The sequence below is a fragment of the Porites lutea genome, chromosome 1 (genome assembly GCF_958299795.1).
Source record: "Porites lutea chromosome 1, jaPorLute2.1, whole genome shotgun sequence".
NCBI lineage: Eukaryota > Metazoa > Cnidaria > Anthozoa > Scleractinia > Poritidae > Porites > Porites lutea.
Window position 1 is genome coordinate 12814899 of NC_133201.1, and position 70961 is coordinate 12885859.

At 39.4% G+C, this 70961-nt stretch overlaps 5 protein-coding genes and 1 pseudogene across 9 annotated transcripts in view; 5 read left to right on the forward strand and 1 right to left on the reverse strand.

Annotated features, from left to right (window-relative positions):
- The first annotated feature begins 6994 nt into the window (after positions 1-6994).
- On the forward strand, positions 6995-14991 carry LOC140935296 (adipolin-like). Of its 4 annotated transcripts, XM_073384858.1 has the most exons (9): positions 6995-7161; positions 7283-7422; positions 10326-10448; positions 10796-10916; positions 11465-11502; positions 12117-12236; positions 13009-13199; positions 13495-13573; positions 14157-14990. In XM_073384858.1, exons 2-9 carry the CDS (start codon positions 7312-7314, stop codon positions 14253-14255), a joined length of 882 nt encoding a protein of 293 aa, XP_073240959.1. In that variant the 5' UTR covers positions 6995-7161; positions 7283-7311; the 3' UTR covers positions 14256-14990. The 4 variants fall into 4 exon arrangements, with proteins under 4 accessions (XP_073240959.1, XP_073240950.1, XP_073240967.1 ...); XM_073384849.1 differs by lacking the exon at positions 6995-7161 and having other exon boundaries at positions 7177-7422; XM_073384866.1 differs by lacking the exon at positions 6995-7161 and having other exon boundaries at positions 7177-7422; positions 10332-10448.
- Positions 14992-20968: 5977 nt separating this feature from the next.
- LOC140950587 (uncharacterized) lies at positions 20969-26025 on the forward strand. The gene is made up of 3 exons (XM_073399860.1): positions 20969-21674; positions 22486-22710; positions 24365-26025. The coding sequence occupies exons 1-3, from the start codon at positions 20969-20971 to the stop codon at positions 24604-24606; spliced, it is 1173 nt and encodes a 390-aa protein (XP_073255961.1). The 3' UTR covers positions 24607-26025.
- Positions 26026-30613: 4588 nt separating this feature from the next.
- LOC140935321 (calcium homeostasis modulator protein 5-like) lies at positions 30614-35018 on the forward strand (annotated as a pseudogene).
- A 3308-nt stretch (positions 35019-38326) lies between these two features.
- LOC140935332 (centrosomal protein of 19 kDa-like) lies at positions 38327-45302 on the forward strand. The gene is made up of 4 exons (XM_073384887.1): positions 38327-38515; positions 41505-41556; positions 42588-42663; positions 44064-45302. Exons 1-4 carry the CDS (start codon positions 38440-38442, stop codon positions 44352-44354), a joined length of 495 nt encoding a protein of 164 aa, XP_073240988.1. The 5' UTR covers positions 38327-38439; the 3' UTR covers positions 44355-45302.
- Positions 45303-52374: 7072 nt separating this feature from the next.
- Positions 52375-55682, forward strand: LOC140945486 (uncharacterized). The gene has a single exon (XM_073394508.1). The coding sequence runs from the start codon at positions 53458-53460 to the stop codon at positions 55648-55650; it is 2193 nt and encodes a 730-aa protein (XP_073250609.1). The 5' UTR covers positions 52375-53457; the 3' UTR covers positions 55651-55682.
- A 6912-nt stretch (positions 55683-62594) lies between these two features.
- The window catches only part of LOC140945497 (uncharacterized), a 30016-nt gene continuing 21649 nt past the window's right edge, over positions 62595-70961 (reverse strand). The window contains exons 18-25 of one of the 2 annotated variants that reach the window (XM_073394524.1): positions 70370-70668; positions 70028-70108; positions 69314-69381; positions 68949-69091; positions 66288-66462; positions 65844-65993; positions 65061-65282; positions 62595-64408 (exon numbers count right to left, since the gene is read on the reverse strand). In XM_073394524.1, coding sequence (XP_073250625.1) covers positions 63390-64408; positions 65061-65282; positions 65844-65993; positions 66288-66462; positions 68949-69091; positions 69314-69381; positions 70028-70108; positions 70370-70668 — 2157 coding nt within the window. In that variant the 3' untranslated portion in view covers positions 62595-63389. Of the gene's footprint in view, positions 64409-65054; positions 65283-65843; positions 65994-66287; positions 66463-68948; positions 69092-69313; positions 69382-70027; positions 70109-70369; positions 70669-70961 lie in introns of both variants that reach the window. The other variant, XM_073394517.1, reaches the window with a different exon arrangement.

Below are 70961 nucleotides of genomic sequence, written 5' to 3' on the forward strand. Positions count from 1 at the left end.
ATGTCATGCGGACTAGGACTGATTGACTTCACAATTTAGCTTTCTTGCTCTTTACCGGGTACACCATCTGTTTAAATTTTAAATAGAGTCACAAGCCGGGGTTCATTGCCTGCAACTGAGCAAAACGCAATTAAATAAGCTTAAAATACCAACACGAACTTAATTGTCGGGTAATAGACAAAGCCTATGCATGTTCGCCGACTGGTGGATTTTTCTACCGTTCTTTGTGAAGCAAGTCAGCAACAAGAAATCATTCGATTCAAAATTTTGTGAGGCGGGAACAGTTAGGTGAGGAAAGTCTCTTTTTACTTTTGGAAAGAGAGGCAAATACTTTCAAAATGATATAATGGCCAGATCTTTGTAAGGTGAACTCAGTAAAGCAAGGCGTAAAACTTTCGCTTGCATCATCTACTAATATTACAAAGGGTAACTTATTTACCGCTTCACTCTCAATAAACTTAACTGCGAAGTCTGGCGGTAAACTTTTTCTATCTCCCCCTTGGTGACTTTAAAACTGCGCCCGTACGAATTCATTAAACTCATTACCATTTCCGTCAATCAGATATCGCAGCACTGTCCTGAATGAAGAGTTGACCGATCGCCAGGTATGATAGAGTACACTTTTAAATTTAAAAAGGAAGCGAAAAAGTGTCACAACGGAACTTCTTTTACACAGCATAAAAATCTCCCCACGGGTGGTCAAGTGAGATTCGGTATTCACGAGACAGCAAAAATTCTCTTTGCACTCAGTTCAGAAGAGGGTAAAACGCACCACCTTCCGAAATATGTTCCCATAAAGATCAAATTGCTATTATACGTATACTGGTGTATTTCTAAATCCTATTGTAGTTAAATTTTCTTGAAAAATAAATTGTGGAAAACGAAAAAGAACGTAGGGCCTTTCCCAAGGCTTCTACGCAATGAACAGGAACGGCAAGTACAAATTCATGCGGCGGCATTCCACGCCAGGCAATAATTGGTTTGACGGGCTCTGGTTAGTAAAAACCTACAACTTGTTTTATCCTACCGAGAAAAAAACGCTAGGAGGTTCATACAAAGCATTTTAACTTCTTAACTAGGGTAATGAGCCATTGTATGTTGACCCGGCGCTTGCTGTGACTTTCAGAAAAGATAGCGATTTCCTAGAGCCCGTAAACCTTGAAGAAACTTGAGGACCTGATATTACTTTAACTTTGTCATTACTGGTAACCGAAAGAAAGGGTCAACAAACATGTAACAAACGAGATGTCTTCCAAATGAAAGGTTTCAAAGAACCTCTGAAAGGAAATGAAGATAAATGAAAGAAAATAGTCAATAGATTCTAATCTCAAGTTCGCAATGCGTGCACAGCTGATGACTATGGGGAAAGAGGGATTTTACTGGGCGATAATCTGGATAATGTAATAAAAGGATAAAAAATTAGGGGTTAATAAACACACATTTCTTTCAGTTGCATTAGGTTTTTATTTTGGGGAAGTACCGTTTTTATATAGTTATACTGTTGTATACAAGTTGAAACTTTTTAGCTTTTTTAATGTTAGACTGGAGTCACTGGATGTAAAAGTCGATCCTCTGTATAACGGCGTCCTTGATAACGAATGATTTCTTCACCTCAGTAATGGTAAAATAAATGGAAAATAACAAAACCTTGTTATAGTGAAAATATTATGTCATTCCCTTGGCCTTCGTTTCATCGAGGTTTTACTGAATTGAGATAACGAAAGCAATGACCTGAAGTTTCACATTGAATGAGATGTAGAAAGAGTCGAAAGAGGCGACATAAACTAGCATAAACAGAATGGAGAGGTGATAAAAAAATAACAAATACCCTACAAATCATGATCAAAGTATTACTATTCGCGACTTTTGTTAATACCTAGCGTACTTTAGTCATTAAGATATCGAAAGCAGCATTTCCTGAAAGAATCGTGTTTGCTTTAGTCTCATAAGTGGTTAGTTACAGGGCAGATGAACTCCCAATTTCTCACATTTTTCCGGAGATTTCGTCTGAGGTAATTTCTACAAGTTTTCCAATTTTAGCCTCTTCAGTGGAATGTATTTCTGGTGATTTGGATTGTCCTCTTAAACAGGATAACGGCAAATCGAAAAGACTTAAGGGTTACAGTTCGAGCTCAGCCTTCGTGGTAACACCGACTCCACCTAACACTGAATTATCACGACCAGCTCTCCAAATATGACTGAACAAAGCCGGAATGAAAGCTCTCGGCAGTACAAGACTCTTAGAGCTTTAACTCACTGACACAACCTAAAATCTGAGGTAACAGTATACAGAGTATACAGATCTTTTGCCTTCGCGAGCTGTTGGAGTGGTAAAGTATCGCTGAATTAGGGGTTGTGTATAAAGAAAAATCTGTATATCTAGCCGGATGTTTGAAACGAACCAAGCGAAATTTGCAGGCCTTTCGAGTGGATCCGATCAGTAAACCCGAACTCACAGTAGCAAAGGTAAGATGAAATTGCCGCCGCTTTGTCTTAAACCGCCGGTTATTAATCGAGCCGAGAATTAAAGAAAAGGAAAAAAATACAAAGGATGAGGAGTGAAAAATGGAGGACAAGAGAACAAAAACCATGGTTGCAAACGTAGTTTTTATAATGGCTGCTTTGGATAGTTTCTAAAAAAAAAAAATTCGATTCAAGAGGTCTTTAACTAATAATGCGTTCAAAAATACGGCTATAGATATATAAAAAACCAAAAGCCGTCATACTGAGTTGGAATATGGTCCACTTAACAGGGTCAAATTAAGCCTGGGCTACGCCTTGACCTCTGAGCAGTGGGAGGCTAACACCTCTATTATATGGCTTTCCACCCTCCCCTCCCCCTCCCCAGATATAGAAAACATCAAAATAGTGAGTCTGAAGATTCGACGAACGGGATGGAGGAGAAACCGGCCACTGGAATTAATCTAAGGATTAAATTCACGTTTCGTCGGCAACAATGAACGGGAGTGAGACCGAAACCAAATTTTACTTGTTTTGTAGAGTTTGTATAATTATGTAAGAGGTTATGTCATGTAAAATGCTGGGGTAAAATGCCAACAATACCTTACTTAATACTTGCATACTCGCAGCATTCTCGGCAGCGCTTTAAGACCTTTATATAAGCCTCGCGGACTACAAGTGTCTCGGATAAGGACAGATGGTAACAAAGATTCCTAGTTCCATTCTTGCTTAGCGCACCAATAGGACCAATAGACAAATTGTAAAGCACTGTAAAACCGGCAACTTCATAATTCCGCAAAATGAATGCCTTTCTTTGAAAAATCAGATAGCAAATCTGAGCTAGCATCTCCTGTTTTATCCTCCCAGATAAGCTAGATAAACGATTTGCCAGACAAACAGGAAAACTGCTGTCGCCATTTGCTAACGAGTTGTTGATAAGATAAACGCTGGAACACGAAATTTTCGGTTCACATGTGTTTTTGCTGCTTAATCGAAATCAAAAGAGTTGGTGACATACTCTAGCTTGGCTGTAAATTAGCAGAAGTATGTTATTGTTGATGGAGTGTTTCTCCTTGTTTGCTAGAGACTTTTCAAAGGTTACGTTTTTCAGTTCATGAAGATATAATAAAGCTTGTGCATGACATAGTTTATACTACTGGTTTCTTCAGAGTTGCTTGTATCAATTATCGTTCATTTAATTTATAATCCTGTGATCAGAAACTGCGCCATTTGGTTTGTTTTCAAGTGTTTTTTTGATGGAAACTGTGAAGTGTAGATACCAACCACTCGTCCAAAGAGTAGCAAACAAACAAATACTATTCCCAGCTCAGCTAAAAACTGTCGATCGCCCCGAGAAGATATCTTTTTAGGTTTGTTTTTGTATGTCTCATCGGCTGCTGAAGTATGTGGAAGGATGAAAAGGAACACGCTGGCCACTGAGGATATGAGAACAGACCGAGTTGGGATTTAATGAAGCTTATTACATTCTACCTTTGCGGGAATTTTTGGACGAAATACCATGGTGTTACCATTTTAAAAAAGCCTCAGTCTAGCGGTAGTTTTGCGTTGTACCGTACTTTTTTAAGACTTTTGTAAAGTTACGCCAATTTCTACTTTGTCCACGTGTTTAAAATGAAATAAGAAATAACCCGTTTACAGACGTTTATTGATAATGGAGAGCAGGCGAAAGATAAACCGAGCGAATCTCCCGTCTTTTTTGTTTGTTTGTTAGTTTCTTTGTTTGCTCGCTCTATTTTTCGCCTGCACTTATCTATCTGAACGCCTGAAAAAGGCGGAATGATAGTATTATTTGTGAAAGTATTTAAGAGCTTGATGACACTTTCCGTTATTCGAGATTTAACCTTAATTCTAGTCGTTTGCAATCGATTATGTTACAACTGTGAACAAATTAATATTTTAGAGATCGCAATTTTTTAAACATAATTTTATGCACTGAAAAATCGATCAAGGGCATAAAAAAAGAGGTCGTTCAACCAGTTTCAGCTTTCAGTGTCAAAATCATTTAATTTCATTATTTTATATTTCTGTTTTATATTATTTCAGATTTCAAGGTCCGTATCACTTCAAGCTACCCTTGCAGGCACAGTAGTATCGGTCCTCGAGCTAGGACCAATCTTTTGATAGGAGCCACCTTATTCGATATCTAGACTTAATTTGACGATACACCTGAGATTCACACAAATGGACGATAATGCTGCCGAGCTTGTTTACTTTCAACAGCCCTCCAAAACACTTTGTATTAGTTGCACAAAGAAGATCGAGGTGAGGCGAGATCTCGGTCTCACGAATCATTTCAGTCAGCTAGACTCAGACTGGAAACTGACAGAGAACTAGATAGCGGGTGTTATGTTCTACTACTTCTCTCTTTGAAGAGGCTAGCTTATATCCATGTTCAGGTTTTTTTTTTATTCCCGCGAGACTTAACTACTCAGTCACTTTCATACGTTTCGCACTACCGTTCTCGCTCAGGCTAACAGCGACATACCTGATCGCCATTAAAAATTTCCTGGTTTACCCCACGAGGAAGGACCACGTGCTTACGCCGAAACCCGGCATATCAGGCCGTAAAAATGAACTCCTCACCAGTTTCCTCACTAGGTCTCATAATTGTGTTTTTTATTCTCTTACAGGTTCAGGGGAGGTTATGCGCGTTGCTCCTCAAACGTTAGAATTCTGAGGAAAAATCAGTCTCTTTTTCTTTAGTTTTTTACAAACTGTACTATTCGGTCCGAGTCAGGTCGATTAATGTGGAATGTTTTCTGACGGAAATTAAGAAACGTCCTAAGCGCCCAATGTCACTTTGGAGATAAACATGTCGGACCGCAAAAATAAGAGAAATTCTTTTAAGTAAGGACTAAAGCTCACTTCGTCCTAAATAGCTATAAGGATAAAACTTCGTTTGGTCTGTCAATATTAGGCTTAAGTCAGCTGTTAAGTACTGTCGAAGGTCAAATATTGAATTGATAAACCAAGTGGCGACACGGTGAACCGTTTTGTATAACGCTATTGTACACTGGCATTTTCAAGAGCTCCATTGAACAAATTTGGTTAAAGCGTGTGAAGTGTGCAATGGGTACTCGAAGATGCATAAGTTTGTAGGCTTGGAAGATGAGATACTAGTCGAGGAATAACAACCACACCTATTAAGAGTCATGGCACTGTAACATCAGCTGGTCATCGACACATCTTTGATGCCCATTTTGTACGTTTTGTTGAAACCTACTATGGGTAGCTTCGCAAAAGGACTCCCATCAAAATGTACATGTCCTTCGATCAGGCTATTAAACGTATCCGGCTTTGCCTTGCACAGTGCAACATCCTAAGTTAAAAATCTACCGTCGCTAGCTTTTTTGGTGAATTTTAAAGATTTGCACAAAAAAATCCTTAACCCAATTAGTTTATTCCTACACTTAATTGTGCTCTTTTTGTGGTCTTTGTGGTGGACTAGACGGCGATAGACCAATAACATGATGAGACTTGAAGAGTGACTGGTCTACTACAATGTATTAAAAGCACTCGGCGTAACAAGCAAGGACTGGCAAGCCTTTTCTCAGGTGTGATGTGAGCTTTCTCAAAAGAAATTGCTACAAAAATAGACTACGAGTAGTCCCCTATTTTTCCTCAGGGATAGCAGGGCCCTGAGGAATAATGGGGGACTACTCGTAGTCTACTACAAAAATAACTTCGTCCTTTTTATTATGCTTTACAAGATGACTCTTACTTTGATACCGTGAGGAAATTCTAAAAGGTATGACCAGTCAAATGAAGGTAAATGAAAGCGATTAAGAAATGCTTTGCAATTGCACAGGATATTTTAGTTTTTGAAGTATGTGTGGATGACTGAATTCTGAAGTGTGACCCTTCAGATGAAAGCTACTACGCAGTAAGCTTCCCTGTGGTGCTGTTTATAGTGCTGCGTAGCTGTAGACGATAAGTGAAGTTCTGAAGCTTGAAGAACGGGGAAGATTGCATAAAAAGCCTGCGATACTAGACGAAAAGGCTACCTGATTATGATAAGTCATCTAAAACGATGTAATTTTGTCTCGGCCTTGGAGATATTTGGCACAAATGCCTTTACAGAGGTTAATCCTCTATGCCATGATTTATGTGCTGTTGAGAGTATAACAAGGTCAATTAACCATATAACAGCGATTATTCCTCTTCTGAGCCGGAAACTTTTTGTAGAGTCCTTAAAATCCCATAACATTCACGGGAAAAATTCCAGAATATTTGCAAACAATAGAACATTGACGAGAAATTTTTTTTCTGCCACGGGAATTTCCTCCAGGGTAAGACTGGATTTGATTGCAAAGGGGCCGCAAATTAAGCGTTCTTACTTTGTCTCTCAACAACCCTTCAAGATAATCAGTACAATTATCGAAACGCTCCTTTGTAAATGACATTCAGCCAAATTACAACGTTCCCATTGGCTATCCCATGACTCGATTCCAGGTTTTAATAAGCGCGATATCATCAGGTCGGCCGGTGTATAAATCTTTGTATTCCCCTATCAGAAGGTCATTTGTATCCATTTGTGAAGTAATTTATCTCGTAGGTGTTAACGTTACAGAAGACCAGTGATCCTGTTTGCCCTACCCTATTGTAGTTATAAACGGATCGCTGTCAGTGCAAGGCCAGACAAAAAAAATTACTGAATATTTCAAGAATCTTTAACCCAAGGTAAGTCTTCCCAATTTTTCAATTTTCGAGCTCCGCTTGAGGTGCACGAGTTTGATTAGAACGTGCGTGTTGCGCAAACATCCAAGCGAAGCTAAACCTTGTGTTCCACACCTGTTGGTAGGTAACGGAGGTTTGCGACGAAAGAAAGAAATGCGATTCGCCGCCATCCTGTACGTGTTTTTTGTGGTGTTGGATTTAACCAAGATGGCCTCGTCGGGCAAGAGGCTATCACTCGCTCGCCGACGAAATGCTTTTTCTGTGGTAAGAAACGTTTTCAGTCATATTTACGTTTTTCAAATCACCCAACAAAAACAAAACATTAAGGCACAAAACCTTGCTCTAGTAATTTGTTGATGAAGATGTAATACACACAAACTACATTATCTTCACCCTGGCTATTTGCCCCAAGCGTCGTATCTAACCTCTGCGTCTGTGTGATATAAACCAGTCACAGACTTCCTTTTTAGTCCAAGTAAGGATATTATCAACAAAGTCAACAAACAAGTTATTGAGTGTTTACTCATTCAACAAAAATTAACAATGAAATGCGGAAACCACTTGTACTTTAAAAAGTAGATTTAAATTATAGTTAACATCGCGGGTTTTATGCGTAACTATGCCACGATCTCTTGTGTGTGCAAAAAGGTGTCAGAGAAAAAAATTGTTTCCGGGAACATGATTTCCTGTATGGTTTTCCTTTTTAGATTTACACGAAATTCACAGACTCGAGAGTGCTAAGACTGTTGTGAAAAACATCCATGCACAGTTTGGCATGATGACAAACACAAAAATGTTGGCAAATCATACATTTCTGACTCCTCCCAACCAATTACTAAGCTAACCACCATCTTTAAGGTAACTGTTATCGCTAATTTGTTGGGCGGTACTTAAAAGAACCGATGGGGCCCCACGACGATGTAACAAGTACACGTTGGCCACGCTTCCAGTATTTAGTCATCTTATTTTGCGGCTTCCTTAGGAAAAATAATTGAGTTTTCGACGAAAGTGGCACGTGTGTCGTTTTTTAGGATAAAAAATTTAGAAGGTGTCGCACAGATGTGCACCAGCACATTAGTTGCTCTTTCAACGCCCCTGGTTTCAGCCTTTTCCAGATCTTTTGGCCCATCTTTACTCGATAAGTCGATAGCTGTATTATCACGACCTTCACCCGAAAGGGAAATTTAATACTATATTTCCCATTTTTAAAGACCTCCCATAACTTTGGAAAGAAAATAAATTACGCTGCGGGTCGAGTTTTCGGTCAATTTTTATTCGCGCTCCCTTCACAACATGGCTGTGCAACAGTGTCTGGGGATTTTTCACTCTGTTGTATTAATTGCAGTCTTGACAGTGTTTCTCTTTCAAATTACCAAAGTTTCCCCCACCGAGAGTCCACAGGAAATCGATAGAAAACAGAGAAGCCAAAGCTCCTTCAAAGATTCTACCGACCAACCTTCATCTAGCCTCGAGAATTCCAAAGTAAGCCTTTTTTTTGTTTTCTATTTCATGAAGGAAGTTTGGTCAAGATCTATTATTTTGCCGAAGTATTAACTGATGGTGAACGTGCAGAACGCGTGGTGTCAGTCATGCTCTACACGAGTCTTGTTCCACCTTGTTCCCACGCCCAGGTGAACTTAGCGTATCCAATCCGTTGCGTCTACTAAACGTAAACTTTGTCGAAAGGAAAGCTATTGCGTCGCGGAAATTTTGTCAACGGGGTTTGAGATGTTTTCACGTAGAGCCAGTCTTCTATTTTTGGCTTGCAACAACTTTGCTTCCTATTCTGAAAAAGCCGCGCGAAGATAAGAAAACTAATTGATATGTTTTTCTTTTCCCAAAAAATTCTGTATCATGGGCAGTTAAGTTTTAAAGTTATGTTTAGGTATTTTTGTATAGATTTCACTGTAATTGTCAGTCTGTTCAGTTCACGTTACCAGATACAGTATGATGTTGAACACAAGCACTTCGGAAGTTAGATGATCCTTTAATGCCGCTGCATTCGTAATGCATAGGATATTTTGAAATTAACGTGAAGCGGTTCTTTTAATCAACAGCGGCAGAAAAAAAGGACGGTATTTGCCTCCGATAACCTTTGATGGACAATGTAAATATCTACGTTCGTCTTGCAAAAGTCGTTTAAAAAATAAATTGTACATGTATTTATAGAGAAACTGAAAAGCCGATCTTTTTCAGAAAGTATTCTAAATAAAATAGTTACTGGCAATAATTATGGTTGGTACGGTATGCAAACTCAATAAATAACCACTCATTTCGTGAGGCTTTCTGCTGATCTATTTGCAAGCTAATGCTTATGCTACAGTATTTTCTAGCCTCTAGACTTGAAGGTATTTGATCAGACGCTTCGCATGCAAGAAGGAATTTCTTGCCCACTGGTATATGTCGGTTTTTCACACTAGACAAGTGCAGTTAAAACCAGTCATGGCCCTCCTTTTCTTTTCATTAAAGTCTAAATATATCTAAACTGGGCTAACTGAAATAACAAAGGCCAGCCTTAGTGTCTTACAACGTGGACTAAAAATGACAATTTAGGGTAAAAAAGCAACTTTAATTATATACTGATAAAAAAAAACTTACAATAATAAGGACATTCAAATAAATGTTCTTCTACACTGTCAGGAGGTATAAAAGGTTGTTTTCCGACCTTCACTTGTGTCTGCTCATCGATGGATGGCGCGTGTTTAATTGCTACAAACTGTTAACTGTGACTCTGTGAAAATTATCAACACAGTGTCGGGGGGACACTATCAAGCCTGTACGAACTCGATTCCTTTCTTTTCTGGCAAAGACTTAAGAGCATTTTGATACCATCTATATTTCTTACAACTGTTTTACGAACATTTCTGCTGGTGTTATGGAAGATACTTTAGAAAAGGTGTTAGCTTTAAGGGAGCGTCTGCTGAGATCTGTTGCTTAAAATAGCTCTCAACATTCCACCGAACACACATAAGGAGGTAATTACACACGATCAACTCCCAACATGATACAAAACCTGCCATTGTCAAAAAAGAGACATTTTAGTACGAGTGCTTGCCTTAGCGCTGGGGGTAGGGTGGGTTTACTCGAATAAAAGATGCTAGGAATGTGACGCTGGATTCCTGATTGTTCATTTTATAAGTGATGAACTGTTTTTATTATCCTCCAAACTGCAGGGAGCTGATAATGGCTCGAATGCTTTAAACCCTGCGGAAAGTTGGAACATCTTCAGAAAGCAAGGCGGCAAAGGAAAGAAGGGAAAGCATAATAAACACAACAGAGAATCATCCAAGGTAAAATAAAAAACCCTCTCCAAACAGAAAATTATTTCTTATTTTCTCATGAATTTATTTTTATTTTCTGGTGGAAGAAGATACGCTATTTAATAGTTCAAGCCAATGGTTCCGGGTTAATCAACAGTTTTCTCGATAGGAGAACGTTAACAGAAGTTACTGATATGGTGTCGTTGACACAGGAATGTGAAGCCTTTTTCAGATTGACAAAATAACCGACTTGGGGTCTTTCTTATAAGATTTATCTTTTTTCAGCTGGATTTAGGAAAATATTTAATTTAATATTTAGTTTTCCAAAATGACAAGATCTTACCTCTTTATCCATTTACGTTTAAAATAACTTGCAGAATCAGTGTGAACCTAGTCCCGGTCCCCCTGGCCCTCCCGGTCCACCTGGACCTGCTGGTCCACCTGGAGCCCAGATCACCGAGGCCACCATGATGGCGGAATTCAGGAGCATGGTGCAGGGTGAGCGCTGGTTTTATCACGCTGTTTATTTCTTGTTAAGATGGCTTATTTTATGGGTTCAGTGTTACTGTTTAAGGAAACTACTCACTTCTGATTAACAACACATCCAGCTGCATAATGCCTTCACACAGTCTTGAAATCTATGCGTAAACGTTTTTATCTTCCCTGCCTTTTGACACGAGGAAGAATAACTTGCAAAAAAAATTCTGTATAAACTAAAATCGTGGGCAGGGGGGGCGGGGTATGCTAAAATAAAAAATGTTCCTGGTGCTGGATGACAGTTTCTCACCTTTGTCCAAAACAACTAAAGTAATTTCCCCTCTGAAAATATAAAGGTTATACCCACAACTACATCCCCGAGAGCTCGCGACTTTCTCAACGCAAATTTACTAACCACGATAAAAGAAAGTGGACGCTGTAAGATGGGGGGTGGGGTGGGGGTGCAAAGATAGAGAAAGAGAGAGAGGCAGAACAGTCAGAGAATATTCAGGCATTGAAACATGAAGAATGACGACTTTTTGTAATCCGGCTCTTTTGTTTTCATACAGAAAGTGCAAATCGTCGATCAAGACGTATTGCAGACCAGGTATGAAGAACCATTTTTCTTTTCCTGCACCCTGAGTCACAGACGCTTTTCAGTGACTTCTTGCTCCCATGACCTTGCACAGCGTACAAATTATCTGTTAAGCGGGCTATGATCACTCAACGAGACAATATTAATTACTTCATAGAGTGGAACTCTACAACCCTGGTCAAAACGTCTTGGGACACTTGAGGAAATTAGGCACAAAGACGCACGTTGCGAGATTAACTCATATTCTACCTCTTAAAAAAGCTTGGGGATGTTGTTATAAGGGGCTGTTTCTGCTGTCCCCCTCTCCCCCAACTACGGCAGTGTTGATTGTATTGAATTAAAACTTGAATGCATAACGTCAACACTACTCCGGCGGGGAAGGGGGGAAGGAAGATGCATCAATTTGACGAACTATTGCATTAGTGTCTCAAGAGATTTGACCAGGGTTGTAGGTAGCGAACGTTTTCTATGTTCCACAGGTATTACTCCTTTAACTTGTAATAACTTGTAGTTGTAATTTGAGCCCTCCCCCCCGTGCGTTCAATTGTAACTCAACATTGCTTATAAATTAAAAACGAGTATATGGCTTTCAAGATTTTTAAAGTAGAAAGTGTATTTTCCAACAGAACATCAGTCTTATGGCAGCAGGAATACCTGATCTCCTCTCAGCGCATCATGTTGAACTTCGACATGACGTCACGATTGCGAAGAAATCCCACCAGGAACTGAAAAACTACAAACTGCCTGTACGTGGAAATTGTTTGTTCGCTGATTTCCGGATCAAATTCTGCTCGTGTAAAAGAAAGCAGGCTTTAATATAGCAAGCTTTGCAGCTCCTACTCTTTGCGTTCTTGTTTGACTGAGTTACTTTAAGTCCCGAGATCTAAGCTAAAGTCTTATGATGATCGAAGATTTTCTATTGTAGGACCTAAATTATGGAACAGCATACTCACATCTTTAAGGAATAACGATTCCTTGAATTCTTTCAAAAAACACTTAAAGACATATTTATTTCACCAAGCTTTTTCTTAATTTATAAATAGATTTTTATTCATTTTTCATACTAATATATGTAGTTGTTAGATTTTTTTAGAGTTTTAATATATTTTTTGTGATATTGTGAAGCGCCTAGGACAGTTGATGATATAGACGCTATAAAAATAAAGTTTATTAGTATTATTATTATTGTTATTGTTATTATTGTTTTACTACTTTCAGTTGACCTAACAGTCCGTTTCAGTTGAACGAGGACACCGTGTTATTGCGAAAAACAAATGTTGCCAACAGAAATTTCTGATAGTGTTAGGAGAATAATTAAAAAACTAGATATCTTTGAGCGTGGATAAGACGCCGGAAATTTTATGGAGAAACAACTGTTGACTAGCTGGTGGTCAGAGAGGTCCCTGTTTTAGCCGACTCTGCACCCCCACCACTCAATTAAGCTTCCTTAGCTTTTAGTTAATCTAACGTGCTCATTGACCACCCCGTCTTTTTGTTGGATTCTTTGTTTTTACGCAGGGCGACCATTCTGGGACGTTTGTACGCGGAAATGATTTTAATGTGCGCTCCGGACGATATATCGTCCGGTACAGCGGTGTGTACCAACTCACAGCCAACCTACTATTATCACGTGACAGGGAAGCAAATCTGCGGCCACGTGATCACGTGAAAGTCAGCATCTGCATCAGTTCACTGTGTGAATTGAACACGTGAGTGAGCATTCTGATTCATCATTTTTGAAATTCACTATGATGTGCACAAATGGGAATCGGGGGTTTTGATACGATTATCTAAAACTGGATATTGTCGTATCAAACGTCCTTTGGACTTAAAATTGATTTAGTTGAACATTCCTCAGTCTGTGTTCACAAAATTACTGCCCCAGCCCCGTAGAAGTTTAATTTCACTCGTGCCATGGGAGTACCTATAGTACTTGAATATTCAGTGAAAAAATTGGCACCTTCTTTTAAACAGGAATTAAGGTATTTCCATCAATTGTTTCAGAGCTCTGACAACAATAACAGGAATGGAAAGCAACAGTCTCCGGTTCACAGTAACAGTCAGTGGCATGTTGATGCTAAAGGTAAAAAAAGACATATGGCCCTTGAATGGCTACACTTAGGATGTATATCTTGTAGTTAATTTTTTATTTCAGTTAAAACAAGTTTTGTAGTCATCTGCGCTTTTCTTGATATAAAGTAAGGGGCCAAAGTAAGGTATAATTGCTTCCTAGGCAGTACCTAGAATTCAGTATTTTTTCTTGTGAATTGAACTTTCCGTCAGTAGTTCAGCACGATGTTTTTCGTGGATTTTCAGCGTGAATTTGGGCCTTTGTAGTCTCCTACGAAGCTGTTTGGGGGGCAGCAAGGGAAACTAGGCCCTTTGTGTTAATTTCAAAATCAACATAACTTGCAACAGAAACCGAGCCCGAGGTTTCGGTTTTAAAAACTAGCAACGTCAATCACATGACTGTCCGTATTCATTAGTTTGTCCATGCGCTAAAGAGAAAACATTCGTGTTTCTCTGCGGCCCTTTTTTTAGTCTTTCTTTCCAGTAACATGAAAATCGATGAACAGAAGATCATGTCGTCTTGGAAAGTAAAAATTGGTTCTGAAAAATATAATTTTACCCTTAATATGTATTGAGACTATTTTATTTTCTACTAGGCTGGACAATATGTATCGCTGTACATCGAGAATAATACCAACAAGCCTATAAACATCCTGGAGAAGACCTCATTTTCTGGACTTATGATTGGTCGCTAATAGGAGATTATACTACAGAGAACATCATACACTGCGAACTGAACTATAAACTATTCTTATTCTTAAGAAAAGTGCTCTAAGAAAAAAACAAACAACCTACTCTTCTTTATTTTCACTAATACTGAGATTATGTCTAGACTATAAACAATAGAAGGATGCAAATCAATTTATTTCCTTCGGGTTTTTATCAGGTATTGGTCTTGCAAGTCATTCATTTAACGCTACTGATCGTCGTTTTTGGAGCTAGAAGATGTATATAAACCAGCTCCTGGGATTGCAAATCTCGTAGAAACTGCATTAGATCTGTGCGTGGAAAAAACTGTTCTTCAATGAGTCATTTAAATCAGAATGCATTACTAACTGTATGTACTGGCGCCCGGACAGGCGCGGCGCGAGTGGAAGCTTGCAGTATGAGCGACAAAGTAGCCAAGGCAACTGCGTTTTCATATATTTTGAACAGTTTTGATTGTTTTTCGTCTCCCTATTTTGTGTTTATCATTTTCCATTTATTTCAAAGTAAAATAGAACCGAGAGAAGCATTTCTGGTTCTTAAGTGGGCTACATCAAATGTTATTACTGTTTTAGGTCAATTCTGAGAAGAAGTCATTACTTGGTGTCTTGTTCAAGTACAAAAGGTTGTAGAGTTATGATGCGAAGATCAAACCAAGATCCATTAGGGCTCTCGATCAAACAATTATCATCAGGGAGAACCAGCCATATTATTTGGGGTGGGGGTTGCTAAATATAGCCTTACACAAAACTGGACCATTTTTGGAATTCAATAGATGAAAAAAGAGTTTTAGCTAACAAATATCGTGACATACCCCCTTCAAAAATTAAAATATTTTCACTCCTAATTAACGTAGCTGTCGTTTAGACTAGCCTGCGTGGCAGGCCCAAAATCTCCCTTTCCCTTCCCTTTCAAACGCCTGCCACGCAGGCTATCGTTAGACGTATGGTCTTTTAAAAGTGCGATTTTGTGATGGAAAAACGGATGCTAAGTGAAGGAAAATCGTGCATAAGAAATTTCTAGTTACCTTCTGACCTTCTCAGTTTCAAGACCCAGAGCAGATCGTAGCGTTAAGTTACAGAGAGTTTGCCGATACTGGACAAGTAAACCGGTAAGACGCCAGGCACCGGTTGTTCGAACGTTGGATAGCGCTATCCACCGGATAAATCACTATCCAACGGATAAGTACTTGGGAAATTAATTGCACTATCCACTGGATAGAGATTTATCTACCGGATAACGCTAACCACCTTTTGAGGTTTCTCAAGGTCTCTTCACATGAGCCCTGTTTCCGAGATCTCGCCTTACCTCTAAATCCTTTGTAAAATCAGTTCGATGCGTTGTTCGAATGAGAGGGTGGGCTGGCTCGGTTCCCGAGATCTCGGTTTTTCCAACCGGGATCTCAGTAAGCGGGCTGGAAATTTTGCCATATGAACACTTCAGCCCGGTTACCCGGATGAAAGTGGGATGAATTCTGGCGGCCCAGATGGCGTAGTCTTGCATTGCCTGCTGAGTTTTCCACATCATAAGCCAAGCATCCCATTTAACTGCAGCGATACAGCTTTAGGGGTTGCCAAAGCTATGGTAGGCGCGAAATTTATAATTTTTGTGTTTTGTCATGTTTGCTTTGTTCCTTTTCCTTGTTCGAATTTCGTGCCAGAACTGGTCCTCGGATCCCTTCCGATCCCCCGGATCTTTGGCCTTTTTTTATCTCGGCAACCGGGCTGAAATTTCTCATATGAACCCAAAGTGAAATTGGTCCCGGTAAACGAACCGGCCCGTTCAACCGGGCTCATTTGAAGAGGCCCTCAGTCTTAGCCAAAAGTTTCTAAGCAGACGTTTAATTAGTTAAGAATTTCAGTTGTTTATCTCTCAATTAGAGTGAGAACTATAGGTGAATAGCACTTTGATTTTGGTTTTAACGGTGCCTATCCTTTTGTGAGCTCTGACATTCCATATGAGTCGTGATTATGTAAATAATATTTGGAAAAAATAAGACATGCAGTTTCTCTCTCGAAAGGTTGTATTCTCTCTTGTCAATAGCCGTTATGGGCTGCTGCTCTTTTTTCTTTTTTCTTTTTCAGTCGGGATTAGTTTCCCGTTCGGGCTGTTTCTCAACTAGCCTGCGAAAACATCCGTTTCTCCTCGCTCTTCGCCGCTGGGAACGTTTCGCACGGGAGAACGTCACTTTATTCCGCGCGAAACGTTTCTCAGCCTGCTCCGCAGAAGTGCGTTCTCAACAATCATTGTCTAAATTCTTGCATAATGAGCAAATGGTAGCAGTGCACAAAAGTAATCCTCCGAGGACATGCGTTTACGAACAGTATGGCTTCACCACCTTTCTCTGTTATGAAATGAAACTATGCTTCTTGGTGACGTTGACACGGTCGGTCAAAAGAGATTTTTGAAAAAAATATGCACGAAGTAATGAGTTCGTCTCCAGGAAAGTTGAAGCCGTTTCGACCGCTTTGAAATGCATCAGAGGAAGGAGCTTGTGGCGGTGTAGGCTTTAGAACCCCTTTCACATACAATAGCGTGAGACAATTCTTAATACAATGTACACGTCGGATAACCGTAAATAAAATAGGTCGTTCAAAGTTCACTTTTGTTGCTTGAAGTAACAAAAATGAACTTTGAAAAACTGTTAGCCTATTAACCAGTTTTCAAAAACCGCATTTACAGTCCGTTTCAATTTTCTGCTGTCTTGGCCTTCTGTGCCTCTTATTGCATGTGCTGTGTTATTCATTTATACCTTCTTTTAACCGGTTTTGAGCCGTTTTTTTTTTGTTTTTTTTCCTATTTCAATTTTGTAGCAGTTCCTATTGTTTGAATTTTGATAAATTTCGTGACACAGTTCCTTTAAAAGCGGAAATTTCAATCGTCAGACTGCAAAAATAACTTCTGAGTCTGAGCATGTGGGGATACGACAACCCTTTCTGTTAAGAAGTTTTTACCCTACTCTTTAGGGATACCGCAGGGATCTATCTTCGGTCCACTTTAATTTCTCCTATTTGTGGATGATATGCCTTGACATTTGAACAACTCCACCACTGATATATATGCTGACTATACCACCCTGTCCTTAAATGCAAACTGGAATAATATCACTTCTTTAACTAGGGCTCTTTCTAATGACTCGGAGAATATCGAGAAATGGTCAACTGAAAACAAAATGAACATCAATACAGAGAAGACAAAAGCATTACCTGCTACGGGTACAAGGTTACAACATAAGCTTTGTGCGGAAATAGCAAGCTTACAACTACACCTTAACGCCACAAATATCGACTAAATATCGCATCAAAAGTTTATACTTTGTTTAATTATTGACAAAGATCTTAGCTTCGAAGCACACACTGTAGATGAATAACCTTATTGCTACTTAATTTCGCGTTTTTCGCGATTGTAAAAAAATCGCGACATTAAAGACCTGCGACACCTGACCTGCGAAAATTAATTATTTGAGAAATTTAAGAGAGAGTCTCTCTAAAACCGGTCCACTGCGTTTCGGGTAGGAAAATCAGTTTCCTTTAAATTTTGCCCAGGAATATATCTTGATAGTAAAGTAACTGAGTGAAACCGCATTAGTTTTTGGAAATATTTCAAAATAAAATTTTTTCGGGAGGAAAATCACTTCAGCGCCCGGCGGCCAATTTTTTGCAGTGACAAAGAGTAAAAATAGCGCATATTTCCGAGTTTACCACTACAAAGTTTTTCACTTTCAACGATTTTTTTCACTTCCCAGGATTAAATTGGTCCTTAAAAGATGTAAAGTACACAATTATTGTCCCTCAAAAGCAACTCATATTTAATAAACATTTTTTATTTACACCCACTTTACGGTAGGGGGAAAAAGGCTCGAAAATGCATATTTTAATGCTAGTACTGTGCAAAATCCCCACATCTTCTAAACAAAATATATTTTCAGACCAACAAAGGGAATGAACAAAAACATAGAAACATAAAAATATGTTGTGATTTTAAAGTAAAAAAAACTTTCAAATACTTGATACATTTAATGAATTGTTGTTAATGTTAGAGAGGCTTTCAATTAAAATCCCCGGGGGGTTAAAATCGTCCATCGTGTATTGTAAACAGTCATAACTGATTACAGAAAATAGGTATATTTCTTCGATAAGTGATTTATGAGCTCAGCCGATCGAAGAAATATACCTATTTTCTGTAATCTGTCCGCTGATCTAAAGAAAGTTGAAAATGTTAAATCCTTTAAAAAGAAATTGTATAACAATTTTTAAAATTACTAAGCAAAAAGAGGCAGGAAATTTTGAATATCTTTTAAATAGTTATGTAGCCTTTTCTATTAAGTCGGTAAAATTTTTATTTTACTTTTACTTGTTTTAAATAGTTACAGGAGCCCATCACCCTGATAGTTAATAGTTTTTTTAGGTACTAGTTAAAATTTTTATAATGAGACTCTATATAGTTTGCAAATACTATTTTTGCTTGGTTTTAAATTGTGTCTACTACAGCTGTCACGTATGTAAATTTTTCATCTTTTTATAATGACATTGTAATTTTTTATATAATTATATATATGTATTTTATTGAATTTATGTTAACAGAGGGCCACAAGCTAAGAGCAAAGTTTATCAGTTCAGATCATAACTGTCAAATGTTACCTTCTGTAAATAAAAGCGTCACAGGCTTCACTTCCGCACGGGCATCATTGTTTTCTATTAATTGTCTTATTCGAAACTTCAAGGTTAGAAACTGAAATTAGGGTTAGAATCATTTCCCTAAAAGTGGAGATCACTGTTCTGGAAATGTCACTACTCATTTTAAACCTTGAATATGATAATATTCAGCAAGTCTGTAAGTTGCATGCTAGGCCCAAAAACTCTTTTTCCGTCTGTCTCCTGCCCCTTTGGGTGCCTACCACCCAGGCTAGTAAGTCTTCCCGACACGGACTAGAACAGTTTACAGAACTGAAATCCGACAACTCAAACATTCCTATTGTTTGTTACGATGATCTCAAAGGCTTGTCTAGCATAGGAACTACCAGTTTGAATAAACCTAGGCCGAGTCAAATCCAGTTGATACGGGCACTGAGGGGTCAGTATTAATGGGATGTCCGTATAAAGCGGGTTGAATTTAGAGAAAAAGTCAAGGTTTTCTTTTCCCAGGGACAAAGCAAACTGTCCGTAAAAACGAGGTGTCCATATCAAGCGAGTGTCCGTAAAGTAAAGCGTGTTGGACTGTATCTAGGACTGGAGCCGGATGTCATAAGCGGGATGAATATGGTTGTTCGGGTGAGTATAGTCGTGAATAAGAGAACGTTTTCAGACATTGGACTACACTCGAGTTAAAGTTTAAAGCCGGTTTATGTGTTAAGTTGTATTTTGAGACTACAGTTGTGAAGAAATTGCAGTTCATGTAAATCAGTGCAAAAATGTGGTATGATTTAAAAAAACAACAACAACAATATTTTTACCTGTACTCAGTACTAATCTATCACTCTACTGCATTGACACCAGTTCTATTTCACTGTTAATAGCTACTAAAAATAGTGAATTTTATAAATGGAATGAATCAACCAGCTATAGAGGCCAAGTAAATTTCAAAGAATTTATATGATTTGGCAATTTGCACATATTTTTAAATCTTAACAAAAACTCTTTCAGGTGATCAAATTTCAGATCTTTAACTAGCCTGCGTAGCAGGCGCTAGGAAATAAATGGGCGCAAGAAAAAACGCGCGCGATCTTTAACATCAGATTTCGTTTGTTAAAATCAATCTTCAAAACACTGCACTTTCCTTACCTCTCCAGGCGGCTTTTCTTATTAAAGACTGTTATACCGAGGTATTAAGATAATACTGATCACGCGTTCTATATCCATATAAACAAGAGATTGGTTTTCCCTACCATCAGAGCACCGACATAAAAAAGTCCCAATATTGAGAGAGTATCAGTATATTCCTCTCCTAGGAGAATTAGTGATCTCCTTATTTTATAAATTACTCTCATTTATTCAACAGTCAGAAACCCCGCTTATGTGGCCCAGCAAAATTTAGCCGTATGACGTGGTGGCCGTGTAAAATGGTGGGGAAGGGGGTGGGGGGGGGGGGGAGGGTAAAATTTCTTAGTTTTACTTCTGGTTTCTTTAAAGTCAAGTTATTTGTGAAAATGACAACTGCACTTCGAGACAGATGTGGCAATTTTAGAAATGAACGACAAGACATTTTATAGCCACATTTAGTTCATAAAAAAAGAATGTTGTTCTCGGCTGACGTATTACAAGTAACGAGGTGAAAAATATAGAAATATACACGTTGGGTAAATTTTCGAAATAGTTTTTACGAAGACGCGACAAATATAGAGTTGATGGCAACCTATTTTATTTATTCTTTATCAAGCAAGTCCAGTTAACGTTACAAAGTTGTACTCATTTCAAACACAAGAGCTATTCAGTATCGAGGTAACATTCAAATATCGCTGACCCGTCATATCCAGTGATTGTTAGATTAAATATATTCTATTTTTTCTTATAAACAGTGCAGTAACGTATTTAGAAACCGAAAGGCATATCATTTTAGTCAAATGACAGGGGAGTGTGAGAACGTAAGGGAATTCGAAGTAGTATAAATTTAACAAGTTGATGTTCAAAAATAACAGGACAAAACAAGCTCTTTGACCTGGGATGTGTAGTTTTTCTTGAGAGACAATTGCAAATTTCTGATAATTATGGCTGCTAAAAAGGAAGATGAAGGCGAAAGAATAAGCCTAGTGCCAGAGATAGAAAATTCCGAATTCAAAATTACAGACGACCGAGAGAAATCAAAACCGGAAGAAAAGCAAGAGAAATCAAAGATCTTAAATTCATTGAAGCAATGGATGTTTACGGGTGAAAAAAAGACCACATTTAGCGAGACTTTTGGCTTAATTCAAAGCAACTCCATAACACTTAGGAACCTTATTGTGGCGGTATCAACTTACGGCCTCGAACGACTTCTCAACGCCAAAGCATTTAACTGCCCGGAAGAGAATTACAAACAGTATGGCTACGCGTTCTTGTTCGCTCCAGTTGTTATTCTCTTCTGCTTGAATTTGTTGGTTATTGGCGAGATCTGGAAACTGTCGTCCAGAATGTGCATCAAACGCTATAGAAGGAGAGGAGATCGCGTCGCTCGAGTTTTGCCAAGTTTACTCAAGGCTTGTGTTGGGCCAGCTGTATGGCTGATTGTGGCATTTCTGGAAGAAGATTATTACCTCTGCGCCAAGCTGGGGTCCTTACCTTCAAGAGGCAACAGAACAAGCGAGCAGAAAGTTGTTGAATATAAGAGTCAATCACATGTCTTGGCTTGGGGTGTTCTCGTCGCGATTGTCATTCTGGGTACAGCAATGATAGTGTTGAAGAACTGCTATCTTAAAGACAATCTTCTTATGGAAAGTAAGTATAAAAATCGACAAAAATTTCGAAAATAAGAAGAGCACTAGACGCAGAGTTTCAGTGTGTGGCGGATAGTGCTAAAATTTAAACTAGCATTAACTAGGAAATTTGGTTTAGTAATTTGATAAGGTCAAGATCGTGTGGTCAATGAAAAATGATGTTTAAAAGCTGGCGTTTCGAGTTAATGCCCTTCGTAAGTGATTCTAGCTTTCGTTTTGAAATGACGAATGTCCTAAAACAGAGAACAACGCGGAAAATTGAAGAGAATATTTTTTTATAAGTGACGGGTTAACATACCGTAAACTTTCGCTTATAAGCCCTGGGCTTATACAACTTCGTAAATGGTTTTAGGAAGGCTTATAAATAAAGTGGGGGGGGGGGGGGAGGGGAGGGCCTTACAACCAGACGAAAAAGAGGGTTTCATAACAAGTTATGCGACAGTGCTGATCAAAATACTTTTTTACGTCGTAAAAAATCGATCTCATTTCAATACAAGCTAGTTAAGGGGGGGGGGGGGGCAGGGCTTATATTCGGAGGGCTTATAACCGGATGTACTTTTTTGTTCACAGGTAGATGGGCCTATAACTGGGGGGCTTATAAGTGGGGGGAGAGGGCTTGTTAGTGGGGGACTTATAGCTGGGGGGCTTATAATCGAAACTTTACAGTATTTGTGCGAGGTGAAGATTGGCATAATCCTTTTATAAAAAAGGATCGAAACCAAATAGTGACCATGTTGATGACTATGAATTTCATGATTAAGCAAACTACGTTTTCCTAGATAAAACTGAATGCTTTATTTTCTGGTTTCCAGATCTCTATGCCTATGAAAGACGAGAGGCCCTAAGCGCAATGAAAACATTCACAGAACATATGGGTGGTTCACTAAAGGATGCTAAACTAGACAACGACCCAAAGACGTCCGAGTACGGCAGCAAAGAGGAAAAGGTTATACTTTATGATGATGGCATTCCTGAAAAGATTGGAAAGAAAACAGTTGAGAAATTATTTGAAGGTGAGAGTGAAAGAGCTTGGAATGGCTACACCCTCAGATTAATCAGGAAATGAGAAAATAACTGAGCACTGGCAAGAGTGAAACAGTCTGACCAGCAGCCGATTACCCGGAGCCTCCATATGTTCTATAACCTTGAGTCAAACCTTTCCCGTTTTAATACATACTTTTAGAACTAAAAGTGTTTCCGCGGACGTCCACACAGACACAAAAGAAAGAAAATGGCAGCAGAGTGGGAACCTTTCTCTTTGTTCCCTCATCGGTTTCCTTTGAAAATTTGTTCCCGTGTTTCCTCCTTTTCTCCTAACAACACTTTATTAAAGGAGCTGAGTCATGAAATTTATCAAAATTCTAACAATAAGAGATACCAGCAAGTTGAGTAAAGCATAAAAATAAGAAGATATAAAAAAAAGGTATAAATATTACAGCGAATACAATGATAAACACTTGGCAGGTATATTTGTTGGACAGAAAGCTGTGATTTTGTCATTTACCAGTAATTTTTTCGCTAACGTTATAGGATAAAGCACTGTTTAGAAACATTTCTTGTTGTTGTACAAATTTGTAACGAGTGAAACAAAAGAATCTTCTGTGAAAAGGACCAATCCGCTTCTGCTTGGCACATTAACCCATTCGCCCCTGAACCGCCCGTAACCGCCCGTGCGGATCCAGGTCCTTTCTACCCATTGTGACGTCATCAATTTTAACGGTCAAGGACAACTTTCTTCACTAACTTGTGCAGAGTGAAGAGATCTTTCAAACCATACCAGAATGAGCACAATTCAGTCAAGGACACCGGAGAAACAAGCAAAAAACCACGTGACATTGACCTGAAAATCTCCATGAAAATCTTGTCCCATTACCCACCTACCTTTCCTTTCGCCTAATCCTAAGATCCTAAAAGCTTTCCTAAAAACTCTTCCCACCAAAATCAAGCCTACTAAATGCCCAGCAAGATGAAAAAAAAAATGAGGCAAGAAAAGCAAAAAAAGAAGGGAGGAGAGAAAGCGAAAAGTAAAAGTCAAGACTGCTGTGTCACTTTTAAACCCAAAAACTGTCGAAATTTTGCTTTCTGCGCATGCCCGAACTTCGCAAGCTGATATTTTGCATCTGGATCGGAAGACCGCGAAGTGTTCGACCTGTAAACCAGTTTGTGGTAAGTTTTAGCGCTTTATAGCACGACAGTGACTAGAAAACCACTCGACTAGCTTCAAAACGCGTTTTTCGGCAAAATCTCTAGGAGCGAATGGGTTAATAATAATAATAATAATAATAATAATAATAATAATAATAATAATAATAATAATATAAGCTTATATAGCGCTGTTTCTAGAAATTCAACAGCGCTTTACAATAGTACAGTTAAAATAATAAAAGCTACCATTCAAACTAATTAGTTAAAAACTGAAACTACCAAATAAAATAACGCCTAAAAGAAATGTCTTCAACTAAGATTTAAAAACAGTCAGTGAATTGCAAAATCTTAGATCTTCTGGAAGACTGTTCCACAGTTCAGGGGCAGCACAAGAAAAGGCCCTTTGCCCGTATGTTTTAAGTTTATATTTCGGTGTTACAAGGAGAGATTTGCCCGAGGAGGGCAATGTTCTCCAAGGATTGGAACAGTATTACTCGACCAACTACTCCAGCCAGTGTTGTCTGACATGTTATGATTTCGTTAAAGGTTATGAGGGTGGCGGCTGGTACTACACCAGGGCTTACGAAGATTTCAAGAACATGTATCCTCGTATTTCCACTGGAAGCCCATTCGACCCTTGGAGAATGGTCGAAGGGGATCACCATGATAAAAGGACCGACAGTGTGAGCTGCGGGGACGAGCTGAAGCCCTTACAGCCAACGGCGGTGACCAAACTGATCGGAAGACCTTTTAAGTCAGATGATGAAGCAGAATCTATGATGGTATAAACAATCAAAATCTGCTACTTCTAAATCAAATCTTTTTTATGAACTTTACTTCCATTAACTTTACAGAGAAAAAGTTCGGGAAATCAGTTTATGCCTAAGGGCTCCGTAACTTAAAGATGATTTCCTCCAAAGAGGTTCCATGCAATCACGAATAATTCATTCTGATGTCTGTCATCGGTGATAAAATAAACAGGAGCACGAAACGTCAATTTTCGGAAAATGATTTGAAATCTAGAATTTTCGGATCCGGAACATTTGTTGTAAAATTTCTTGCTTGCCTGCCTCTCTTAGGATTTTCAAACATATCAAAAATGGTATAGTTGCCCATTTTTAACGATTTTGTACCCTAAAAAGGTCACCTAGAATTTTCCGGAGCCTTTTTTCTGGCTGAAATTTTCGAAAAGGTAAGTTTTGATCTCTATAATGTTCCGATCACTAGACTTTCAGCTAGGAAATCCGAACAGATGAAAAATTTTTAGAAGATAAAAACATGCCTATATCTACCGTTTAAAAACTAAAATACGTTCATCAATTCTATGTTTAAGTGGTTTTGAACTATATTCTCGTTGGGTGCCCCCTGAAATAAATGCTAAAATGCACCTTCTCAATACTTGTGGAGTGGTCTCAGCTGAGATTACCCCCTGGGAAAAAGCGAAATAATTTCTTGAGTATTTTATTCCATCGTTTTTGTACACAGTTATATATTTAGTACAATCTTTAAGCAGAGACATCTATTTAAATAGCTAACAGCTGGTCATAAAGAGACCTGTAGAAACAGAAACCATCTAACGAATACAAAAAATTACAATCACTAAGATTACTAGCATATGTAAATTCGTTTAACCTAGCTAACTGAGGAACAAATTATTGATTAAACTTTTTTTATGGAGACAGTTAGAAGCTATAAAGGAAGTAAATTATAGAAGCAATAATAAAAAACATAACAAACATCAAACTGAGCTGAACTTGAAATAAGTTAGTGTCCAAGAAACTGTAATCTAGCAGCTACTAGTAAAGTGTTTCCTCATTGGTCGCATAAAACAATAACACGACAACACATCATCGTTTATTATTATTTCCCATTGTTTCACGGTTAGGGTACCGAACCAATTGGCTTTTAGGATTAGAAGAGCCCCAAGAAAACGCTAGGTCTCTTGCGTCCCAGTGTCATCATCACCTGGTACCTGGGGACGCTGAGTGGGAAAGACTTGTCAACATATCTCAGTTTAGACAGCAGTATTTCGTGGTTAGTATTGTATCAAAAGCTTTTCTCATATCTAGTATCGACAAGACCGCTGTCAGTTGCTTCTTATACATCGCGCTTAAGGTGGCTCGACTAAATTTTTTAGGAGCAATACCTTCCAAGTTTGAGCGCCATTAATAAGGAAACAAGACAAAAGACCACCACAACTATATCACTCAATGGTGAACTTTTTTTTTTGTGGGCAGTTTTATATTGACAGAACAGTTGTCATAGTAACGTAATGACGCCATTGCCTATGTTACTTGCTACAGTATTTCTCGAAACTAGAATTTTTTTTTGCCAAAATGATTCAAGGGTACTTGTTCCTCAAATAGCCGCCTCAATACTTGTTGCTAAAAAAAAAAGATCCAGTGGAACCTTAAATATCACGATGTCCGTAGTTGATTGCAGCTTTATGCGGTTTCCGTACAGGTTCAGAAGACAGGTGGTCCCTCGGGATAAGATAAGCCGTGAACTCATTCGAGTTCACGGCTTATCTTATCTAAGGTGTACGAAGGAGGCCACTCATTCGTGCACCGTATATAATACGGGAAATATTATAGGATGAGGCTGATTGTGATATTAAGAATTATGCAGATTGAGGAGGATAATACCTTCTGCTGCGCCTCCGTCTTGACTTACGTCAATGGCAGATAATTTTCAGTTTACAATCACCTGCGTCTGAGTGACTGACGTCAATGATTTAGCTGGCTATGAAGAATTAGCCAGGAGATTATAGCCAATCAAAAACGGAGAGATATTTTGAACGAATAATAATAGCACGTAATAGAACAACAGTCAAACCTGTATTAAGCGAAGCTCTATCTAGCTATCACCCATATCTATTACGCAGTCACCTACCGAAGTCTACCAAAGTCCCGAAAATCATTTCCCTCAGTTACTGTAAAACTGATCTGTATTAAACTACCCTGCTAGCAGGCTCACTCGTGCGAATTCGAGGAAAATTTTGGCGGCGGACGCCATTTAGCGACGAAAAATGAGCCTGAACGAGGGCAATTGATTGTTGAATTATCCCTTTTCCTCCTGGATGGCGGCTCTGCGGCCAAAATTTCCCCCGAATTCGCACAAGTGAGCCCGCTAGCAGGCTTGTATTAAGTGGTCACCTTTATTAAGCGTCGGGGTCCACTTTTCCGAGCTGCCAACGAATTATTTTTCATTGCCTTCACCTGTATTAGGCGGTCACTTCCACAACATGTACCATACCAGTGGAACAAATACAGTGTGTATGGCGTTAAGTGGTCTCTTACCTCTTACTTTGGCACAAGGAGAAGTAGAGGCACTTTGAGGTCGTTTTGTTGTGGGATAGATATTTCGCTCTTTCACCATCTTTATTTCTTTAACAACTCTTAGGTTTGTGAAACCAGTGTAGTGAGACGTCTGTAAATCATTCCTCAATGGTGATCCGCGCTTTATACAGTAGGTGTACTGTTCATGCTGTGCACTTTTAAATCAGACTCATGGTTATATAGCTTTTCACTGATTCGATTCTGGAAGCAGAAAAAGAACCCGCTAGTATCAAACATCTGCCAACATCGGTTTATATTCTTCCACTTATTCACTAAAAGCCTTCCATTTTCCTCCAGTGAGAAGCAACAATGGGAAGGTAAATAGCAAGTTAAAACAACAGCAAAGTCAAACTTGAGCTCGTAAAGGCTTTATTAAACATAAACCAGTATGGTAAAAGATTAAAGAAAATACAGTACTTGCGAGGACGAAACGAAAGGTAGCCCACAGCAAAGTAAATAATAGGAAATAGAGTGACTAGAATGGGCACGACTCAGGTAGCTACAGCGGCGGGTCTAATCCGCAAGTCGTAGGTCACAGGTCACAGGTCGCAGGCCACATGTCAAATATTACGAGATAACAATTTTTCAAGGTCCCTCACTGAGGACTCGCTAGCTGTACTTGGGCTATTGTAGCCCTGTCTTGGGTAATAGCTCGAAAACGCGTGGAGATCATTTACAGAAAGTTCAAAACAGAGGAGCACGCATTATTACAAAATCAGGCTTTTCTAGAAGAGCTAGGTTGACCAAAGCTTCATGATAGGAGGAAAATGCAATCGAATATCATGATATATATAAAGTTTATCATGCCGCTGTAACTGAGTGCTCAACTGAGCTTTTTCGGCTGAAGGGCATAATTGCAATCTCAGAGGTAGTAAGTTCGACATACAGTTGCCCAATGACAGTTAGGCCTTAGACTTGCAAGCCAAGTTAAAATGCTTTAAAATGCGGAAATTATCGAACTTCCATGCATACACAAATAAATTTCCTCCAGAATTTGTTAACATCAGAACATTCTGAATGTCTCTCACCCAGTGAATAAACACACAATTTATTACAATTAGCACAATAGTTTATGATGTAGATACAAATGCACGATGGCAAATAGCAAGCTAAAAATAACAGTCAACTCAATAACAAGTGTTTTAGTGATCTTTTTCTCCCATTTGATCCCTTGCTTTTTCGCCAGGTTTTCTTCGGTTCTGTTATGAAGGTTGTCCCAATATTGTCTGTCTTGAGCTCGCAAGAACTTGAAAATTTTTTCGAGTTGGTGAAAATTAACACCACGAATGTCACGACGACTGCGGTGTTGGAGAAGACGAACCGAAATTTCTCGTAGCCTACTTGCGAAGGAAATCGTGGATAATAAAACAGACACGGTCCAGACACCAGCAGAAACTAATAAACTTCTTTTTGCGTTGAGTTTCGATCTGTAAAATAGAGGATATGTAATAGCGACGTAACGATCTAACGCCAGGGCGGACAGGCTCAGAAGCGAAGCAGTGCAGGATATGAAAAATGAAACATGCATCGTTTTTCTGAGAGGCTGATTAGGGATTCCAAAACCCTCGTAAAAATGCCGACAGGAGCAGTTATGAGACCAACAACAAGATCTGATTCGCCTCTTTACCAGGGCAAACTATGACCTCAATTGTAATTCTGTTTGTTCGTTTCGTTGCTCCATTCACCTCCTCAGAAAAAGTAGTAAACTACAACAGGAAGGTTATCTGCTAAAAACGATTCTGCTGAGTTGATTGTATAGGGCGCTTTGAAACTAATTGTCTCCTCGCGACAAGATTTCATCGATTGTGTTCGTGATCCACAATGATCCACAGCTGATAACAGGTTGGGCTCGTGGAACGACATTACTGCGAAAATGAAAGAACATTGTCTCCCCCTCGAATCTTCACTTAAACGTTCGCGACCTTCCCAAAATACTTAACTTTTCACAAGCAAATGAGTAACTTACCGGAAGCGTTACAGAAAATCCCCAGAAAATATTAAACTGTTCCTCGCACTCGCGTCCGACTCTACACTGCCAATCTCATACGAATGTCTATAACCAAGAGGTCGCAGATTCAAGAGTGCTAAGAAACTCTTTAATAAGTTTATTGCCATTTCCTTTTTAAAACGTGTTCAGAAAGAATCATAGATTTTCACCTTTTAGCGCTCGCAAAATTCTCGGATAAAAAATTTTTTGACCGCTATTGTACCTTGCTTGAAGCTTGTATGCTGGATAGGGTGCTACGAGGCGGGGACTGGGAACTGGTAAAACAGCGAAACAAATTTTAAAACTGCCAAACAAACTACCCGACAAATCGAGCTCTCAAGCGCTTTCAAGACAAAAATAGCCAGCTGCCCTGTGTGGGCCGCAACAAGGATACTTTCCAATAAGTGACATAACGATCATTGAACTCGTAGCTTTGGCTATGAGAAAAAGGTTCAATAATAAGCGAGTCTTCAAGACTTCTGAGAAGAGTGAAAATGCAGGACTATTATTCCACCTACCTACTGAGTATTGCGCGTGCACGGACAATCAAAAAAAATTATACGGCAATAAATTTGAAAACTACCCTAGCATCATTGCTATTCATGAACACTTGGGGGACATCAGTTCCCCCACTTTTTTAGTTGTTTAGCATACATGTCACGTGCTAGTTGAAAAATTAGTGTCAGACTATAATTATTCGTCGGCAGCCGCGATAGCCTAGTCCTGCTAGTCTCGATATATATAGGATCAAGAGGATATAGGTTGCTACCCTAGGACACCCATGAATTTATATAATAAAGCAAATTATAGCAACCTCGTCCCCAGGGCTTTTCCCTTAAAAAATGGGTGGCCCACCCACTTTTTAAGGTAAAAGCCCTGGGGACGAGGTTGAAATTATAGGCTTGTCAGAATCCTAGCTGGGTCCCTTTATCGTGCGATTCTCTCAAATTTCATAAGCTCCTATAGAGTGCCACTATAGGAAGTTGTACAATTGTCAACGTTAACAGACGGATTGTAAGAATATGCTTTATATGGGGTAACTGTAGATTTGCATATGATATTTGATATAAATACCACTTGTGATATTTCAAAATTGTCTCAAATTTCACTCGCATAACGGCCAGTGAAATTACGTATAACAATTTCAAAATATCACTAGTGGTATTTATACCAAATATCACTACAAATCATGCTGTTACCTATACAAACAAGGGAGAAAGAGGAAAAATAGAAGGGAAGGAAGAAATAGCTTAGAAAGCAGAAAAAGTGGGAAAACAATAAAAAAGGAGAGATGGTAAATATTTTTAAAGCAAACTATCCGTTCCTCTCCTAGTCTGTAACCTACAGTTATCTCGTCACGCAACGCTAGTAACGCTCCTGGGAATATTAAACACCGTTGAATATTCAAAAGAACTAAATGAAATGAAGCTATTTTGAATACATTATGAAATAATAATAACAAAACCTGCTCGTGCACTGACGGCGATGAACCGCAACAATCATAGCACTAATAAACATAAGAGATTATCATTGGCACAAAGCTTGAGATATGGGCAAAAAGAAGAAGAAAACTTTGTTCTGTAATTTTCGGACGTTTTTGAATGGATATAAACTTCCAGCTGGAAATCCTTTCAGACTCAGCACAGCTTTCAACTTCATACAAAACAACAACAAAACGCTTCGAAATCTTATCGTTGCGATATCGACTTACCAACTTCAACAACTTCTTAACGCCAGAGCATTCCATTGCCCGGATAAGAATTACCAACAATATGGCTTCACTTTCTTATTTGCTCCAGTTCTTGTATTGTTCTGTTTAAACTTGCTCGTAGTTGGTGAAATCTGGAATTTTACGTCTAGAATGTTTGTGAAACGGTACATAAGACGAGGAGATATTGTTGCACGGGTTTTGCCAAGTTTACTCAAGGCTTGTGTTGGGCCAGCAGTTTGGCTGATAGTTGCATTTCGGAAGAAGATTATTATATCTGCGCCAAACTTGGGCCATTTACACCAATACACAACCAAACAGTTTTAACTGACCGACAAATATTCGAGAGAAAAAGAAAGGTCGAGCACTGCAAAAGTGAAGCGCAAGTTCTGGCGTGGATAATATTTGGAGGCCTTGTTACTTTAGGAACGGCATTAGTAGTATGGAAGAACTGCTACTTTAAGGATAATCTTCTGATGGAAAGTAAGTGATGGATGGCAGTTAAGATAACTTTTTGTAACCAAAGCGATCACCGTTTAAGTAGTCGAGCCTTCTCTAGGAGTTGTAGAGAAAGCGTGCAAGTTTCACAAGTTGTGAGGTCAAACGAGTGGCGCAGTCTGAATTGGCAAAACAGGCTTTTATTGTCATTGTAATTATAAAAACTTTACAATATTAAAAGAGATATCCTAAATGAAATACACGGTCTTCTAAAAAACTATAATCAGCTAATACAAATACTATCTGCTAAAACTACTACAAAAAGACCCTGAAGAAGGAAGGCCGTGCTTTCCGAAATATTGGTAAAAATGAATATTCCCGACTGTAAAATCAGCTTTGCTTCTTTTGTTTTATATTTTCACTTATTGCTGATTAGATCCTTTATTACGATCCGGGTCTTCTTTTTTGTAAGCTGGTCCTTTTTTCAAAAATTGAAAAAGAAAATACAGCGGCACTGGTCGCGATGGTCATTGTCAGAGTTTTTCTTCTCTTCCTTGTTGGACTGAAAATAAATAGCCTGGAATTAAGGAAGCGTTTCTTTAGGAAAATCAAAATCCAGATCTAAAACCACGCTTTGCGTTTCTTTAATCTCATCCAAAACTTGGATTTTGAATCCTAATCCGGATTTCTAGGATTCGATCCATGCGGTTCTTTAGCGCAGGTCAGAACAAAACACATTGTGTGGGAAAGCGGTTTCACTGATGAGGCTCGCCACACTTAAGGATCTCATTTTCGTTTTTCGATTTCTTAGCCCGTAACGCAAAACCAAAGAATCTATTGTTGGATCCTGGCAAAGAAATATACCACTGAGATCAGAGTTGTTGTTACAGGGTAAACTAAAAAGAAATTGTTACCACTATCGTCATTTAAGTAGAACACAATAAGAAGGTTTTGGACCTCAATCATCTTATCATTAATCATCTTGTTCAGATCATTACAGTTTTGAAAGAAGAGAGGCCTTAAGCGCTAAGATAGCATTCATAAAACACATTGGGGGAAAATTATGCGAAGACGCTGATATCGACGACGATCCGATGACAGCTGAATATGGTACCGAACAAGATAGAGTTACATTGTACCACAATGGGGTTCCAGAAATGATAGGAAGGAAGACAGTAGAAAAGCTATTCCAGGGTGAGTTTACAGTGAGGTTTTTGTATCCTAGCTTGTAGCAGTAGGCTGTGCTAGTAGATATAATGAGAATATGAGATGATTGTTTCTTTTTAACGGTTCTAACAATGAACAAATCCTAGCCTGCAGCGCAGCCGTATTTTGAACGGGCGAAATCTTTTTTAAGTTCGTATTGTTGTAGCCGCCATCTTTGATTTTATAACAGAGCAAGATTAAGGAGAGAGGAAATAGCAGCCCTTAGGGTCCCTTAGGGTCCCTTATGGTAGGTACCTCGACTCGCCCCATTTCCTCCTTTTTTCGGGAGTTCAACAAAAACATTCGTGCGCCCGAAGACAACGCCTGCTCTGCAGGTTAACCAAATCTTAATTCTCGTAGGTCACCCATTCTGAAACCAAAATGGCTCATTAATTATCCTGTAGTCGTGAATCACAAAAAAATAATATAGAGGCCTGTGGCTGTAGGGCAAAACCTTTTTTTATAAGTGCCTATCCGCAAATCGTGAATATCAAAAATACTCTTCATAACGCACGCGGTTGTTACTTGTGATATCTTATAAAGTTTAAACCCGCGCCTATTACTGAAAAAAAGGCCAGGAGCTTTGCCGTGGATTGAACCTGAAAAAAAAAAACAAAACAAAAAACAAGAAAACAGCGAGTGGGGTCTGTTAAAGCCGACCCGGGCTCCTCGAGTTCCGTATACTTTGCGTGTTTGCTGTACTTACCAACAAGACATGAGCAATTGCCTCTATTTATCAATCGCCGAAAATCACCGACACTAATTTCACTTTTTCTTCAGGTTACAACGGAAAAAACTGGGCAGTCGGTGATAAATGGCACTATATCAAAGCTTACAAGGCTTTTAAGGAGATGTACCCTCGTATTTCTACTGGAAGTCCTCTGGATCCATGGCGCGTAGTACGGGGAGATATTGACGGCACCCAGAAAACCTACCGGTTTTTTCTTGCCTCCAACTGTTCCCGGAATTCAAACGCCGCTGACCGCGAACTTGAGCCTCTGTATGCTGAGTTGGAACTTGGTGATCCGCAGGTCCATCAACAAGTAGGTTCAAGCTTCAGTCAGTTTGATCCTATTATAATAATTTTACTAGGGCTAAAATACGGTATCGCTTATCGCCGCGTTGGTGGCGTACTTATGAAGAATGTGATCGATTGAGAGAAATTTTTTTCCCTCCTGAAATATCCGCAGTTTTGACAAATCTACTATCAGGGTCTTTATGGTTTCAAATCCTGAAAATCAGCGACCAATCCCTGACAAACAGGTCGAATAGTCTTGTCCGTGGAAAAAGTGTTAATTCCCTGAGGTCTGCAAATAGCCAAAGGACCTATTAAGCTCTATTAAAGCCAGAAGATTCGCACAGTCTTTCAACTAGTTTTTCAATCGATTAGCAACAAGATCCAGAAGAAGCAGCTTAAAGTGCAGCAGATAAAGCCACCCATTGAAAATCAGCATTATGTAGCTCATCTGATTTCAATGCGCGATGCAACTGTTTCGCGTTTTCCCTGAAGCACCGCCGGGCTACACTAGCGCGCAGATGTTGACCACAAGTCATTTCTGCTATTAACAGCGCTATAGTATTCGGATGAATGAATGTGAGAATATATGAAATTCGTGTAACTCATCATGAACTGCAGAACAATACTTAAACAGAGAAAGACCCTATGTAGTTATGTACACAATCCAACCTAAGCAGTTGTGATTTTTAGAGTTAGTGAACGGTATTAGAACGCATCAGTGAACCGGTAATACCACAATTGTAATATATGAGATTATAATATAGTTTCATATATTTATAAGTATATTACCAATCCCACAACGAAACTAGCTCTCAGCTGTCTCTATAACTCATTTGGTAAGCGGAGCACTGCATCGGTATTTCGAGACTTTTAGCAGGTCGAATTCTTCAAGCCAGGCCGGCTTAAAAACACAACTAGCTTAAGTTGTTTATATATCTGCAAGGATTTTCCCTGTTCAAATTCATCTATTAAAGTTATTCGTCCGTTTGTACCGTCTGCTGTTGAAGCTGTGTCTTTGTGTTGATCTGTGTACAGAATTCGTATTTTTCTTATTTTTTTTACCAGGAAAACCATAGAGAAATGAAGCAACCACAAAAAACAAAGCGAGAGGCCGGGAGGAAATGGGAAGGAGGATTTGAGACAACGAAGATTAGAGACGAGAAACATTACAAATACAACAACAACAACAATATTTAGGCATTAGAGATGTGGGGGGAGGGGGTATTTAAGTTGACTGAACTGGTACCCGTATTAGCTTTCCCGCCTCCTCATGTAGTGAACATATGGTCATGCGAGCCTCCTTTGATGGCCTGTGCATCCCTTTATCCATTTTAGGTTGTTCTTCACGTGTTTTTATCTATTTCATAAAATTCATTCTCAGTTTTATTGTTCACAAATTGTCCAGTTGTTATTCTTTCCATTTTTATCGCTTTCAGCTTGACAAAAAATGTTAGTTGTAGGATTGTAAAACATTGCTGAATACAGTGTATGTGTGAGATGACGTAAAAGATCAGGTGATTAGATGCCACGTGTATGAGTTTTTTCTGCGAGCGAAGTCGCTCCAACGATTGATATTATTGCAAGCGATGATGTTTTCTTTATTGAATATCTGTTTGGAGAAACAAATATTGCAAATATTAGAAGGAAACCGTCGTTGGGTGCCCCTGACTACATCAGTGTCTGAGTACACGGTTCTGATCAGAACTTTCTACGCACCGTATTCCACAGCATGTTACAAATACTTTCGTGTCCGCCTCCTCGTGGTTACAATGAAACTTGCATATTTCGGGAAGAGTTTGATGAAATGAGACGCTCGCCTGAATCATTAAGAGCGCGTATTTCGTCACGTGTTCGTGTGATGTGTACTAGTCATTGCCTGATATGATAACTACTTGCTTGTCGGAAGAGAAGGAGTATCTGCTAACATGAAGAGTGAGGAACTGGTAACAACTCTTTCTTGTTCAGCCTGCACCGCCCAGAAATGACTTCCAGTTACGAGGCATCTTGACGTGTTCCGCCACATCGTTTCTTACTCCTGTCTTTCTCTTTTGACGAGTATTTTCTTTCAAGCTCTCTGGCCGGTAGTCACCCCATGCAATGTCCGTTCTTAAAGTGCTCCTTAGCGCGCCGGTAACTACTGGTATGAATACCCGGCCTTTGCATACTCATCAAACGTTGAAACGGATACCACTTGTAGTGCATGCACCAATGCGGCTCCGTCAACCACCGTGACGTCATACGATTCTGGTGGAGATGTCTCTGTTATCCCTTTGGTCAAGCATTCAATTAGGTCAAACTTCTTAGTATAACATGAATTGCCGTACTCGGACGAATACGGTGGGTACGACTGGTTCTTGTGCATAAAGAACTCACCAAGGTCTCTATCTCGCTGCTGGCTTGCGATGTAAAGACGGTTGAACAAGAAGCGGTCACTTGTCATGGCTGTAAACCTCTGTGTCCCTTTGCATACCTGCTTTGCCTGTTGCCGTATGGATGTTGTGTCATGGATAGGTGCAGTTCTATTGTCGATGATGACACGTATCTCTTTCACTACCTAGCTCCGATTTCCTCGATAGTTCGAACGCTGGTTCGAACAGTGCGCACAACAGATTCATAAACACAATTGCCCGTATCTAAGGCAATCAATTCAGGACAATCTTCTAAGAAATCCCAAATCAGCGATGATTTTAACAAGATTCCTCGGTGGCGTCATTCTGGAGGGCTTTCTGTTTGGAATAATCTTGGTCGTGGTGCTTTCCTTGCTCCTTTCTTTTGTGGAGCACGGAACAGAGGTCATCTTCAAAATTCCCTAAGCAGCCCGCCACCTCTGGCCCTGCTACGATCCAAGGCCTTAGCGCCTCTGAGTTTTCGCCAAGACCAAGAATTCCAGCAAATCCTTTAAGGATGACATTGTTCTGCTCATGTACCTGGCCATCGGCATGCTAGAAAATCTCTTTGACCCACTTCTTGTTTCGTTGGAACAATAACATGAAAATTTTATAGCGACGGTGAGAAAATGAGAAATGCTAGCGGCCTCCAAGGTGAAAATGAGTGGCAGAGAAAAAAAGTGAACAGGAACACATACAACAAGTCCTCCGTAAAATGAGTAACTAGGACGTTTCTGGAAGTTTCACGTTGTAGCCGTGCAAAACAACGGCAAAGAAATGTACAAAACAAGTGTGCTGCACGTGGAAAGTTGTTGGTTTTTTTTTTGGCTAATAATTACAGACCTACCGACTTTTTTGGCTGTTTTTGTTGAGGATGCCTAAAGGTGGTTTTCATGCGGTCTCGGGAGACACAAATAAAAATGAGGAAATGAACAAATGCTGGTGGATAAACAAAACGATCTTATGAGCGATCTTTTGTTTACCGTCCACCAGCGTGGCGGCGATGACGTAACGTGAAAACCACCTATAAGCCAGGACTCGAGCCAGGACTCGACGCAGGACTCGACAATTTTTCGCTTTTCCGCCATTTTCACGTCCTGCAAGTCCCATGACCATTAAGAGGAGGGTTTTCGTGGCAATCATGGAAGGAAAGCACGAGTTAGGGTTAGGTTAGGGTAAGGGTTAGGGGTAGGGTTAGGGTTAGGATAGAGTAAGGAAGTTACGGGTTAGGTTGGGAGTCCTTTTTGTTGCTTTTATTTTTCTTTTGTTTATTAATTATTTTTATTTATTTATTTATTTTTGCTTACAGAATGATTAGAAAAGTCTTAACGGGAGTCCTGGCTCGAGTCCTGGCTTGAATCCTTGCTTTGATGTTAGTTTATCCCGTTGCCATCGCCGCTTGGCATTGCACGATTTTATATTTTGTTAGATTGAACTATAGATATCAACGAGAGCTTCGCTTTTAGCCCTGGCTAAATCTACATATTACCCTTACCATCGAAGTTTTCACTGAAGTATTCATTCGTTCCACGCATCAATCTTTCATAGTGAGCTTTCTTCACAAAACAAAGCATGGCGCTGTGAAACGTCGCGATTCTTATCCCCAGTTTTCACCATGACCGCCTTTTGGCATGCACACACGAAAACAAAAGAAAACAGAGACGCTTGCATTTTCTGAGCAAAGCCTAGCCTCCCACTCAGGCGTTTTTAGGGGAGCTCGTATTTCTTCCCTCCCCACAAACGCCTGCTCTACCGAAGACAACATTCCTTTCCCATGCTTAGCCAATCACATTGTACCTTCCAAATTCTGGAAAGTTGACCTTGACCGCAAGGTAATCTGATAACGACTTGATCTGCATGAAACACTGGAAAAGCTTTCTGACCTCTAATAAAGGTTAGATTCAGAGCAGCAAAAATAAGATTTAGTCAAATTTTAAAATACTCCATGCACTGCACAACCTTAGAAAAGAGGAAAAACGGTAACTCTAGGGTCACGTTTTAGTCACGATGTTTAGCCTGTCAACACTTTATTGCACAACTGTTGATTGGTCATTTACCACGCAAATAAAACAACGGGAAAGGAATGACAATGTTATACATACATACATACATACATACACACATACACATACCCATACATACATAGTCTACATACATACATACTAACTTTATTCAAGATGTAAACAAGCTTATTTACAGGAAAAACATAATATTAAAAGACATCTTGAAAAGGAAGTTGAGAGGTTAGCCCTATATTAGAACTCCCAAACAGAAATAGAAAATGCTAAATAAAAACATCAAATGCAATACAAGTATTCGGTTGAGCAGGCGTTTGTGGGAATGCAAAGCCGAGCTAAGCCTCGACCCCAGAGCTCTTCCGCTCGAGCGGAGTCAGAAGCGTAAGCACTGGGGTCGAGATTGCTATGGAGAGCTAACGAGCAACGAAAAGAGCTGATAAGGAGCTGTTATTGTAAACATGGATTGATTTTTCGACTTTCTTGGGCTCTTTTGCGATGTCATTGTGTTAAATAACCTCAACATGTTTACTCCTCGTAAATGTGGGGTTAAATTCGACCCTCCGACTCTTGTTGTCTTCTACGAAGTAAACCTAACAGGTACATTTCCTGATGAGTTTATACTTAACTGACTTAAGTGTAAGATATTGCAATGTTCTACTATTAGTTTGCAAAACTTTATGCTTAGTGCAGTTCATAGCAAGAAGTGATGGGACCTGCCCTCGTGAAAACGTCTCAGAGCACTTACCTCAGTTGTGTTTATACAGAAATCTTGTTGTTTCTGATAATTTGTCGGTCCGTGTAAAACGCAGACTGCGGACTATTGTTTCACCATGCAAATGAGGACGTGACAACAATAGTGCCATTGTTTTCCAACCCTAAAAACAATATTCCACAGTGTGCATTTTACACTGCCCTAATAATTTATTATTATTGCCGTCTTCTCAAGTAAAACACAGTGTACACATGATTCATTAGGGCCTATTCTCGCCTACGTTATGGCCAGTCTGCAGAGTATGGCAGGTGCACACTCGAGTTTTTTGACAATATATAAAAAATAAGGGCATAAAATCAGCCTTGCATGCTCGAGATCTCATCAAGTTCTGCCATACTCAGCAGATGGGCGCTATGGAACGTTCCATTTTATTCCAACCTCCCACCCTCTGTGGAGATAAGCAGATACTTACCACCTCACTTTTTTGTCGAAACCCTTAAAAAAAACTCTTTCCCACCTCCTCAATTTTTTTTGTTCCCTTTGAAAACAGATTCCCACCAATTAGCTGCCGAGGATACCCTTCCATAGGGGGGATCAGAATAAAAATGATTATTATTATTATTATTATTATTATTATTATTATTATTATTTTACATCATTGAAGTATTTCTCCATTTCTGATTGGCTATAATCCCTCGGCTAATTCTTCATCATAACCAGCCAATGCTGAATTTCAAAGAAGCTTAGATTGAATCATTCACATCAGTCATTCAGATGTCAAAGATTGTCAGTTAAGCTTATTGAATGAAGCTGAGTTTGATATGGAGAATTATGCAGAATGAGGAACATGTTATCCACAGAGGCTGAAGGCTGAGCTGGAATCACAGCCCTTGAGATCTGGATAATTCTCTTCAGTATATACTAAAATGGTGGATAGTCTTTTTCGCGCGCTCTCATTTGCTGCTTAATCTTGGAATATCCTGCACTATTCACTGATTCACCTCCAGTTCCTCTGAGCGAGCAATGCCAAACTTGCCTAAGTTACGAGCCAAATTGCTTCCCGATTTGCTGCCGTAACAAACAAAAAAAATTCACAAATAATTAAACAAGCTGTTCCCGAAACACACGAAGAAGGTTACAAAATTTGGTTGGGAAGTTTTAACAGGTATATGTTTGTCTGTTTGACTTGAATTTAGCAGTGAAACTGGTGAAAAAGTTTGCGTTACTTTATTTAGCAGAATTGGTCATAAATAAGCTTAAAACTAAATTTTAATAGTTTTTTTACAGAATGGTTTTGAATACAAAGAGAATTCACAGCTCCTTTTGACAAAATTTCCCCAAAAGAGCAAAACAAATGCCTATAAAAGTTTTATTTGTAGGCTTCGCGGCTAAGTAAATATCACCACTAGCCACCTCCACTTTGGTGAATAATTGTTATATATCATAACATGAAAGCCAAATTCAATAACATTGTTATATTATTCGCTCAAAATGTTCATATTAACATCCTTACCTCTTTGTAGACTCTCCTCAAAACATTTGCCTCTTTGATAGAAATGTGAAAGTGAATTTCAAGCCTTTTGAAAGATTGTTTTTTCAGTCAGTGACACAGGGTGCTCAGAAGAAAAAATGCCTGTTACTTGGTACTGTCCTCAAAGATACTCCTCAAAAAGCAGATGACACCCATCAAGCAATATTTCTTGTGCATTGTTGCATTTGTGCTGTTTAGTTTTAGTCATCAGCTATGTTGCCTTTTTATGGCTGTATTTTCTTGATTTCTGCACTCATGCCAGACAAGTTAGCTACTGGGTGGTAGTCTTGTGTGGCATCAATAACTTATAAATTGACAATTTATGTCAACAATATGCAGTCACTGATGTCAGAGACTGATGTCAATGATTATGTATTGCCCTAGTCTTCCAAATTTCGTCAGCACAAGCTGGTTATGAAGAATTAGTGTGGATAAAATTCAATCACAAACATCACAATATTTGAAATGTAAGTTATCCACACAATTTGTTTCTTTTCAGCATCAGAGCTAGTTTGTTATTCTCTCTTTAAGTAATGTTCCTCCAAAAAACCTTTAAGCATTACTTTTGTCAAAACAAAAAGAAAGTGAGGAACTGTCAGAGAAGCCATAGAAGCTGGTATGTCAGGATCCCTCTATTACATTTGGAAATTTTAGTTAGTTGTAATGGAGTTAAATATAAGCCATTTATTTAGCATATCAAAGAAATGAAAAAGTGGCTTATATTATACCGTATTGAATCATTGTAAGTTAAGGAAATGTTCATTAATAAAAAGTAATATGAGCAAAAGTGCATCAGTATGGTCAATCTGTCAGGAGGCTTGAAGATTGTGCTGCAACAAAGCAGGAAAGTATCCGTTTTCTTAAAAAAAGACACCATTTCACCACCTTTCATTGACACATAGATATAGTCAGTCACTCTATCAACAAGGCTGTTCTTTTTGGAATTGTGCTCTGTGGGGATATTAATCTGCAACAGAATGTCCTGGTGGTGCGTCCGATCTTCCAACTTGGCACCCATCACCCACGCAGGTTTGACTCCAAATTAAGTTTCATAATTAGGCTGTGCATAGAGCCATGTGCGCACTAAAAATTTTATTATTTTTAATCCATGGGGTATTGTACTATCATACTAGTACTTGTATTCCACTGATAAATGGCCACATGTGTTCATATTTACTTTTTAATGAACATTTCCTTGACTTACTTTTAAAAGTGTCACACAGCTCACCAGCTTTCTTCCATTATATGTTTGATCAAGCCTTAATCATAACCTTTGAAGACTGTGAAATTTCGTAGTAAATAATTTCACGAAAAAATCAGTAATGAATAAAATTTTTCTTTAGGAAAACTACACAAACGATCAATGCCAATAAGAATGCTGCGGAAAGATTCAAGGTAATAGCAAATGCTAAAAAGAAAGTAGAGTGCAAGTTTGTTATAAGATGAGACAAGCTGGTAACTTAATGGGTAATGATAAAAAGCCAGCAAATAAAGCAAAGTGCTGATGGGAACCTTGAACGTAAATTAGTCAAGAAAGAGGGAAACAGTTTGTTGGTTATCCACTTTGTAATGGTCAATCTTTGTAGTTATATGTAGTATTATTGAAATCCTCAACCTAGCCAGGTTAAAGGGATATTTTATACTCAAACATATTACTGCAATTTTACTTAAAGATATAGAGGATATTACATGGCTGAACAGGGATACGAAATTTCTCTTTTGGTGTTTTTCAACACGAGAAGAGAAATTTGGTATCTCCAAGCATGTAGCCATGTAATGTTGTGTTAATATTATTATGTAAGACCAATGAAATACCAAAGTATTTTAACATTTTATGCTGCAAAAGGTGTGAAATATTATTTAAAGATGGCAACAGTGATCTTTTCATGTGTGAAGATACCATGTTATTTTCACGTGTGACAATATCATGTTATTTTCATGTGCGAAGATATCATCTTATTTTTATGTGTGAAGATATCATGTTTTTGTGCCAAACCTCACCTGGTGTTTCATTGGTGTTTATATGATAAATGGCCAGGCCATATTTTAAGATATTAAGGTCATATAGAGGATATTACATGGCCGCACAGAGATACGAAATTTCTCTTTGAGTATTGAAAATATTGCGAACGAGTGACATATTTTTTCAACACGAGAAGAGAAATTTCGTATCTCCAAGCGGCCATGTAATGTTCTATTTATTATATAAACACCAATGAACTACCAAACCATTTCACTTTAATAGTTTTTGGTGTGAAAGGCGCGATCCATTATGTAGCCATAGCAACGGTGATATTTTCACACGTGAAGATATCAAGTTTTCGTGCAAAAGCTCACCTGGTATTTCATTGGTGTTTATATAATAATAACTTTTCTGTTATTACAGATAGCATTTGTTCACCAAATACTTTCTTCCTGTTTTACAGTGTATCAGATGCAGTCGATGAATTAAAGAATAGCTCCCGACATGGAAAATACTTGGAAAACATCTCTTACTCACAGGTACTTCTTGCGTAAATAATGAACTAAACTCATTACCCTGGTATTAAAATATAAATTATCCTTACAATTCGTTATATATTTCTTGTAATTTTCCTGGATAATACTATTATGTCAGGGCTGTTTTGTAGCCTGAGAAAATCATGTTCACCTCTTCTGTAATGTTGTTCTGAAGCTGCATGCACATTATACATGTAAATGGCTCTTCTTCATGGGTCATTGCTACAATACCAATCATCTAATCACTAAAGATCTTGAGTCTTATAAGGGGTGTCGACCAATGTATCAGTCAACATATTGGCTTACATATCGGCCAAGTGTTGGTCAAGTCTCAGTCAAGTCTTGGTCAACAGGCACTATGCAACTGGATAAACCATGGGTTGAGGTTGGTAACAGAGTTTTACAGGCTTTGCCAATCCTTGAATGCTAAAATACCAAGAGGTTATTGAAACTAGACCAACAGTTCACCGATACATTGCAGACAAACTACTGATACTACTGCGATTGAGTGTTGGTTGATCAGTCAACTATGTCTGACATTTGGTTGGTCTGTTTCATTAACAGTTGAGTGATAATTCACTCATCCAATACTCAACCGTCTCTTGACCAGCACTCAGCCAATATATCCACCAATATATCAACCAACAGTCAGCCTATACTTGTACATACCGACTGATATGTTGACCAACAGGTGACCAAGATGTCAACCGATACATTGGGCGACATCGGTTATAAGACTGCAATAACTGGGACTACTTAAACAAAATAAACCAATCAGATTACTGGAAGGGTAAAGTGTAGGTTAAATCTTCTTTTTATTTGGGGCAAGTGGCTCATCAGACACAATTAAGCTTCCACGTGTTTCTGAGTAGTTTGCCTAATGACCCAGGAAGAGCCAGCTCAAACACAGACCTCTGAGTACACTGAGCACTAAACATAATTACAAAGACCATTGCACATGCCACAAGATTCCATTCCATTCCACTTGAGTCAAAAAGAGGCTGGAGTCTTCAAAAATACAGCATTGGTCCAGCTTAGCTGTTCCCGTTCTGTGATCTGATTGTTACGTTTTGTTTAAGTCACCATGGTTATTGTTGTCACACTGTAACTTAGATTTGATGAAAACTGACGAAAACTGTTTGAGAGGGAGTTCTTTATGGTATCGTTCTCTTATAAAATTTGTCAATATTTTTTACCCTTGACTTCAACGTTAATAAAGAATTTCAAAAATTTTTTTTTTCTGTAGAAGTAAACATAAGTAGGGAGCTCGTTTCAATTAATTTCAATCAAAAGAAAGAGTTCTATGAAATGGGTTCAATGTGAATTGTTACACCTTGGGATTTTTGTTACCTCATAAATGACATAGGAAGTGAAAAGTTTACTTTTATTTCGATTCTCTTTAGCTTGAGAAACTATTAACAATGATTCAGAACAAAATGAAAGGAATGGAGTCAAATCAAATCAAGAATATTTCTTCTGGAGCACGGCCGAACAGCAGTGGAGAAGAAGACCTGAATAAACTGGACGATTATGAACTTGATAAGAGAAAAGCGGCCATGGATGAGGATTTTGAGAAGAACAGACTAAGACCAGGAGATGCAGATTATGTGTATGATAAGGAGGTGGAATTTAACGAGGGCAAAATAGAATCAGGATGGGATGACGAGGACGATTATTCAGATCCGGATTTTTAATAAAAAATTTTTAATATTGACGTATTCTATTACTGATGCCTGCTAATGTTCAACAAGTCATTTAGTTGGTCCGTGCCAAATTTAGCCCGCAAGCAAAGCTCTCCTTTTGGGAAATATCGTGAAGGTCACACGCGAAAGTGTTCGCGCTTTCTCGCGTGGCTGGCTTCACTAGCCACTCGAAATGGAGAGCTTGCTTGTGGGATACCGTAAAATTCCGAAAAAAAGTCCCTCCAGATATAAGCCCCCAAACTCGTAATGCAAAAAAACCTCCGTTAAATCGCCCCTTCGAATTTAAGCCCCCGGGGGCTAGTACTTGGAAATTGCCCTAAAATATGAAATGATAAAACAAAGCAAAAACGGCACGGTAACATATAATTTTTGTATTTGCCAAACAACTATGACGTGTGCCAAACGATTGCAATCAGAAAGTGTCACATTTTATTGCTGTTTGCGTAATTCCTCTTCACTCTTGGCTTTGATTTCCTCGGTCCATATAGACAAAGTACTTGAATGGCTGCGTTTTAGAAAGGTCTACGTCCTCAAGGCTAGTTTCAGTAAAAACTTTCTGTAAAATTACTGACATAAATTTCCTTTCAACTATAAGCCAGCCTAATCGATTTTCAGACGCAAATTTCCCTCCAAGTATAAGCCTAGCCGATTTTGAAACGCAAACTTCCCTCCATATACAAGTCCCTCCCAAAATAAGCCCCTCAAAAAGGGCCTTTGAAAAATCTAAGCCCCGGGGCTAATTTTCGGAATTTTTCGGTATGTCCAAGAGCCATTGTGGCTCTTGGTTTGTCAAATTGATCATCAAAATATAGTGTCAACTTCACAGTAGTGGTTATAATAGCAAGAACGGCTCGGATTTTTCTTGGATGTATTTTTGTGATCAGAACTGACGAATTAACACTTTGTTCATTTTGCAAATAAAAGAAGAGTTTCCGAACATTATGTTTTGTGAAATAGAGATGAGGTGACTGATTTAGTTAGTTTGCTATTCGTCCAGTGTCTCGTTTTTCCCTCCCGTTTTCAAACCCTCTTAGTCTTCGCGTTTTCGGTGGAGAAACGAAAAACAACTACGCCCGATAATTAATCCGCGCCTATCAACTTGATCAGTCTGAATCTCCCTCACTGGCGAACGGAAAGAAGATTGATGTTGGGATTAAGTTGAGCAGTGAAGAACATATCTCGTTCTCAACATTTTTCGGGCCTAATGTTGAGGAAATGAGTTGAAAACAGGCCTTTTGACTAAAAAAAGACATACCAAGAGGGGGTTTTCACATGACGTCACCAAAATTCAAACTGAGAAACTATCGATTCTTCTGAGTTTCTACTTTCATGAGGTATTACAGCACCTAAAAACTTTATTTACTCAAATTTTCGGTTCCAAAGGGTTCTTCGTTTTGCGATAGAGGACGCTTGAATTTCCAGGCTTTTGCGTGATGCTGCATTTGGCCGGGAAAGCTCTTATGTGGGTTAAATAAATAAATATAGTCTATTTCACTTTCTTGCAGTCAAAAAATACTGAATGAACAAGTGATATACAATCTAAAAAATATAACATATATATGCTAGGATTATACAATAGGACAATTGCACGATGACGTAATTTTACTACAACTACCAGAATCCTTGAGTTTGTTGTTTTCTTGTGCAACTTAAGCCTATTGTTCTTTAATCCTCAGCGGGATTGACAAATTTAAATAACAAAGCAAAAGCGAAATAAATTCTGGTAGTTGTAGTCAAATATCGTCATCGTGCAATTGTCCTATTGTACTAGTAACCCGGGGGAGTACTCCCATACATTACCTTTACGGGTATGTGTCGCCAAACGGGGTCTTGATTTTGAAGCTCCTGATTTAGAACGGGGTATCCATTTCAGAGGCGCTCCAGTTTTGTAAGCAGCTATTTGAAATTAGTCAAGGACAGATTGCTTTTAAAAATACGGTTCAATGCGTTAACAAGCGAACTTTTGTACGCTTTGCACCCTAGAACGGAGTATAAAAAATTGGCCCATTTCTAGAAGAGGGTATCAGTTTTAGGGCGAATTCTAGAACGGGGTATCAGTTTTAGGGGAAATTTTTTTTAGAACGGGGTGCCAATGTGGAGTCCCGGGCGGCACATACCCACCCAAAAAATACCCAAGGGCACACCCGGGACTAGTAATCACGTTTAAGATTATCGAAATGTAAAAAATTCGTCGGCTTTCTTAGTTCTTCTTAATTTGTTTATTGTTCTTTCACTACCATATCTTAAATTATAAGAGACAGTTCTTGTTTCAGATTTGGGAATGAGGAATGATATTGGGTTATCGTGATTGCTAGCCATATCAGAGACAAATCGACGACACAGAGAAACCCTTCTCTTTGCTAGAGATGAGACGTTTGCCTCTAAAAAGGCTTGCTGCCCTCAACAACAAGGATAACAAACTTAACAAGTTGTTAACTGAAGCCAGTAAGGCTCCATAAGAAATCACCGACACTTTGCACTTCCAAAGTGGAAGACGGACCATTTAAGAACACTTGTATTTTGTCATCGTGCCTAAAGTACAATTAAATGATTCGGTTTGAATGCCTTTATATATTATATGCATGAATTTTAATATTGATGTATTGTAAATTATTCTATTTTTAGCTTAATCAGCTTAATCAGCTCCTTGCTGCCCATGTATTTCTTTTTAATAAACTATCTATCTATCTCTATCTTGATTGTGGGCTGTGCATTCAGGATATATAATTTGAGTGCTCTCTTTTGAATACATTCTATCCTATCAGACAAGTACTCTGGAATGTCCTGTCAGGCTTGAATCGCATACTCTAAAATTGATCTAACGTTACTATATATACACTTTCAAGATGTCATGTGGGTTAGGGGATACAGAAGTTTGGCGGCTCTAGCAATGAGTATAGTCTACATGTGAGTTCCATTTAAGATCTTCCCTAATAGTAACTCCGAGTAGTTTGTATGTCTTCACAGTCCAGGGGCACGCAACGAGAATATAGTTCAAAACCACTTAAACATAGCATTATAAAAAGTATTTTAGTATTTAAACGGTAGATATAGGCATATTTTTATCCCCTAAAAATTTTTCATCTGTTCGGATTTCTCAGCTGAAAGTCTAGTGATCCGAAAATTTTAGCCAGAAAATAGGCTCCCGAAAATTCTAGGTGAACTTTTTAGGGTAAAAATTAGTTAAAAATGGGCAAGTATACCATTTTTTATTTGTTCGAAAATACTAGGAGAGGCATGCAAGCAAGAAATTTTACAACAAATGTTCCGAAAACTCTAGATCTCAAATCGTCTTCCGAACAGATATTTTCCCGAAAATTGTCGTTGGGTGCCCCTGACAGTCTCAACTACTTGGTTCCCAATAATAGCCAGGGCTAAAAGCGAAGCTCCCATTAATAAATTTATGATTTAAATCAAACAATAAACTTGTAATCCACAAATCAGTTAACTTAAGGGCACATTCATGTGACTTTTGAGGGAAAGGCTAAGTGATTTTAGAGTGAAACATCTTATATCGAGTTGATAGCCTTAGACGTACACTCAAAAAATAGAAATCATCTTCGATCGCATTTAGGAGCAATAACGGCTCTTGATCACAATAGATTAGGCCTGAAAAACAAATTCTTGGAAAACAAATCAGGCCGAATTTTTTGCGTTCGACAAGTTTACTTTATAAAATCTTACCAACAAATCTGGGGGTGTGCAAGCCAACCTTTTATACTTTTTATAGACTATATACCACGAGGCGAGCGTGACGTCATACGTTTACGAAATCCGACCGAAGATAAGAGGGCCTTTCGATGGATGTTAACGAGTGCTGACCTTCGCGTCAGTAAACTGCTTGCAGTCTGCCTTTTGTCGTAAAATCCGTCTAGTTCTTGATCTCACCCAGCGCGATTGCAAACCACGATGTTATTATATAGGGATCGAGACGAGACGAGAAAAGACGGACTGCTGACTCTTTTGTAGTAAACAAACCCTCCGTCAGCCCAGAAACGGCGTAACCGATTGGTCAATTGCACAACTGTTGACAGATCATTGACTGGTCTGTGGTGAAATTGCAAGGAATAAAAATAGTCACGCATCACAAACAACTGCAAACAACAGCGAACCAAGCAGCAATGTCAGTAATAAAACTTTTAAGGATATCTTACAGAAGGAAACTGCTGTAAATTTCCTCAAGGGAAAACGAATTCAAGGCAATCTTACCGGATTTAAAGAAAGTGTAATATTTTCAGTTGTTTATGTTCTATTTATAAATCGTTTCAAGTAATTCGGGATTAATTAATTAATTAAGTTACCTTGACAGCTTGCCAGCAGTTTTTTACTTTTAATTCTCGGGCTAACGCCCTCGTTTCTCGCGGCAAGCGGCTTCGCCGCTCGCGTGCTTAGGTTTTGCGTGCAGTAACTTTGCAAAGAAAAATAAGCGACTGCTCACAGTCTACGCGTCAGTAACTTTCAAAATGGAGAGCAAAGTGTTCGTCGAAGAGACGGATAAAAATTTCGATTTTATCACGGAAATACTGTTCCGATTTCTTGGATTTGGAGATTATAAGGTTTCTATTGTCATAGAAAACTAGAATTAAATACTTTTTTGGAATGAAATGTCCAGTGGTGTTATGAATTTTAAAGATTCCTTTCTATCGTCGAGCAAATTTTACGGGCTATCATACCGACCGGTCACACTTTTGAGGGCCAGTGCAAAGCACGATTGACTTTACATTGTGCGTATTTTCAGCTCTTCAGAGCTAGTGGAACCCCATATCATTCCTCTCAAAGTTCGCTTAGCTGTAGCGTTGAAAGAGGAAGCTAAATGAGAGGTATTTGTGAGAGACTGTGAGCATTGAATCTTGTTGCTTTACCGCATTTTAATACTGTATTGGGCATACACCTGTAATTCTGATCTGTAATTAAATCCCGAAAACCAATAAAGAGTTTCGTTGAATTTTTTTTTTTTTGGGGGGGGGGGAGGGGGTGGCAAACCCAGTGGAGATTTTAGTGTAATAATATTGATGGTTAAGACGATGCACAAAAAGGCAAGTTTAACTTTCGCCAGTGGGTCACTGGTGGGTGTTGCGTGTAAATTAGTACAGTTTATGGTGTACTGTGTGTTGTTTGTCATGATGTCTAAACACTGAAAAAAATTCAGCTGTTTCAGAGGAGGGGCATGTCTTGAAGGCTTATGTGTTTTTTTCTGGTCGTAAGCTTGGCCAGTATGCAGATCAAGAGCTTTTGAAATCCCTTTTCCAAAATAAAACTCCGGACTTAAGCTTAAAATATATATTGATCCAAGTGCATAACCAGCAGGGTCAGCATTAAGAACAAAGAAAAAAAGGCCAAAAGGAAAAATAGTGTTAAAAAAAGAGAGACTAAACAGAGAAAAAAACAGTACAAAGAAACAGAAAACAACGTCGTCGGGAGTCGAACCCGGTTTATCTGCACGTTCAAGCAATTCCTTGACCACTGCACCACAGTGACACACTTAATTTGAAAAATTAATTTTGTCATATCAGAACAATTTTTCTCTGCCATAGACACTGTTTGAAGCTGGTGGAGCTGTATTTATCATGAATTGAAATATACATTTGAGGAAAATAAGCTTAAGCCCGTCAGTTTCAAAGCTATTTCGCATTATTTCGGGTTCAACTGGCCGACTCGGACGGACGGTCGCTTGCGCGGTGTACGGTCACGTGATTTATAAAACCAAATTATCTGGGATGGGTATTGCCTAGTCCCTAGGCCTCATTATTCCGCGCGGCCAAAGCGTTTCGGGTCACGTGGTCCGAGCGAAAACCCCTCGGATACGTCACCGAAATGAATTGACCGATAGGGACTGGGAAAACGCCAAACAGGTACTAAGCAAGGATGGGTAGATTTACTTAGCTATGGGGCTCCGCCCGCGCGCGCGAGGAACTCCGCTATAAATAGGTACTGATTTTTTGAGATTTTGCTATCTAAACATTCCTTGTCTTAGAGTAAATATTACTTTCATCTTTATTAGTTCCTCAAGCGATGAATTCACGCATAAGTAGGAAAACTCAAAAACAGACGTTTGTGTTGGTCTCCGGCCATATTTGTGCCCCTCAAAGGGACACCAACATGGCGTCTCCATACAAAGCTTATAAATTTGGGTAAGACATTTTCCCGAATATCTCGCATATAAATTATCGCACAGACCTGATTCATGGCGAAGCTTTTTGTATATTTATCTTCTTTCATTTCCTCGATTCTGGACTCTCTGTATTGATCGGTTTGCATTTTTATTTTTGATGGCGTTACAGTAAAAACCCAGAATTTAAGCAAAATGATGAGGACGCGCTAGGCGGTATAGCTTCCTGGAGAGTACCAGCCCCGGCTACTGGAGGGGGGTGAGTAGATTGAGCCCTTAGTCTCTTAGTCTTAGTCTCTGTCACCTGGTTATCACTCCGCCTGACTTAAAAGGACAAGGACAGCCATAACCCGCTCAGATGTCTTGCATGGAATTAGTTTCAGTGTTTTATTAGTCTCATTCATTGCCAGCAGGAAGGCAATACAGATGTAGTTTTACCCATCTAGTATTGCTTAGAGTTATGCGAAAATAAGTTTTCGAATATGAACTGCTGTTATACTGTTTTAAGCCGGAGTAAGGTCTCCTCAGTTTAGAATTCAACTGACAGCCATGGCCACGCACAGATTGGTCCCCTTTCAGGGTTTTTAAATTCTAATTTAACGACGAGCATCATCGTCTCTTTTACATGGGATTTCTGTTGTGTCGTTATGCCTTTGTGATCATTAAAAATATATGTCCACTGTACGAACAACGGACACATTCCTGTGTCCCTCCCGAGTCACAACCTCCATACATAGTCAACCCCGTTTTACGGACACTGTTTGACCACACTTTCTATGGGTTTACCGGCGTGATAACCCACGCGGGAGAACACTCGAAAAGCTTGTAAATCACTCGTTTCTCGTGTTCTCGCAACATCCCGCGTGGGTTATCACGCCGGCAAACCCATAGAAAGTGTGGTCTATTGCTTAAAATTCCTTCAAAAGGGGGCGATAATTCGAGGGAGGCGATTAATCGAGGGACGGCTATTATTCGAGGAAATACGGTACTTGTTCTAGACTCATCGCCAAGCTTCAAATCCATAAATTAATACCGTGTCAAACATCTGTTCTTTATGATCAAACCGAACTTGGATTTTCGGATAAGCCCAGAATAAAATCCCCGGTGACCTTGCGGAGCTTAATACAAACTATGCTTGACATTTTCGATGCATGACTTCCTGTGCGAAATGCGGGAATCATTCTTTAGGTAACTTTGTTTTAGCTGTCCGACCAAAATTTACAACACGGTTGACGCTGTCATGTCAGTCATTGCCCCCTGGAAATTAGCGAGGGCTATTTTTAAAGCACGCAAGGTACTGGTTTAAAAAGCGCGTTTTAGGTGCCACATTTTCCAAAAGCAAACACAATGAATCGTGTTCGCTAGGCCATTGTTGGAGTCGAGCCGTTTTGGTTTAAGATTATTAATAACGTAATAGAACTGACACCCATTTAGACGAATGTGCGTCAGTATTATCGGGGATTCATTTGTTTATTTCGCCCGCCGCAGAGAATCTTTTCATTGTTCTAACTCTAAAAAATACATGGCGAGAGTGGCTAGACGACTCTATAATTGTCTTTGTTGGACCCACAGGAAACACAAAAGAGCCCCTTTTTGTTAAGGGAGAAAATAGCATGTGCTTCCATGAATTTCTTTGGAAATATCGCAGGTAGAACCTGAAAACTTGACAACACCATGCTGTGACAGGCGACCTCATCATAGACGGGCAAATAAATGCAAATAAATATTTGAACTGAGTTCTATCAAGAGCCATAATGGCTCTTGGTTTTATTTATAGACTGTCATTTAGCGGGTCATCTTTTAATGTTTCTCGACGATAGCCGCTAGTCATCATGTTTTAGCTGATCAAAATACAGTCTGAAACTAATCTCGCGTAGACAGGAATACGGAACAGAAACATCAAAAAAACATAATTTAATATGGTGGTTTACGGAACGCCAGCAGGCTCACAAATGACATGCATATTATGAACTTTTCGTGCAAATGGCTTTCTTTTGACATAAGACCGAGACAAAATAAGGGGATTTAAAATAACATGAAAATGGGTTTCAACTAATTTAATGATTTTTTGAAAAACATCCGATTCATTCTTTTCTACTTATGAATTATTTAACGTATCGAGACAGCTGTGGGCTGTTTTCTTTCCTCTCCCGACATAATGTCCATTCAAATTCGATAAAGAAGCTCTTCAATGTAAACATTTCGGGTGGTTTCTTTCACAATTCATTGTAACGATTGCGCCCGCTTACTTAGAATTTGTCTGAATCTTTGATAAATGGTGTAAGCCGTCAAATTTGCGGCTTGGATCCCGCCTCGTTGATTAACATGGCGTAAAAGCAGAAACAAAGCTGTAACGAGGTCCAAGAACTTGTCTAGACAGCTCAATAAAGCCGTCTAGACAGTGGTGCTAGCTTGACACAACATTTTACTTCAATGGTTTTGTTGTCTAAGCGAGTCGCACGCAATTGGTCAATTTTACCCAAGCAATAATTTCTTTGCCAGAAAAGACAACGTCGACAAAAGACAACCTAGTCTTTTTGATAGCTACCTGTTCTTGCATTATCATCATGGCCATGCAGTTAATAATTCAGTGCCAATACCATTTTTAATTTGTCGAGAAAAAGATTGTCCCCGACTGACAACATCCACGCGTTCGTCGTGGCCTGTGAAGTTTTTCGCAAACATATTTTGACCTGTGTCATTGCACTGATCGATCAATGGGCTACAAGAAACAGAAACATATCGCAAGTTTTTGCCAGACGTTTTTCTGGTAATTTTAGCCGCCGAAATAGCCTGTCACATGCTCAGATGTCAAATCGACAGCTAACAATAACGGTACATGCAGGAAATGCACAGAGCATGTGCGAAAGCTGAACAGACTCGCCGCCGACTGTCTACTGATCCGAAAACGTCTTCAGACGCTTTGCACGCGACCGACACTCTCTTGTCTTACACAACGGTATTTGGGTGAATAACTCATCCAAAATGGATCGCCGTAAGTTCTCACGATCAGACAACCCTCTTATAGATGAGATCCTACAGAAATACCGGGATTGCTCAACGGAGTCAATGACTGGACCAAAGGGGTTGACCGCGAATCGTTCCACCGTGAAGAAATCGTGGAATTCAACAGATGACTACGCTAAACATAACACGTATGTTACGTCTAGTAGCGAGCATTCAAGGCAGGCTGTCATGAGCAAGACATTTACAGTAAGGTTACCACCACCGAAGGGACAAGACAACTTTAACTTCAAAGAAACAATCATCGATGGCGTTCCTTTAGCATGCTTTAGTTCTGGCGGAGAAAAGCGTGTCTGCTACACTGAACTTGTTAATAAAGTCCTGAAGGACTTTGACAGCAAAGAAATTGACGCTAATCGCGACCGTCTTCAGATCTACTGCCCTCGTTGTTCGCCTCAACAGCTTGAATTGTTCAAATTTGCTGGAGTTTTACCGTGGTCGGCTTCATCAGCGAGTTTTATCTCCAAAACGGATGCCTTCCGCTTAATCGGTGTATTAACCGCGAGCGAGGTCCCACGCAGACCAAGTCGCATTTTCAAAGTTGACAGCTTAGAGGTGTATCATGAATGTTTTGGAGGTTGCGTGGGTACACTGGAAATCGACAAGTACACTGATCCGTATGCAAAATGCATAACATGTTCTCAATGCGACGGGATATTGTCCCCTCGGAGGTTTGTCATACACAGTCATTCCTCAGGTGAAATTCATACATGTCACTGGGGATTTGATGACTCGAAATGGCGTCTGTACTTGATGCTCTGCAACGAACACCCTACCTTACACGTCCAGAAACTGTGGGAGATGCTTATGAATAAATTCTCGGACGGACAGCGATGGAAAAGGGCTTCCCCCGCAAATGATCACGAATCAGATGGGAACGAGCGAAACGACGGCTCAAGTACTCCGAAAAGGGCGCGCATGGGTGACTCGCGAGAATCGCGAGAAAGTGATAGCGAAGTTGGTGATGGAACCTATACTAACAAAAACAACAACAGCAGCAGCAGTAGCAGTTCGAACGTGGAAATTGTAAGCAGACGTTCTGCATTTAGACCATGGTCTCCCTTGCATAGCCGAGTAAAGAGTACTGAAAGCTCCATCACCACTTCGACTCAAGGCATGATAGTATGTAGTTCTCCAGCCCGTCTTTTCTCTCCTCATACCATCCCGTATCTAGCGAGTGATTCCCCGTACACCCCGCGCAATGTTCTACCTTTTCATCGCACCACTATACACGGCGGGGACATTAAAAAACCAGTTGCCAATAAAGTAGAGTCAAGACTTGGCTCACCGACTGCTTCATATACCGTCAGCGGAATTCTCGCAACTCCATCCGCTAAAGATCCGAGATCACTTGAAAAGACGGCAAAAGAAATGCTAGAGGTTGTCGCTGAAAACGAACGATGGCCTTCAGAATATGAGAAGTTCAGTGATAGCCGCGAAGAAAGCAACGACAGCAAAAATGCGCAGTTGGAGGAACAGATATTCAGAAAGCTAACGAGTTTAGCAAGCAACAATGATTACGACAAGCTCCCTTCACCAAGAGAATTAAGTCGTTTATTAGCCAAGGAAATCAAGGATATATATTGCAATCACGCCGAGGACAAAGTGAAAGAATTGACCGACGCGCGAGACAAACTGCGAGTAGAGTTGGAGTCTCTGCAAAGGGAACACGCTAAAAAGATGGAGGAAGTTTTGCAAGAGCTCAAAAGCGTACAAAAGGAAACGAGGATGCGGCAAACGAGCCACAGGCTTGAAATGGAAAGTTTGAACGAGAGAAACGTAAAACTGCAGCTCGAAATTAAGAGATACAAAGCCGAAAAGGACGACATATTATCTATGACCTCAAAAGAGACTATAAATGTCTTACAGCAAGATGTCAGAGACTTATCCAAAAAGTTAGAGGACAAAGATAATTATTGTAGAGAGTTAGAGAACGAAATTAAGGGGTTCCACTCGTGGATTAACAATCAGAGACTACATAGTGCTGGTTCTCATTTGATTTACACAGTGAATAGCAACCCCAGACTAGAAACCGAGTCTATCATTAGAGCACAGCACATGCTGAATGGAACTGCAACTGCTAGTTATATTCCACACAAAACCAAGAGTTCTAATGGCTCCTTACATAATGATAGTTCAGAAGATGAAAAGTGAATTTTGAATTAAAACAACGCGAAGAAACTCTATCCCATCTCTACTTCTATAAATTGCAGTCGGACAGACCCGCGAAAGAGAACAATAATACGCAAAAAACATAACTAGTTTCTTTGAGATAAAACATCATAATGTCTGAGACGTAATGAAATCAACAATTTTCCTTTCAAATCAAATTTGATTTGACTATCACTGTTGCATATAAATGCGATATTAATTCAAATGCTATAAAATAAGATCTCAGAGGGAAAAAAAATCCGTGTACAAGAAAATTAAAACTATAATTTTGCCGCCTGGTGCTTCATTTTCAGTGCCTTTCTTCCGTGCTGAAATAAATCGTATTTTCATAAAAGACCACGATGCAGCCGTACCATTGAAAGCGTAGTCTAAACATTTTTTGCTTTCTTTGTGACGCCCTCTGGTGTTTACATTTTGGCATGCCATTAATCTAGTAGAAGGCGCCATAACTTAACGTGTTGTCGAGTTTATAACTGAAAAGGAAAGCAAATATCATAGACTGATATAGATCAGGTTTATGCTAACAAAATTGTTAATGAGGTTATTCCAAGGAATATATTACTGATTTTTCCAGTGGTAAAAAATGTTATCAAATAAAAGGAGGAGCCGACTGACATTAATGCCAAGTGCACTTTCCTTATTTAAAACTCAGCCAAAATAATTTTGATTGGGGCAAAATTGCTTGGAGCTAATGGTCTCGGAACAATTGATTAATATTTGTGTTTTTGAGTTACGCCGACCGGCTAGACATAACAATCTCTAAGTTTGGTTTTTGAAAGAGAAACCGATATATCAACTCTCAAAACAAAGGAGCTACTAGTAATTCAAGATGCATGGCTATTTTTGTATCGTCTGCCGGGTCAATGAAATGCTAAAAACAGCTGGAGAATTTTTTACCGTTTCAAAGTGGTCCGAAACTAGCAGAGACGGTATTAAAAAACTACATGTTGAACTAATTTGTCGCACGAAATCTCCAGAACAGATCGGCTATAATATCATTTTAGGAAGAGAACAGATGGATTAGCAAACGAGGATGTACTATAAGTATGAGAAATGTCGGTTTAATAGCCAAATAGAAACATGATAAAATATCCCAAAATATTCATGTTCTGATTTATTCTATTATCGATATTTAAGCAACCCTTCGCAACTCCTGGGGAAATTAATGAAACCATCTTTTTTTCGATGTGGAAGGATGACATAAACGCCAGCTTCTTTATACGGCGCAAAGTGATTTCGTGCTTCTCCGAAGCGATTCGAAGGGATATCCGAAATACGTGGAAAGAAACGATTCGAGGGAAAGACACGAACAATACAGATGTCATGTCAGTATTTTTACTCAAGCAACGCCGAGTATAAAGAAAAAAAAGGAGATATGTAGTAGCAGTAGTGGGTTTGAGTTGCTCCTCTTTTGACGGGAAACGACAGCCTGCAAAAACTGAATGTAGTTTGCATTTAAATAAAATCGAAATCAGTTATGAAAGGGTAGGCTCAATAGTTATACAGATCGTCAATTTGAATGTGCGACAGTGAAATAATTATCGTCGTTTTAAGACAAAACGCTTCCGGGCAACTGAAGCAAGAAACAGAAAGAGAGGCAATATTTTACTTAGTCTGTGCTCGCGAGTTCGACGGATTAACTAACTGATTCAATATTTGGAGTTTTCTTGAATCAAATAGAAAAAATAAATAAACAAAGATGAATTTCACCTTTTAATACATGTGTCACGTGTTCGGCTTCTTAATTTGTCTATTGTGGGTGCACTAGAAACTTTTGAAGAAATTCATTCGGCTAGAATTGTGTCAATTAATTTTTGGAGAGTTCTTCAAAAAGCGGCAAACAAAGAGTTCAGTATTGGTTAGGGCCGGGTTGTTCAAAGAAGGGGTTAAGATAACCCAGGGTTAGTACAAAATTTGAATTTAGATATCGAAGCTTAAAAAGCAAAATCAGTGTTATTATTTTTGTCTACAGTTTAATGATTGGATGGCCTAAAAAGAATAGAGAAAATAATCCCGGAAAATGCTTTTGAACAAACGAAAAGGAAACCCAGGTTAAACTTCAACCCTTGGTTAGCGCTATTTGGCCTTCGAACAACTGGGCACAGTACTTTAGTTGACGGTTTTGATGCCTGGCATCCATCTTCTCAAAACTGAAAAGCGCAGTGGCTTTATAGGTGTTAATTATGCAAGTAATGCAAAGTCAGTCTGTCGATTATGAGGAGAAAATGACTAACACTAGGTTGAGTGACGCTCACACGCATAAAAAACTGCGGACCCAACTAGTTACAACAAAAAGCTGATCGAAAAACTCACCAAGCTTAAGAGCGATTACAATACAAGGGAATGGTTAAATCCCTTTTCTGGACACAATCATCACTAGGGGGGATGATGGGACCATCAAACTACTGATCTACAGCAAAGGAAAAGCCACACACACAGAGATCACAATCAGCACCAGTCTTTTCAATCATATCATCCGGTTCGTTATAAACTGACTGGAACTAGTCCGCACGTTACTGGACAGGAGTAACAGTATTATCACAGATCGGAGGAAGAGACCGTAGAAAAGAGGAAGCAAGGCAACTGATAAAAAGAGTAAAAGAGCTGAAGAACAGCATGGCAAGAAAACAACTAGAAGGTCAACAGCATCAAAGACAAAGCACAGAATATATCAAGAGGAATGGTGGTTGTCCCGCCATATGTCCATTCATTCACCGAGAAAATGCAACTGAATGCTTTTGGCCAAACATAGAGTTGCCAAAGTGGCAAGAACTCAGAACACTGTTTCGACACTGTTAGACGAGTCCTCCAACATGCATGCAAACAACATCAAGATCAGGGAAACGGGCCGACAATTGACACAGGATGACAGAACATAAAAAGGAGGCAGAAACGATCTAAAACAGGAATTTTACGAAATCCAGTACAGTAGAACTTCTACCAATGAGTTTAAAAGAAGAGTCAAGGAAAGTATTCACATCAGAAAGAACTCTCCTGCTATGGCATTTACAAGTTCTGGAAAAGATGTAACAAAGATGGCTGATAGCCACCGAAACCGTCAACTGTACAATACTGAACTCCAGTGTTTTTTTTTGTCTATATTTAAGAACTCGTAAAAATGTAGACTCAGTTGTTTGCGCTTAAATTTTTCTTCTCGGTATTATCTCACGTTTAGAAAATAGAAAAAAATGGCTGGCTCTCATCAATGGCCATAACATGAGCTGAAAATATTTCTTCAGCTCTTATGATTACAATTGAGAATTTTAAAATTCAGGGTTAGCAGCGGCAGGGGAAGTTAGTATAAAATGGTAGCCTTGAAGCCTGTAAAAAAACTCAGTGTTGTTGTTTTCACTTAATTTATAATTTAGGTTGTGCTTTGACAAGTTCAGCCTTCTTCTAATCAGCCGCGACGTTAACTATGTATTGTAAAGAAACTGGAGAGTAGTCTGGCTGGAAATGTGTAAGCTGCTTAATCTTGAGATGATGGGGCCTTATTTTACAAGTTCTCTTTTATTTTTACTGCGGGCGGCCATCTTGTTTTAAATGGTCTAAGTCTAGTCTTGTGATGAGTATCAACTCTACTTACATTTGAAACTAAGATGGCCGCTTGTGACGGGAAGTGTTCGATCTCGACGATCTTACTGAAAAATAGGCAGGACTAATAGGGGCTGGGATTGTGAGCAGTCTACTATTTGCCAGCCAAATTGGCTAGTTTCCCGGCAGAGCCATAAATCCTAGCGGCTTACGAATGGCAAAAGGAACGAATATTTTTGTGAGGACTTGCGCCAGTTATGATTGTCAGGCGCAGAATAAAAAATACCCACTCATTTGGTAAATCACTTGATCTGGTGTTACGGGTAACAAAATGAACTTCAGGTAAAAGAAAACAGTAACTTTAACATTGTTGATTTAAGTCAATTTGTAAGTTTGTTCAAGTAACGAATTGACATATTTTACACTACTACCGTATAAAATCCTCTGTTAAGCCCCCCGGGGGGCGTAATTTATTTCAAGCCCATTTGAGGCGGGGGCGGGGGGGGGGGCTTAATAGAGACGGGAGGCTTACTTAACTTAGAAATGACGATGATGTCAGTTCTCCATAAATAGTTAGAATACTAAGTGGAAAAACTCAAGTACAAGAAGTTTTAGGTCATGCAGCCAAGGATCAGAATCAAATCTGAACTTTCAGTTGGTTAATAAACCATCCCGGATCAGTCCACACAAAGTTTTACAGTCGTAATAGATTAATACATCATTTATTAGTGAAAAATAATTAGGGGAAGGGAAGGGGGCTTAATAGAGAGGGGGGGCTTATTTACTTTCTTCCCCTGAAAAGGGGGGGGGGCTTATTAGAGGGGGGGGGGCTTAACAGAGGATTCACGGTATATATATGAAGGCAACATTGCTAAAACCGACGTCGGAAATTATTTCTTTTAAAAACAACAGTATTGAACCCATCATTTCCTCGTTTACCTGCCCACATAGCAAGCTGCACATGACACCTTTGTCTTCTGTTCGCGTTTTAGTTTCTTTCTTTCTGTCTGTCTTTTTTTTTCGTTAACACTATAGTTTTTTTCCTGAATGAGGCGAAAGCGGACAGGTAACAGGCAACCCTCCCGTGAATTCTTTACTAAGCTCCTGTGATATTTGTTACTATTTGCTGTACAACGTGATCCCATTGTAGCTTTTCGCCGGTTGAGTGAAAGCTGTTGAACAGTGATTTCCTGTGGCCTTGTATGGATGGATACAGACTAAGGACTAATCCGTGAGGCTGTACAAATAAACCCCAGATGTACATGCAAAACACCGCAGGAAAGAAAAGCCTGTTTGACGGATTTCATGTACGGATTTAAGGAAAAAACGCCACGTTTAGAATGTCTGAATATAGAAAGTAAAAGCACTATAAGTAGCTCTGATGTAAATGATTTCAAAAAGGCCACCAAGCATATGCCCGTAGGTATATGTTTTTTTAAAGCACCAGACGAATGTACTGACGGTATTGCCCTATACCTTCCAAAAAAAGACCAAATATTAGAATATCCGCTTCCACCATGGGCTGCTATACGTCTTAGTAGTGATCGTGCCCTAAGTCGTACACTTAGATTCGTCCAAGGGAGCGGCTACTAGCAAATAGGCACGCCGGTAACTTTCGTTCTCTTGATTTCTTGTCCTGGAGCGCGGAAGTAAAGAACTAAAGTAGCCGTTTTCGGTGTTGACAAGAGGATCAGAATTCCACCGTGGAATCAAGTGTTTAATTATAACTGGGACACTTTGGTTTTCACATTGTTTTTGGCTACGAGAAGGTTGAGGATATCGGTATAAAACAGTGGAGAAAAGAAGCATCCTATCTAGCTTGGAGCAGAGCCACAGGCTCTTAAAACTTAATCATGACAGAGGACGGTTGAAACTCATACCAAACTACAGAGCGTACAGTTAGGACGACGGTCTTTCAGGCCCTGAGCTTATTTCCAAATCAAATAGAATTTTTCTTCCGAAAAAATGAGAGGACTGAAAGAATCAAGAAAAGAAAGCGTATTAAACTGGTAGCAAAAATGGGAAAGTTCCAGAATGATTTCAATTCCGTTGTTAGATGGTCAATGGAGTGTGAGTTTAATACCCGGCTTTACATAAAGCTTTTACCCAAACAGGGAAGGGTTCATTGAGTGACGGGTGTAATTAACATCACAGCAGTGTTCGATCAAGGCCTCTTATAGATGAATGACATCACCGACTTGAACTGTTTAGCTAAGCCAATTATTGGCGTTACGGTATGAATGTGAACGCGTTTCTATGTTTCCGCCACTCACGGCCCTGCATATTTCGCGTTACTTGATATATGAAATACTTTAATTATCAGACTAACAATGTGCGGTACAGAAACATGCGCCAGTGTCTCGCACCTAAATATGGAAGCCTGCGACAATAAAGGTCGCAGATACCCGGCCCAATCAAGTCTGATACAACATTTATTTTTGGTAGACAAATCACTTATAACGTGACTGAGATTGCCGATGTAGACGTCGTGCAGTCTGGAATATGGCCACAAGCTCTTGACAATTTGACCCCCTAAGTACAAGATTCGCATTTCTTTGATTAGCGGCTCTCTTTATGCTATTGGCGAGTATCCAGGTCATTCAGGTGCCTTCAATAAAGTCGAGATTGTTCCAAGCATGCACCAAAATAGCTCTTGAACCTTAACCTAACAGAGATTCAAACTTTGTTTATAATATCAGGTATCGCGCTTTTTCGCATAAACCGCGGCACGAGATCCAAAAAATCTTGGTTTCTGCTTCAAAACCGTTATGTACTTGCAGCGTCTGAAAACAGCTTCCTAAGAATGATCGCAGACAGGTTAATTCAACACTGGATACCTTGGAGAGGCAGAAATGAGAGACAAGTACTTCGTCGCACACACTGTCTCCGGCTCCTCCGCGGTTCGAACATATGACACCACAGACTAAAATCCAATATTGGCCATCGCAAGATAATTGATAAATCCCAAAAAGATTGTCTGCGGCGGCGTCAAGGGTGCACGAGATACAAGACAGATTTAATTTCTTCAATTTATAGTAGACACCACGTCAAAATCTGGAACGCAAACTGATAGGATCATCGCGCGTTTTATGTATTTAATCTTCGAGTGAGGAGAGCACACACGCGCGGTCTACTCGCGATAACCGGACTGAGCGATCAACCTCGTTCCCAGGGTCTTTCATTCCCCACCCCAGCAGAAGAAGGAGAGAAGCCTGGGAATGGGGTTACTGAGCAAAGACAGCAGGGCATTTTGTTTCGATAGTCACTTGCAAAATAAAAGACTTTTTTTACCCACAAAAGAAATATATCAATCAATAACAGGCTGTCAATAACAACAATATCGTAGAAACGAATGAACGATTGAACTAAATAATGACAGAAAAACGATGATCGACAGTTGAAAGTTTATTAAAGGACCATATATCTTCAAGCAGGATGACAAAGCGCAGTTTAGAAATTCAGTTTACGACTTCGTAAGGACTTATCTTACTAACTCCACATAATGTACAGAAAACTTTTTAAGTTGTCCGAGAGTACAGACCAGTTATGTCTAAGACAGAGCAGTCGAACTAATTCACATTGACAGTTTCACGCTAATACGCAAAAACAAGGACATTACATTTGATTAAAACTCCTTTAGTGCTTGTTTTGCAATGGGAGACCGCGATAATCCGACAAACACTGACCAACTCAACAGTCCACATACAACAAGAAGTGAATCAGATTCTAATCTGAGGTTGCTTCTCCATAAATGAAACGAAGATTGGCTAACAGAAAGAAAGCCTACTTTATCTGTGTATCAAGAAAAAGTAACGCACTTCCAAAAGCCTTACAATAGCCTTTCAGATTGAAAGAGAAATAAAAGATGTCCACCGACCTAACCCAATGAAATAATAAAAATTTTAATTGTTACGTAAAAATATATGCATAATGATATTATTAATTTCATATAAAGAGGAATCTACCTTGTGATAAAAAATAATTCGATGTTCTCTTAAACAAACATTGCATTTAAACCTTTTGATTCGATGAAGGCTCATGGCTTGTAATCAGAATTCATGTAAAAAATGGCAATCACCCTCATTAGAAACTTAACCAATACCGCCAGTTATTTGGTCGAGACTAAGCTGTTCGACACCCACCCAACGGCTTAAAACTGAACCCTTCCTATGTACATGTATCTTGCTCTAACAAACCTGCCAGATCATTATTCGAGGTTCTTTATCATTCTCACTTCGCTTCTTTCGCCGCAAGTCTGCGTACCCTTCACCCGCGCTAACCAGGAGAACTGGAAACGGCAGCCTCGGTTTTAAGTTCTCCACTTTCTTTCCGGCTAATTCACTAGCGCGCCTCTGGCTTCTTTCAAACACTGTATAGCTATCGTCTTGCCGAGGACTGTCATAAATCTTTTCCGGCGACCTTTCGTCTTCTAATGACACTGAGGAAGCTTGAGAATCATCGAGGATTTGTACATAACTTGGAAAACCGGGCTCAGCAACAGTGAACTGTTTTCCGGTATCACTTTTTGTTTCAGGCCTCGATTCAGCTTTTTGTTTGGACTCTGCTTCATCATTTTCATTTATGGTAAGCGCTTGGGCAGCAGCCGCCCGTGATTGACTTAGTTTGATATATTCACCGGCAGATTTCACTCTTCCTCTGAAGTCCCCTGTTTCGTCTCCAATTGCAAGAGCCTGTCTGTCTGCTTCACCAACACTTCCGGTTGTCTCACCATTAGTAGTAGTGGTTCCAGTCTTGATTTGGGGATTTTCATCAGGTGTCCCATCAACTTCGTCAATCGAGGTGTTCGTGATAACTAGTGGAATTCGTGGAGGTTCTGGAATACTCGGATTTGGAGGAGAAGTTCCAAAGCCCTTAAACTCAGACAGCATTCGGGCAAAGTCATCCACTCGGAATTGACTCTTCCCAATAAATTCGCCCGATTGAACAGAACTAGCGATAGAAGTAGGGCTGTGAGCAGCTTCCTCGCAACCCTCGAACCTGACACTGAAGGTGCCAGTTTCTGTACCAGCAACACTCGATATCCGCATCCCATTCAAGGTCTGCTGCTTGTCTTCTACAAAGTTAAATTCGTCGTCAGAGTGAACATCTTCGTCGGAGTAATCCTCCTCACCCTCTCCTCCCACATGGTTCGAAATTTGTCGGGGGGGTGTTGCTGTTTTGTTAAAGGTGATCTTTTTTGGGGAAGCTGCAACAAACCACATTACCTGTTACCCGTATATCGATCAGTACCGGCGTCAAACCAAACGGGTAAGAACCATATTCTAAAGCCACAAAGGCAGCCGTATGTAATGTAAGCTGCCTTCAATCACAGTTATCATTCAATTGAATTTTTAAATATTTACAAAGTAAAATCACTTATATTTGAGATGTACAACCGTAACGTCGAGAAAATTTGTTGCACAATGCAGTTAAATTACATTTTCGTTTTAACGGTCTGCTTCTTTTTATGTCAATTTTGGTGCAATATATACCTGGGCTAATCATTTTTTCTGGTCATAAGTATTACCCCTAATTATAGTCAGTATGAATTGATACCAGCTTTTTCCAATAAACTTTATTTACTGTAAATCCATTATGTACCATAAATTCTTTTTTCTTTTTTGTATAATCTTTCCGCATTAAGCTGCATTATATATGGACAAACATGTACCAGTACATAACACAGTAAAATTATTCCCTAAATGTAAATTGACTGCCCCGCCAAGATAAGCTCTGCCTACATGCCGGCCAGTGAACTTTTGTGAAACTTCAATAGGGAAAATAACGATTATTGCTGTTGTAGTACCTCTACGGAATAACATTTGTCGTACCAAAGAAGAGTAGAAACTAACCTTTACCTTTATTGGGTAACGTTGGACCTCGTGATGCATAACCCCAGGCTCCTGAGATTCCCGGGTCTGTCTGCACGCATGCGTCTCTAACTTCATGTTCCCGAAACAAGCTGAGGTCTGGCCTTGTTGCCTCGAGACCATGACCCGTACCGAGGGTCGGGTTGTTTTTTAGCGGGTAAAAACATCGCACACTGCTTCCGTACGAGTGAAAAGCAACACAAGCTTTGCCTGAAATAAAAAGTTTCATAAGCAATATTGCTGGTGTCAAAAGAAATGGCTTTGACGCTATGGCTGAAATTCTGGGCTTGGTTGTTCAAAAGATGGATAGTGCTATCCACCAGGCCCCGGTTGTTCAAACGTTGGATTGTACTATTCACCGGAAAAATCACTATCCAGCGGATAATTATTATGGAAATCAATTGCGTTGTCCAGTGGATAGTGATTTATCTACTGGATAGCGCTATCCATCTTTCGAACAACCGGGCCCTGACAAACACTCTCCAGTGGATAAGTATTATGGAAATTAATTGCAATGTCCAGTGGATAGTGATTTATCTACTGGATAGCGCTATCCATCTTTCGAACAACCGGGCCCTGACAAACACTCTCCAGTGGATAAGTATTATGGAAATTAATTGCAATGTCCAGTGGATAGGGATTTATCCGGTGGATGGAACTATCCACCTCTTGAACAACTGGCGCCCCTTCTCGAATCATTACACTATTAAATGGATTGTGTTAACAGCAAATACGAAAGAAGCAGTAAGCAAAGAAAAATGCGAGTCATACCGGAAACAAGTGGTACACCCTCAAGCCTTGGAAGAGGAAACAACAGGGTAACTCCTACACTGGTCCCCACCCATAGTAAACCCTCATCAGCTGACAGGGCTGTCACGTAAACTTGATCCAGTTTGGTTTTCTCCAGCTGAGAGTCGATATCTGTGTAAAAAAGCAAGTAAAGGTACAGCGAAAAACGTCAAAAGAGGAAGCAACACCAGGTTCAACTTTTCAAATAACAACAACAGATGAAATAAGGGCTTGATTTTTCTTTTCGCTATTTATTTATGAACAACTGTGGCACAATGTTTGTGGAGCAGTGCTTCGTAATAATGCATTCACGACACTGTAAATTAGATTAATTAGGTTAGAAATTTTAAAACTATTACGCTGGAATTAAGGCAACGGGTGTAATACAAAGTTAATTTATAACCAGGGTAAACGAAAGTTACTGACCTCGCTGCATGTTGGTGACAGGAGAAGCAATACTGATGTCCTGCACGTGCTTCAGTGTCTCACTGTGAAATAACTTGATTGACGGCACCTTCCAGACGGACACCCACACACCAACACCATAGCTGACAAGATGCTTGATGCTGGACTTGGGATTATCATCCACCTCAATCACGTGCTAAAATGAGACAAACGTAAACAAAGCAATCATGGGACATCAATATATTGAGAACGATCAACATAGAGATTGTAACCCGAGTAGCATGCAGGCGCCAGTAGTTTTTAGGGCGAAAGGAGAAATTTCGAGGACGCGCGCGGAGTTCCCCTGGCACTCCCCATATTTATTATTTATTTACCAATTAAGTCTTCACTCTTAACAGAGTATTGCAGACTGCTTTAAATGATAAAAATTACAACAATCAACACAACAATAACATTAACTTACTAATCAATATATAAGATTACACGGGGATTGCCTCAATGAACATGGTGAAGTAGATGCTATAATTTCTGGTGGGGGATTGTTCCACAATTCAATTGTCCTAGGGTAAAAAGAGTTCTTAAAGTAATCACATGTACAACGTGGCTGCTCAAATCGATGACTGAGAGACGAGAGCCTGGTGTCCATTCTGCTCTAAGTCTTATGTTCTCTCTGAAGCTTGTCGCATTCGTAAGTGGCTAATCCATTACTCTCTTTATATAGCATACAGAGACGTGCGTCAGATCGCCTGAGCTTCAGAGATCTCCATTTGAGACAGGATAACATATCATTGACACTGTCTAATCTGTCGTAGCACCCGAGTACCCAGGGAGCCGCTCGGCGTTGAATCATTTCGACCTGTTGTATGTTCTTAGCTACGTAAGTTCCACACAGTGGCACTGTATTCAACAATCGGTCTCACAAGGGCTTTGTATGCTCGTTCTTTTGATGTGGTCGAACAAGTGCGGAGATTGCGGCGTACAATGTTCAGAGTCTTGTTTGCTTTGGTGGTAATTTCATTTACATGATCATTCCAGCGTAAATCACGTGCGAGAGGTTGATCCCTAAATATTTAGTAGTATCAACAGTTTCTAGGACCTTGCCATGAAGTTTGTACTGAAATTTGAAAGGTGTACGTCTTCGTGTTAACCGTATAACGTTACACTTACTTCGATTAAATTCCATACACCAGTCGGATTTACATTTTTCCGAGCTGTGAAGATCATCTTGTAATTGCCGGCAATCGCTCTCAGATTTTATTGCAAGGTACATGACAGTGTCATCGGCAAAAAGAGAGACCCTTGACGCAGCATAGCATGGGAGATCATTAATGAAAATAAGAAACATTGACGACCGCAGCACTGATCCTTGGGGTACACCTGAGGTTACTGGAACTGAACGCGAAGGCTCTCCTTCTAGAACTACACTTTGTCTTCTTTTCTCAAGAAAACTTGTCAACCACTGCATTTCTTTTGCGAGGTCATCCATAAAGGCAATTAATTGGGTTTCACATGATCGAGCTCGCCTGAAACCATGCTGAGAATCATTTAAAATACCGTGGCGATCCCAAATGCTTTGAAGTATGTGAGACCAGAATGTGTTCCATTAATTTGCCGCATATACAAGTAAGGGAAACAAAAAATACTCGATTTCGATTGGTCCACACCTGAGCCCGCGATACGGTCAGGTGATACTCGTCAGCGGAGACCCTGTTGAGACAGCTGTCAATTGATCACAACATTGATGTGCAATCAGTTTTCTCCTAGGCTCTCAAACTAGCTAGAAAGTGTAAGCGTAAACATTGGTATATTTGTGGTGGGGGCAGACGGTCGGTCGGGCGGGCGTACGGTCACGTGATTACCAAATTTTCTCGGATGGGTAGATTACCACATTTTCATAGCTATGGGGCTCCGCCCACGCGCGCGCGTGGAGCTCCGCTAAAAAAATCGAACAAAACAAGAGTTTTACTGCAATAGGCCATTTCCGAGACTTTCAAAAGGAGGCTAAGTACAACACCTTCGTTATGATAATGAGTAGCTATGAGTGGCATTTGCATGAGAATAAACTATCATATTCATATCAATAGTTTCGCAATTAGCCTCCTTTTGAAACAGTTGGAGCAACTCAAAAATGACTTATTATTGGATTCGGCTTTCGTACTATTTGAAGAGTTTTGCAGATCTTGAATCTGTATTAGTAATTACTATTTAAATTGTACTCAGTCTCATGCAATAATTGCTAAATATTGTTAGAGAAGAGGTTAATAAAGACTGAAATATGCCGTACCTAGAAGCTAGGGGCGGGTGGAACGCAATCTCTAGTGACCCTAGCTCCCACGAGTCTCTTGTAGCTCAGTGGTAGCGCATCTAGACTAGTAACCAGAAGGACATAGGTTGGACTCCTGTTGGGAGTACTAGGATTTTTTTCTTACGAGCCGCCTGCAGTGTCACTGATTGAAATAACATCTTTGTTCTGCATTCACCTGGCTTAAAATTGATCATCACATTTCTATCATTGCGCATGACACGATTGGTTAGTTAAACAATACAAAACTGAGCAGCCAGCTATTGATGCTCATTCTCTTCTATTTTCGACCCGGTGTGAAAAGAATAACTCGACTTCAGATTTACAGAGTGGACCTTCTTGTGGTATCGTGGGAAAAAAACATCAGTCAGGAAACACACCTTGATAACTTCTTCATCATGACTTATTATGAACAACTTGTTGCCACAGGAACACCAAAGGTTTTCTGACACAACAGCAATTGCCATTACGGGATCTTTTCCAAGCGCCATAGCTTTTGGCTCACTAAAATTCCAAGTGCCTTCTAAAAAGAAAAAAGCCAAAAAATCATTATACGTGTGCGTGGTTGGGCCTGAAATAAGAGGTAAGGTTTTATCAAGTATTTGCCCTTTGATAAGCAGTTTGACAAATGTTCACCTTTTTCAAATGAATTATTTCCTGAACCAGAGCTTCATTCCTAGAGAAGCGAATTTTAAAAGACATGCTGGCAAAATCAATTCTGGAGCTTTATATTTGGTATTTTTACCTTGATTTTGTTTGAAAATCACCAGGCTCCCATCCGCTACTGTAGCAAAAATTTTCATGTTCACTGTTCTTAAGTAGAAAAGAAAAAAAAGTTAGAGAAAAGGCCTTTTGACCTACAGTTACTTTAAAATCAACTTTTGGGAATACAGCGCAGGAACCATGAACCATGTAGACAACCAGAAAGTGGAATTAGTATACTGAGGTAATAGCATGATTTGTAGAGATATTTGGCATAAATACCAAGAGTGATATTTCGAAATTATTATACGTGATTTCACGAGCCGTTAGGCCAGTGAAATTTGAGACAATTTTGAAATATCACGAGTGGTAATTTATGCCAAATACCACGCACAAATCATGCTATTATTTGTTTATACTACTACCCACAAAAGGTTTGTAATTTTCACAGGTAGGTATTTCAAATTAAACTCTGAGCCAATCAAATTGCAGAAATTTCTCATGTAGTAGTATGACTGTGCTAATTTTACTGAAAGCTGAGGTCTACACTTGTGTAATTTTTATTTTGGGAGATTGTTTAGTATTTGAGAAATAAATTCTTGAAACGAACGGGCTTATAACAGATCTAATACCTTAAGTGGACACGAGCCTCAGCAATAACGAACCTAAATTTAAGCAAAAACCAAACGCGGGGGTCTTGTAGGTGGCTCGTCGCTTATGCAGCTTTTACTGCGACAAGAGTATTGAAATTACTTACTTAATAGCTAGAACAGCATCGGGCAGCCTCACTGACATGACGTAACGACGAGTAGAATCCATAGCGTTGTAAATAAAAATCCTCATAATAATTAATTAGAAAACAGCGGAGTTAGTAAAATAACCTCAATGAATTCAGTTTTGTTTAACCAATACAGCACAAAGTTAAAGGCCTGTAAACTCCACATTTCTTAAAGCAAAGATTTTCACGCGTGCTACATTTGTTGCTTTCAATGCAACGGATAAAACCTTTTCAGCAGATCTTAATAGTTATAAGTCAAAAGAAATCTATTTCGACCTCTGGTAACTCGGTGAAATGTAGGCTGCTGTTAGTCTATCATACCTTCCGCCCTGTGTTCCTAACCAGACAGTAGGAAATGGAAAGCCAAACCTTCCAGTAATGGGGCCTTTAAACTTCTTTTCTTCACCACAAGTCCGTTCAACATACTCGCCACACATGATGATAGAATCACTTACATGGAACGACTCTACAACTTGAGGAGGGGAGGCTAAAGACACTTTAACCACAGTCACATGACCTGCATGGTCCCCTCCCCCGCACAAAAGCCACAGAATGTCATAATTGTCACGGACGCCTGGAAGGGGATCTGACATGTCTGGGACGCAGACAATATTGTTAACCTAGAGGAATAAAATTCGACAAATAAGTTTCAATCTTGCTAACTTAATCTGAAATTTTACCTGGAAAGAGTAATAGGACATCTTACTAACAGCGAAGTTGGCAGTGGATGTTTCCCCAAGATGTAAGTAGGTTTTTTTTTTGTACGTAACTCTTGCAGGATTGGTCAGAATTTCCAAAATGAGTAACCTGTGCAAAAATGTTTCCTTCTTATACTCGTGACGTACCAACTGAATCAATTTAACTGAAGACTAAGTAGGTTCAGAAATGCATAATCTGCATCGTTCCATATTGA

Excerpts from the sequence above, each read along its gene's own strand:
- LOC140935296 (XM_073384846.1), top strand. The coding sequence starts at position 8,452 with ATGGCTGTGCAACAGTGTCTGGGGATTTTTCACTCTGTTGTATTAATT. Across the intron at positions 8,641-10,331 it reads CTAGCCTCGAGAATTCCAAA|GGAGCTGATAATGGCTCGAA; the intron begins GTAAGCCTTTTT and ends TCCAAACTGCAG. Across the intron at positions 13,574-14,156 it reads GTGGCATGTTGATGCTAAAG|GCTGGACAATATGTATCGCT; the intron begins GTAAAAAAAGAC and ends ATTTTCTACTAG.
- LOC140950587 (XM_073399860.1), top strand. The coding sequence starts at position 20,969 with ATGGCTGCTAAAAAGGAAGATGAAGGCGAAAGAATAAGCCTAGTGCCA. Across the intron at positions 21,675-22,485 it reads AGACAATCTTCTTATGGAAA|ATCTCTATGCCTATGAAAGA; the intron begins GTAAGTATAAAA and ends TCTGGTTTCCAG. Across the intron at positions 22,711-24,364 it reads GAGTGAAAGAGCTTGGAATG|GTTATGAGGGTGGCGGCTGG; the intron begins GCTACACCCTCA and ends ATTTCGTTAAAG.
- LOC140935332 (XM_073384887.1), top strand. The coding sequence starts at position 38,440 with ATGTTTACTCCTCGTAAATGTGGGGTTAAATTCGACCCTCCGACTCTT. Across the intron at positions 38,516-41,504 it reads CTACGAAGTAAACCTAACAG|GAAAACTACACAAACGATCA; the intron begins GTACATTTCCTG and ends ATTTTTCTTTAG. Across the intron at positions 42,664-44,063 it reads AAAACATCTCTTACTCACAG|CTTGAGAAACTATTAACAAT; the intron begins GTACTTCTTGCG and ends GATTCTCTTTAG.
- LOC140945486 (XM_073394508.1), top strand. The coding sequence starts at position 53,458 with ATGGATCGCCGTAAGTTCTCACGATCAGACAACCCTCTTATAGATGAG.